This window comes from Tauraco erythrolophus, chromosome 2, assembly GCF_009769465.1.
Source record: "Tauraco erythrolophus isolate bTauEry1 chromosome 2, bTauEry1.pri, whole genome shotgun sequence".
Classification (NCBI taxonomy): domain Eukaryota; kingdom Metazoa; phylum Chordata; class Aves; order Musophagiformes; family Musophagidae; genus Tauraco; species Tauraco erythrolophus.
In genome coordinates, this window is record NC_141466.1 from 1,529,183 (window position 1) to 1,598,664 (window position 69,482).

General features: G+C 45.2%; 1 protein-coding gene across 1 annotated transcript; it reads right to left on the bottom strand.

The window, feature by feature from the left end:
* Window positions 1-20,231: 20,231 nt before the first annotated feature.
* Window positions 20,232-48,594, bottom strand: TMEM242 (transmembrane protein 242). Its single transcript, XM_086632003.1, has 4 exons — window positions 48,465-48,594; window positions 45,858-45,958; window positions 39,891-40,028; window positions 20,232-20,861 (listed from the first exon to the last, which is right to left on the bottom strand). The coding sequence occupies exons 1-4, from the start codon at window positions 48,592-48,594 to the stop codon at window positions 20,763-20,765; spliced, it is 468 nt and encodes a 155-aa protein (XP_086488129.1). The 3' UTR covers window positions 20,232-20,762.
* Window positions 48,595-69,482: the final 20,888 nt, after the last annotated feature.

Below are 69,482 nucleotides of genomic sequence, written 5' to 3' on the forward strand. Positions count from 1 at the left end.
TAAAATTGACAAGTTTGTTCTCTGCTCAGTCAGCTTCTACCCATTACCATGAATTACATCTATGAAAAGCAGGTGTGTCTCACGCAGTTACGAGTGCACTGTAAAAGTGCAGAGGTTAATTCAGCATCTTAAAACATGGCTGTTGCTTCCAGCAGCCCCTTTAACTTCTGTTTATGTAGCATCCGTTCCCAAACTCTTTCTTGATCTCCTAGTCACAGTTGTCATCATCTTGGAGAGAGTAGGAGCCTTGTAGATTAATCATCTCTGTATCGTGACCGGAACATCCAAGCCTGTCTTCCAGCATCTCTATAGGGAACAACACCGCCCCGTTTGTAAAGTTAAGCAGTATCACGTTGTAAAGACATAAATTCAGACAAAGGGACAGCTAGAAGCTAGAAGGAAGGAATACCATGGATAAGCAGAGTAGCTCCAGTGTGGCTCAGCCTCTCAACACGGGCAGATTTCTTGCAGGTACCCTATATTGATGCAACCACATCAGATTACTGAAAGAATTAAACAGGTAGAAAGGGGAAAGATAGAAAAGGGGGAAAAAAGGTTATCTTTTATTCTTAAAAGATAGAAAAGGGGAAAAACTAGGCTCCAAGAATCATGCAAATTTAGCTGCTTTTGCACGGATAGATTGTTTCCCCACTCCTAGAAGGACCCAGAAGTGCTTAATAAAGCTGCTCAGGCACGTGCCGGCTGGAACGCTTGTTGTCTCATTGATTTCACGCACGCACAGACGCGCACACGGGTGCGTTCAGCACCTTCTAACTGAGGTCCCACTCCCTGATTGGGATCGATCGATTTAGCCACCCCTAAACTGCCCATATTTAATCACCCCGGTAATGGGCGTTATTAGTGCCTGTGTTGGGAAACGCGCGGAACGCGAGGTACGGGGAGAGCTCGAGCCAACTTTGCTTCTGCAATCTCAATTCTGTCACCGCCGATAATTTTTATTTAAATACGCAATCTTCAGTCTTGGCGTCACGTTTTTAACAAAACGCGGCAAAGCGCTATCGAGCTGTCGCGTTAAACGCGTTAAGCGCCGCCGCCCGCCGAACCGAGCCGCTCCCGCGGGCCGGTGCTGCCCCCTGCTGGACCCCGGCCCCACCGGCGCTTCTCCCGGGGGCCGCGCCCGGGCTCGCCGGAGGCGGCGGCGGATTCACCGTCTCGGTTCGGGCTTTTGCTTGCTCGGCAGGGCGGCTGCAGCGCGTCCCTGGCTGCCCTCCGCCTGGGAGCGATGGCGTCTGGGAGGGATGACGTCAGAGACGTATCTCTGACTTCACAGAATCATGGAATCATCTGGTTGGAAGAGACCTTCAAGATCATCGAGTCCAACCGTTCACCCTGCACTGTCAGGGTCCCTAAACCATCTTCCTCAACACCAAATCCACACGGTTTTTAAACACCTCCAGGGATGGGGACTCCACCACCTCCCTGGGCAGCCTGTTCCAATGCTTCACAACCCTCTCTGGAAAGAAATTTTCCCTGATATCCAACCTAAATTTCCCCTGGTGCAACTTGAGGCCATTCCCTCTCGTCCTGTCATTCCTAACGTGGGAGAAGAGACCGACCCCCATCTCCCTACAACTCCCTTTCAGGTAATTGTAGAGAGCGATAAGGTCCCCCCTGAGCCTCCTCTTCTCCAGACTGACCAGTCCCAGCTCCCTCAGCTGCTTCTTCACAAGGCTCTGAGAACGAAGCAAGACGCGGTCACCTCTCGCGCAGGTGTCTGCGTTGCTCTTTTCCTCCGCTGCTGTGGGGCTTTGCCATGGCAGGTTCAGTTCCTCATCTTCCAACACAGCGGCTGCTGGCACGTAGCTCTTGGATGAGCAGAGCGTGCCGGACCGTTTTCAAAACCTCAGCCTAGATTTGGTCCTGTAGCTGGAGGACGTAGCTGACCAAGCTTTGTCCTGATGAGGAAGGCTGCCCTGGACCTGCGAGAGCCACTACGTGATGGTGACACTGCGCACAGCCTCCTTGCCTTCGTCGCAGCCCCACGCAGCTGATCCAAACGTAACTTCCTCACATCCTTCTTTACTGGCATGGGAGGACAAGCTTGGATCTACTAACACTTCTGGTTTTCATTCCCTCCCTTAAGTCTATCCCCAGTCTGCCTTCCTGGCAACCTGCCCTGCTCAGGGTGACTGTCTAGCCCAGGAGCAAAAGGAGCCGAGCGGACTCGTGTGTGAGATTAGCACCAGCCGTTGGCATTGCCAGCTCTGATGCCCAAAGGTTTCCCTGTCCCTGAGTTAAGTTTGAGCAAAGCGACTTTTTAGTCGCCGTTCAGAGGGTAAGAGCAGAGCAGAGCCCTGAGAGAATGTAACGCAACGCAGACAACGTGCCAAAGAGCCACAAGAAAGTGTAATTTAGGCCAATTTGCACTACCTTGATGGATAAGCCCAGCAGAATATATTAACAAATGATACTTCTACAGGTTCCTGGTGCCATCTGCTATAATTTTAATGTATAATTATGCCTTTAGTACAGAATACTAACGGATAGTTTAAAAACCTATAGAACATCTCTCAGAATTAGCGTAATTTCTATTGATCCCAATTATGTCTCATAAAGCTCTGTTGATTTTTTTTTTATTCTTTCTTAAAGTGTAGGCTGTTTTCATAAAGGAGCCTTTGATTCTGGTTTGCAGACTTCGTAAGCAGAGGGCTCATATCGCAATCAAACCATATTTATCCCACTCCTGCAATATTTATTCCTTGTGTTGGGCAGAAATAAACCAAGATATTTCCTGTATGAAGACTCAGTACGTGGAAAGGTCCAAAATTAAGTTTCACGTTTTGTGATAAGCACAGAGCAGCCAGCTTTCTTGCAGGACTCAGATCTGGTTTTGAATCAGCCTGTGCTATTTTAGAGTTTGCCTCCGAGCCCATATGAAGCCTGTCATTTTAAAATAGCATAAAATATGGAGAATTTTTATTCTCTGAGTTTTAAATAAAACTCGATGGGGATTAAACCACAGGAAAAATGTGCTCTATCTTCATTAGAAACTGAATTATTTCTACTTCCCCTTGTAGTTTCATGTTACTGGTTTTCAATATTCTTGGTTTTATCTTTGCCGAAGTTTTTGTTTTCCTTTGATTTAGCAAAGCATTCAAAAATAAGTACTTGAACCTTTTAAAAATTACTAGCACATGCAAAGAATCAGTAGATTCAAAAACTTTGAGCGATTGCTTCTAAGATGTAAAAGAAGTTTTTCAGGCCTTTTAGCTGTAATTTGAACAAATGATTGTGAACATTTTATAGTATTTTGAGCCACAGTAAATTTCAATCCTAATTTTTTATCTCCAAAGCAAGGAAATAAAGCAATGTATTACACTGCCTTGTTGCCAACTGCATGAAGATATTCTGGAAACTCAAGTATGCGTTGTGTAAACAAATATATTCCACAGTACCTTCAAAATTTAGAAATATGTAGTTGATTGATGCAAAAGTAAACGGTAATAGACATGCTACATTAAGACACAGAGATATAATGTGATCAAGAGGGAAGAAGTCTTTTTAACAAAATATCAGAGAAAATCATACTAGGAAAACTTTTTTTTTTTTTTTTTTCAGTGTTCAGTTTTTCTTTCTAATCCATTCTGGAAAAAATGGCAGAAATTTTCCCCAGAAGTGTAGTTCCATACGTGTTAGCTATGGATATATTCACAGCATTTGTTTTCATATCTAACCTGAAAACAAACACACAAACAGTTTCTTTTAAATTCCTAGGAAATACTAGCATCAAAGTCAGACCAGTTTATACCAGTAGAGGATCTCATCTGGCTTATAGTATCCTTCTGCTTCATTATTTTTCATTGTTAAAATATCTTTTCAAGCAGTATTTTTAGCGGAAGAAAATAAATATATTGATACAGAACAAGCCTTAGAAAGTAATCAGAGCAAGGCAGGTTTCAGAACAAGTGGATGAAAGGTAGCCATGAACACGTGTAGCCTGGAAATTAGAAGACAATTCCCAGTCACAAGGGAAGCCCGTTCTGGAACAGGCTTTCAGTGGATATAGTGAGAACAGCAGCAAACAAATCCCTGATTTATGAAGTGGAGAATATAATGTGGTCCTTGCAACCACAGGGTCTTGAGAACCCAGGAGGTCTCTTCTGCTCCATCCCTGGAGACGTTCAAGGCCAGGTTGGACGAGGCCCTGAGCAACCTGATCTAGTTGGAGATATCCCTGTTCCTTGCAGGGGGGTTGGACTAGATGACCTTTGAAGGTCCCTTCCAGCCCTAACCATTCTATGATTCTATGATTCTATGATTCTGTGGCTGTGCTTCTCGAAATGAGGCGTGTATTTGTAGGGAAAGCTGTTGACTGCAAATGGCTGTGAAAGCCTGCTGGGAGAAAGATGGTTCTAACATTTAATCCTGGCACAGTATTTCTTAATCTCTCCCTTCCCGTGGTTTTCCATACTGAGCCGCTCCTCTTAGTAGGACAAGATACAGGCATCTGTGGATCTTGATATCCAAGTCTTAAAACCCCAGCTGAGGCTGTTGGATGGCGATACACGCACCCTAGCACCCAACAGTGCTAATGGAGCATCTCCTCGTTACGGAAGTTTTCTCTAATTAATGGGAATTGAAGGTTTTGCTCCGAACAGTCACTTTCTGAACATGAGCCAGCAGAGAAAGCCGATTCCTGAGAGTTGCCTAGAACAGCCCTCCCGTGACTCCGAGATACATCTCCTACTTCTCTGGGTTTCCTGATCCCTCCTGAGTCTTGGTAGCGCTGTTGGCACCCAGATTTGGATCCTTATCTACGAGCTCTCCTTTTTCATCTTTTAAAGTATAAAACCTGCAGGATTATGATCAAACCTAACTAAGTTGAGCCAACTTTTGGGGTTTGAAACATGCCGGAAGAGACATCCCCAGGAATGATGCAGAATAATCTCTTGTCCCGAAACCAGATCGGCTGTAAAATCTTGATCTGGATATTTGTTTCCTCCTGTGGCCCGTTTTATGGTGGCGGCAAGAGATAAAAAAGATGTAGTCTGTCTTTATAGTGCCTTTCTTTTTCCTCATCTGCATTCTAGCAGATTTGTGCAGGCCTAAAGGTCACTCTGCATGTAGCCACAGTAGCTTTTTAAAAATCTTTGAATGCTAATCCGGCTCTGAAGTGCTTTATATTTGCATATTTGCTTAATCAGAAGTGTGTAAGGTCAGCACGGGAGCTTCATTAGGATATTCATGGCTAAAATTGCTCTCCTCATCACTTCTCTTGGAGCGTCGAGCCGAGCTCTGCACAGGTTGCAGACCTCCCTCACGCCCCTGCTGGGAGCAGCAACGGGGAGAAAAACAGATCCAGAAATGAGTGAGGAGGCTGAAACCCTCCAGCAAGAAAGGGGGCAGAGGGAGCTTGTATGCCAGCCTTGGCTTAGGCTGTGCTATTTTAGCTATTGCGAAAACGAAAACAAAATCTACTTGAGAAAGCAGGAGGACAAATCTGCAAAGGAAGCTGAGATACGCAGATGGCTGGGAGCAAGTCGTTTTGAAGAAACATCAATCGCTAGACAGTAACGATGGGAGAATGCAGCGCCTCTGGGGCTGGGTTCAAATTTATCCCCCCAAATATTCCTTCCAAGGAGGCAGTTTTCTTCAGAAATCTGCAGTTCTGCCTATTAACTGACTGCTCCCACCCGTGCAGCTGCGCAATCGAACACACCAATGTCCCTGACCAGGTGGAGCTGCTGCAACATCTTTCCTTTCAGTATGTCCGTGGGTCTTCAGGAAGAGATGGTGTCCTTAGTCTAATCATCTCTCGTGTTTACCTGCTGCCTTTCTAAAGAGTTTCATCTTACTGGGGTCTTCCTTGAATCCATATTCTCCACCCATTGCAAACATCCATTTCTTCTTTCCTCTGCTGTTTCTACCTCTATTTCTTCTATCAGCCACTGGTACAAAGCCTAACTGTAGAACACTGGAACAGGTTGCCCAGAGAGGTGGTGGATGCTCCATCCCTGGAGACGTTCAAGGCCAGGTTGGACGAGGCCCTGAGCAACCTGATCTAGTTGGAGATATCCCTGTTCCTTGCAGGGGGGTTGGACTAGATGACCTTTGAAGGTCCCTTCCAGCTCTAACCATTCTATGATTCTATGATTCTAATTATTTTATAAAACAGGAGAGAATTTAGAAGTGGGGAAGAGAAAACGCTAACAGATACATTAAAGGAAACAGGTACATGCCTGTTCTAGACAACCTGATCCTTAGGGATGTCAGCAAGCATTTGCTCTGCAGTATATGCCATACAAGTATTTGACCTTCCGTACCTCTACCTGCCATACAGGAGGCATGCATCTTGGATGTTCATTCGACTGGCAGGATGCAAAACGGCGTTCCGTGATCCCCCCCTTGTTTTACCACTCATCACGCACACCAACTTCTGTCATGCAACACAAAATAGCAGAAAAACTGTTCCAGTCCAAGTGCAAGGAGCATCAGGTATATATCCTTTGCCCAGAGAAGTTGTGGCTGCCCCATCCCTGGAAGTGTTCAAGGCCAGGTTGGACGAGGCTTTGGGCAACCTGGTGTAGTGGAGGGTGTCCCTGCCCATGGCAGGGGAGTTGGAACTGGGTGATCTTTGAGGTCCCTTCCAACCCCAACCATTCTATGATTCTATGATTCTATCCCATGCTCCAATCTTTCCCCACCATGTGAGCAGATGACCCATTTCTTTTGTGACAGCTAGGAGTTCTAGCAAAGCTAGTTAAGGCTTTCAACTCAACTTTGTATTTCAGAAGGAACAGGGGCTCCAGGGATTGCAGCCACTGCCCGTTAGGAATAACTGCAAAGGCTATTTTGTGAGGATGTTTGAACAGTTTTCTCAAAGCAGGGAGTGGTCAATAGCTTTTTATTCAAATTTTAAGAGGATATTACAGATACTGTGGAGGCAATATAAGAACACTTGTAGTTCTGAGAGTACAAAGCCCATTACTAGTTGGAACTAGATGATCTTTGAGGTCCCTTCCAACTCTAACCACTCTATGATTCTATGATTAGCAGAGTTGAGAGGAATTGCAAAACATACATGTAGAAAAACTGAACATCTGCTAAGGACGAGAAGGCTTTTTAACTGGAAAGCTGAATAACGGTAACAGATGGCCAGCGGGACAACGAGAAAAAGTAAAAGTTAATTGCAAACATTATCTTACAAGATGAGATTCTGGTGTTCGTTACAGAATGGTTTGGTCAGATTTATTTTTTAAGATTTTCTGAAAATTAATTATTGCACCTCTGCCATCGTCATGTCTCCCCCCTTACCTGCCAATCGCTGCTATTCTAAAGCTGCGTGCTGCAGCGGACCAAGCTTTGCCCGTCCGTCGGTGATATTTCATTGACCGTGGAAGTTTTGATAAAAAGTGATGAAAGCCTGCAAAATTTAGCTCAATGGGAAAGTAACCATGCAGAACTGTGATGAGTTTTCCTGTTTGTTGGAGTCCTGAGTTTCACAATCAAAGGCTCCAGATCGTGGTGCGCTTGGCATTTCATTGCTGCTCAGAAACAGTCCCCATTCCTTCCCTGCCTTGTGCACGGCGCCAGCACGAGCTGAGGAACTGTGATGCACCAGGTCAGGGCACCAGAGCAGCTGGGAAATAATCCTTTGGGGAGAAATTGTCTTTCAGCCTGAATCTGTTCCTGATTTACACTGTCACTCAGCTGCGCAACTGATGCTGCTCGCTCAGCTGAGGGGACGTCAAAAGATGTGGGTGCAGGAAGAGGAGGCTTAAGGGCTACTCATTCCTGCAGCAGTATCCCCTTAAACAAATGTCCCATTAAAGCCTCAAGTGAAGCTGGCAGGAGTTTTAATAGGAATAAGCAAATGGCTCAAGGTTGACACATCACTAGAGACAGGTCGAAAGCAGCACTCATACATCTCCATTCTAACCCAAACCGTATCTTCTGTCAGAGCCTAAACTTGGAAGCAATCTGTTTTCTTAACAATATTTGAAGTGACACTTAATAGGAAAAATCATCTTTCTTGAGCGATTTTGCCCTTGAAAGCATTTGGGCTGAAGCTTTTGCAGCTTGTGTGATTGTTGCCATTATTGTGCTCAGGCTGCTTTTGGCATCCAGCCTTGACCAGCCAAGTCCTAGCCGTGACTACTGCCTGTGGGCAGGGGCGAGTTCCCCACAGCTGACTGGTGAGGCAGATGGGATGAGTTCTTTTTCCTACAACAGGGTCTAGATTTATGAACATTCAGTTTTGATAGAACTGTTGCTTTATCATGATTAATTAACGAAGAAAAGCTTGAGAAAAATCTGAAGAGTAACATTTTCCCCTTCGTTTCTTTGCCTACAAAGAAGTATTCTTGCCGTGTAATTCAGGGATCTCTGGTGATCAACAAGACGTGATGAAACATTGCAAAAAACCTGCATACATCCATGATTAAGGAAGCAAATAGATAAAAACTGAAAATCTACTGTTAGGTCAAATTTTTTAATGGTTGGCTTTAAATGAGGAAAAACCTCTGGTACCACTCACATAGGATGCTCCCTAGATTTTTTCAGAGGGAATGTGGGCTTCTCTAGCTAAAAAGTGTGGGCAATACTGCAATAGGCTGCTTGTGTAGTAAAGGATTTTTCAGGGCTATGTCTTTAGTTTAATGGTTTAGCTAAGGATCTGGCAGCTCACGAGGTGTTCTGCCTGTCTAGAGCTCGGCAAGGAAGACAGTTCTGAAATAGAAATCTTTTCATCTTGAAACGACAAGATCTGAATAGTAAAACCCCCTCTCATGAGAAACACAGGCTGTAATTATGGCACATCTATTATTTAAAACGTTCTTGAACATTGACATAAAAGCTGTTCAAAACAAAGTAAAGCATTAGGTCAGGAAGTGGTCTGTAACACTAAGAATATTTTTAAAAATAAATTTCTGCCTTCCTTACTCAAGCGTTTGCTTACAGCAATTGCCATGCAATATATGAAACGTTTGGTCCAAAGGGTTTCATTCTTTCCCTATAGAAATAGATTCTAATTTTTTTTTTTGTTTTGTTTTAAAGAAGACTCTGTGCACGTGCAAAGTGTCTGGTGAGGCTCGGGTCTCCCTGTACAGCCTTCTCCGTGCCGGGCTGTATTTGTGCCGACAGCAAGTCTGGCAGAGTCCCTGCTAACGTTAGCCACAGCTATTCTAAACAAAATTCTGCTCTGTAACGGGCTCACAGCACACATCAAATAACCTAGGAAACAAGTGAGCTGGAGCTTAGTCATATTTGATAATTAATGTGTGATGGTTTCCAACCGAAATTAATTTAGTGATGGAGTAAAACATATGGAATAATGCTTAAGCTTACATCAAAGGCAAATATTGAATACATTAGGATACATTATCTCTACTCTTTCTGGAGTACATTATGTTCTATTAAGATGTGATGTTCTGAATTTCTGCCTGGGTTTCTCTGAGAATTTCTGTGATGGCTCACACACAAATGTGTTCCCCAGTGCCCTCCTCTCTAGCACTCTTCCAATTCTGCTATCATTTTTTGTTTCAGATGAAGCATTAACACTCATTATCTGTCAGTGGAATAAAAAAAAAAAAAAAAAAAGAAAACAAACCAAAACCAAGAAGACCCAACAACACTTTCTTTCAGATGAAACATCTTTCCTGGGTGACACTTCTGGTGTTATCAGTAGGAAAAGCCTTCAAAGAAAATGGGTATCAAGCCTGAAACATTACATAATGCTGAGTTGAAAGACAAAGTGTTTTCTGGAATTTTAATTTTTTCTTAAGCAGCTGCCTTTAAGTGAACACAGCCATGGCTGTTATAAAATATTCAAAGCCTCATACATATCAAACAGAGACGCAGTTACTAGGGCAAACAATCTCACATATGCCTTAAACAAACACTTGGAATTTTTTCCTGAGCCCACTCTAGGTCCTTACGATGCCTCTAGTTTTAATTGATTCTTACCTGGTATCCATTTGTTCTCTTTTTTATGGTAATTTTCAACTTTCCAGGACCCTGCTAGCTTTGTGGGGGAGCGGGTCAGCCTGCAGTGGCAGCCAGAGATTAAAGGACTTCTCCTCGTTACGTCATTAGCCATTCTGCTTGCTGTACCGTGGCTCATTTTCGCTTTCCTAATTGATCACTTCATTGATCAGACATTATGGAGATGGCTTCGTAACCCAAGCCTCAGCTTTGGAACGCAGCAGAGGCTGCAATTACCTGACAGTCTTCAAGGGTGCCTGCAATTTTCAGCCAGCCGGAGGTTGGGTTAGTCAAAGATACTGGCTAATGGAAAGGAGGGCGAAGAGCTGTTTCAGCTGGGTTCGCTAAGGCCAGGGTTTTCAAGAAAGATCTGGAGATAGGAGAGAAATGTACGTGTGATATCTTCTGTGCAGAAGTCTTATGGGGTACCAGTGCCTGTTCAGAGGAGATAGAATCATAGAATCACAGAATGGTTTGGGTTGGTGCTCAAAGATCATCCAGTTCCAACCCCCCTGCCATGGGCAGGGACACCCTCCACTACACCAGGTTGCCCAAAGCCTCATCCAACCTGGCCTTGAACACTGCCAGGGATGGGGCAGCCACAGCTTCTCTGGGCAACCTGTGCCAGTGCCTCACCACCCTCAGAGGGAAAAATTTCTTCCTTAGATCCAATCTAAATCTGCCCTCTTTCAGTTTAAAGCCATTGCCCCGTGTCCTATCACTACCTGCCCCTGTAAAAAGCCCCTCTCCAGCTTTCCTGTAGCCCCTTTAGGTACTGGGAGGCTGCAATAAGATCCCCCCGGAGCCTTCTCTTCTCCAGGCTGAACAGCCCCAACTCTCTCAGCCTGTCTCCAGAGCAGAGGTGCTCCAGCCCTCGGATCATCTTCGTGGCCTCCTGTGGCCCCGCTCCAGCAGCTCCATGTCCTTTTTGTGTTGGGGACTCCAGAGCTGAATGGAGATGCCCCCATCCTGAAGATAGGCTGGTGACACTGAGAGCACAAAGCACCTGCTGAGCCATCCCCAGGATGGGGGCTTGTTGCACCCAGGAGGCTGCCCTTGTAGTTCCATAAGTCCCTCCAAGATGCCTTTCATTCCGGTTTAAATAAACACGCCATTAAAAACTGTGGTCTTTACTATTTTCTCAGATATTAGTATAGATCCTGTCAAATAATGAGTTCTTCTGTACTTGCTAATTATTGCCCTGCTGCATAGAATCATAGAATCATAGAATGGTTAGGGCTGGAAGGGACCTTCAAAGGTCATCTAGTCCAACCCCCCTGCAAGGAACAGGGATATCTCCAACTAGATCAGGTTGCTCAGGGCCTCGTCCAACCTGGCCTTGAATGTCTCCAGGGATGGAGCATCCACCACCTCTCTGGGCAACCTGTGCCAGTGTTCTACAACTCTCATGGTAAAAAATTTTTTCCTAATATCCAACCTGAATCTACCTCCCTCTATTTTAAAACCATTACCCCTTGTCCTATCACAACTGGCCCTCCTGAACAGCCTCTCCCCATCCTTCTTGATGACACCAAGCTGTGTGGTGCCGTTGACACGCTGGAAGGGAGGGATGCCATCCAGAGGGACCTCGACAGGCTGGAGAGGTGGGCCCGTACCAACCTCATGAAGTTTAACCAGGCCAAGTGCAAGGTCCTACATCTGGGTCATGGCAATCCCAGGCACAAATACAGACTGGGCGGAGAATGAATCGTGAGCAGCCCTGAGGAGAAGGACTTGGGAGTGCTGGTGGACGAGAAGCTCAACATGAGCCGGCAATGTGCTCTTGCGGCCCAGAAGGCCAACCGCATCCTGGGCTGCATCAAGAGGAGCGTGGCCAGCAGGTCAAGGGAGGTGATTCTCCCCCTCTACTCTGCCCTCGTGAGACCTCACTTGGAGTATTGCGTCCAGTTCTGGAGTCCCCAACATAAGAAGGACATGGACCAGTTGGAGAGGGTCCAGAGGAGGGCCACAAAGATGATAAGAGGGCTGGAGCACCTTTCCTATGAGGACAGGCTGGGAGAGTTGGGGCTGTTCAGCCTGGAGAAGAGGAGGCTCCGGGGTGACGTTATAGTGGTCTTCCAGTACCTCAAGGGGGCCTACAAGAAAGATGGGGAGAGGCTGTTCAGGAGGGCCTGTTGTGATAGGACAAGGGGTAATGGTTTTAAAATAGAGGGAGGTAGATTCAGGTTGGATATTAGGAAAAAATTTTTTACCATGAGAGTTGTAGAACACTGGAACAGGTTGCCCAGAGAGGTGGTGGATGCTCCATCCCTGGAGACGTTCAAGGCCCGGTTGGATGAGGCCCTGAGCAACCTGATCTAGTTGGAGATATCCCTGTTCCTTGCAGGGGGGTTGGACTAGATGGCCTTTGAAGGTCCCTTCCAGCCCTAACGATTCTATGATTCTATGATTCTATGATTCATGTAGGCCCCCTTGAGGTACTGGAAGACCGCTATAAGGTCACCCCGGAGCCTCCTCTTCTCCAGGCTGAACAGCCCCAACTCTTTCAGCCTGTCCTCATAGGAAAGGTGCTCCAGCCCTCTTATCATCCTCGTGGCCCTCCTCTGGACCCTCTCCAACTGGTCCATGTCCTTCTTATGTTGGGGACTCCAGAACTGGACGCAGTACTCCAGGTGGGGTCTCACGAGGGCAGAGTAGAGGGGGAGAATAGCGTGCTACTATACGTCATGCTATAGGTCACCACCTACTCTGAAGGCAGATTTTCAGTGGTGTGCACATTGTGGTATGGAGGATATTTCCCTTTGAAGGCAGTTTATAAATCTTATTGGGCTGTTTCATGATGAAAGGCACTATAGATATCTAAGAGATCAAAGCTCTGTAAAGATCAGTGGTATTTGTTTGCATGAGGTTTCTCTTTCTGTTCCTTCTGAGGATTTTGAGCTTCAAAGTTTCAGCTTTAAAGAAACTCAAAAAACCAAAAGAAAACCCTAGCAGAACCCACCATGTTACAGCTGGTTTGAGGTCAGGCCAGCCAAGGGCCACAGGATTCTGACACGGGACTCAAAAGCTCTTCTCCAACCTTCTTCTCTCTGCCAGCACAAGCTGGTGCAGAGAAAATTTTTAGTCTTTCTTGATGACGGCGAGGGTCCAGAGCCATAAGTTTTGGAGAGCAAGAATGCTGCTGACCAGAGAAGAGGGGAAATCAGCTTAACTCAAAGCAGAAGTGTTTCTGTTGTGACTTGTCAGTGTGTGAGCAAAATTGTTATAATTTGGGAGTATACAAGAGCAATTGGCCTAAAACATCAGGTTCGTTTATCACACAGTCTGTGCTATATTCTTTCAGGTGCGCTTCATTTTTCACTTAAATGTTTAAATGTTGAGAATTCCAATGCATGCTTCTGCAGCTGTCCATAGGAACTGGGAACAGAGATCCAGTACCTTCATTGAAGAACCATGGCTGCAGGCAATACTGGTTTCGACTGCACGTGAGTTTTTAGTTTTCAAGAGGATTACTGCAGAAAATTTTCTTTACTTCATGGTGTGTTCTCATAAATGACATCAAAATAAACCTCTGACCCATAAAAATAGCTTTCTATATTACAGCCATGCTATGGTCACACAGAACATACAGGTGTATTGCCCCATCCCTGGCAGTGTTCCAGGCCAGGTTGGATGAGGCTTTGGGCAACCTGGTGTAGTGGAGGGTGTCCCTGCCCATGGCAGGGGGGTTGGAACTGGATGATCTTTGAGGTCCCTTCTGACCCGAACCATTCTGTGATTCTATGATAACGTAGTGAGCCAAAATGAAAAAAAAAGCAAGTGACCCTGTGAGCTCAATCTGAAAATCCTTCTGCTTGAAAGGGCTGTATTTTCTGTCTATCCATCAACGGCAAAGCTCTCACTGTGCGCATCCAAAATCGACACATCTAAACCCACCTGTCCTTTTGTTTTCATTCTTTTAAAGAAAAAAGGATCCAAATGAAAGGAGAAGGAGCAGCAATAAGGAACTGGTATGGATCTGTGTATGTCTTGTAGAACAGCAGAGTATGAAGGTGATGAGCCGGACTCAGATATACGAGTGAATCCCAGACTTTCTGCATATCATCTACACGCTACCCTTGAGGTAAGTCACAGCAGATAATAAATATGCTGGGTAGCCAAGCAGAGTAGGGAACGATAACCTGTCCAGTACACTTTATCAATATAAAGTCACAGTCCAACAGCCAAGGGGAAGGACAGGAATCAGGAATTGAGTTTAATCAGTTGCTATGGCTTGCAAGAACTCCAGAGGCCTTACAGATGAGACAAATGCAAATTAAGTCCAGTGGTGCGGGATAAAAATAAGTTCAGTCTTGAGGTGAAAATGTTTCTTTTTTTGGGGAGAATCATAGAGTCATGGAATGGTTGGGGTTGGAAGGGACCTCAAAGATCATTTAGTTCCAACCCTCCTGCCATGGGCAGGGACACCCTCCACTACACCAGGTTGCCCAAAGCCTCATCCAACCTGGCCTTGAACACTGCCAGGGATGGGGCAGCCACAGCTTCTCTGGGCAACCTGTGCCAATGCCTCACCACCCTCAGAGGGAAAAATTTCTTCCTTCTATCCAATCTAAATCTCCCCTCTTTCAGTTTAAAGCCATTGCCCCTTGTCCTATCACTACACGCCCTTGGAAAAAGTCCCTCTCCAGCTTTCCTGTAGCCCCTTTAGGTACTGGGAGGCTGCGATAAGATCCCCCCGGAGCCTTCTCTTCTCCAGGCTGAACAGCCCCAACTCTCTCAGCCTGTCTCCATAGCAGAGGTGCTCCAGCCCTCGGATCATCTTTGTGGCCTCCTCTGGCCCCGCTCCAGCAGCTCCATGTCCTTCTTGTGCTGGGGACTCCAGAGCTGAACACAGTATTCCAGGTGGGGTCTCACAGAGCAGAGCAGAGGGGCAGAATCCCCTCCCTCGCCCTGCTGCCCACGCTGCTCTGGATGCAGCCCAGGACACAGTTGGCTCTCTGGGCTGCCAGCACACGGTGCCGGATCGTGGTGAGCTTCTGTACTGGAAGAATCCAACCGACCATGAAAGTAAATGTTCCCATTCTGAGTTATTTACTCTATTTTTTTTTTTTTTGTAAGAAAAAGATATATATGAAGAGCAAAGCAGAAAGCATAAAATTTGAAATAGATCTTCATGTCCCAGGAGGCTGTCCTAGGGCATTTCCCACTCAGGAGGCATCCCTCTCCACTGTTAAAGCTGTCCCCCTCTATGTTAATTCTTCTTGAACTTTACCCTTTCCTATCCCAAGCGAATCTCTTGTCCACAAAATTGTCACATCAGCTTATCAGGTGTTTTCCCTTTCTCCCAGTGTAACAACTATAGTAGTATCTACATTAAATGAAACAGCTTCTGCAGGAGCTACTGAGTCAGAGTGTTCCCGTGTGTTCCTCAACCCTACAACTGGTCAAGGGGCTGGAAAATAAAACTTATGAGGAGCGGCTGAGGGAGTTGGGGCTGTTTAGCCTGGAGAAGAGGAGGCTGAGGGGAGACCTGATTACGGCCTATAAATACTTGAGAAAAGATGGTGGGGAGGTGGGGGAAGGGCTCTTTACATTAGTGATGGGTGATAGAACAAGAGGAAATGGGTATAAGCTTAGTCAGGGGAGATTCAGGTTGGATGTTAGGAAGTATTTCTTCTCTGAAAGGGTTGTCAGCCACTGGAATAGGCTGCCCAGGGAGGTGGTTGAGTCCCCATCCCTGGATGTGTTTAAGAATAGGGTGGATGAGCTACTTGAGGATATGGTTTAATGGGGATTAGGGACGGTTGGACTGGATGATCTCTGAGGTCTTTTCCAACCTAGAAAATCTATGAAATCTATATATAATAGAGTTTTGGGTTGTGGAACTTTCCTGTGATGGAGAAGACTGGGTTTCAAATACCTACTGCCCGTCAGGTCGCGTGGCTTTTAAAACTGCCGTCCCAGTTGAGCATCTCTCTCGTGAGACCCCACCTGGAATACTGTGTTCAACTCTGGGGTCCCCAGCACAATGGAGCTACTGGAACGAGTCCAGAGGAGGCCACGAAGATGATCCAAGGGCTGGAGCACCTCTGCTATGGAGACAGGCTGAGAGAGTCGGGGCTGTTCAGCCTGGAGAAGAGAAGGCTCCGGGGGGATCTTATTGCAGCCTCCCAGTACCTAAAGGGGCTACAGGAAAGCTGGAGAGGGACTTTTTCCAAGGGTGTGTAGTGACAGGACAAGGGGCAATGGCTTTAAACTGAAAGAGGGCAGATTTAGATTGGATCTAAGGAAGAAATTTTTCACTGTGAGGGTGGTGAGGCACTGGAACAGGTTGCCCAGAGAAGCTGTGGCTGCCCCATCCCTGGCAGTGTTCAAGGCCAGGTTGGATGAGGCTTTGGGCAACCTGGTGTAGTGGAGGGTGTCCCTGCCCATGGCAGGGGGGTTGGAACTGGATGATCTTTGAGGTCCCTTCCAACACAAACCATTCTATGATTCTATGATTGTATGTGAAATGTTCATTCATATAAGTGCTGGGGTTATATAAATTGGGCTAATTCACTTGAGTAAAGTTATACTTAAGTATTCGTACGGCTGCAGTGACACTTCTACTGAGAACTCTACCTCCAGTAATTACCACAAACACCTACATGTGGCTACAGGGGAAAACTCCAGTTAACATACAATCTGTTATGGATAAGCAATGAGAATTCTCAGAGTCCACAATTCTGAGGCACCCAAGGAAAAAAGTATTTGAAAGAAAAAGATTCAATCATCCCACCACCATCCTTCCGGGGGAGGAAAGCCTTACGCCAGCAGGTGAGCACTGGCTAGCTAGAGCGAGGGCTAATAGTCATAGGGGAAGAACTGTTGCCATACCCAAATTGTTAAATGCCAACTGTCTCCTCCCTGCTCTGCCGATGGCCAGAATAACACATCGAACTGGAAGGAGAGCAGGATCCCCAGTTGTCGGGCTGATGAATAACTGAACTGGTTCTCTTGAAGCTCCAATTAACAGCAAAACCTCTTTCATAGAAACAAAGTGTTCAACCAAATAAAACTGATGATTTTTTGGACATGGAAGATTAAAAATGTCTCTTACACTTTCTGCGTAACAGAGTCTACAAAAGCCGATCAGTTTTTTTTTTCCAGAATTTCAGGATTGCTCCCCAAATCTGCTTGACTAAAGTCTCTGCAAATAGCTTTATTTAGATATGAAAGGAAAAATAACTTGTCTTGTTCACTCCATTCTAAGTTTCTGGCGTGCAGTGCCCGTGAAATGGATCGCTTATGGGGAGATAATGTCTTTTTTGTGCCTTCCAAAGTCTCCGAAAAATGTCTTCCTGGTTAACAGATCGATTAAAACTGTATATGCTCCAGAAGATAAATATGATTATTTATCATACTTGCCTAAGATAACGACAGTAAAGAAGACAAGGTTGAAATTCTGTATCGTTTCCTCTCTTCCACAGGCAGGGACGTTGGGCACACCACAGGCAGATGGCACGCCACATAAAGGATCGCATTAACCGTTAAACATCTTTTCTTCCCATTAACTGACTTAACAATATGTCCCTGCTATTAAAGAAACAGACAAATTACAGAAAACTTCTGTCAGCTCAATCCCAATTGCTAAAACAGGCCATTTGCCCAGATGGGATTGTTTTCTGGCCTATCGGGTTCGAAACGTCTCGAAATTCGGCAACCAGCAGCCCAGACTCTCCGAACGTTGATTCAGCTCTTCATCCTTAATTGAGTTCCAGGCATGTGCTCTCTGGAGATTTTTGAATGACAGCCTAAATATTGAAGGCTACTCTCCTCTCCGTGGATGTTAGGTGACCTGAATTTTCTCAACCGACGAGCTCTTCCGAGCCTGGTTTAAGTCAACAGATGCCGTCAGTGATAAAACTTGCCCAGAGAAGCTGTGGCTGCCCCATCCCTGGAAGTGTTCAAGGCCAGGTTGGATGAGGCTTTGGGCAACCTGGTGTAGTGGAGGGTGTCCCTGCCCATGGCAGGGGGGTTGGAACTGGATGATCTTTGAGGTCCCTTCCAACCCAAACCATTCTGTGATTCTATGATTCTATGAAAAGCCTGAGATTTTTTGCCAGAGTGGGCAGTGGACCAAATCAAACACACATTTCCAGTCTGTTTCAGTTTGCCACCTCCTCCAGCAAAGACCCTGTGACTGACCTTGGGGCTGGTGGGTCTGCAGCAGCTCCTGCAGTAGGCATGAGAACGGTGGAGCAGCCACTCATCGCTCTTCCTCGTGAACCCATCTCTTGTGGTCACTGTTTTCCTGCTTCTCTTTTTGCTTCTAAGAGACGCAGTAGCATGGAGGGAGCTCGTGTTATTAACAATTAGCCTAGAGGCTAATTTTGGGAACACACGTGACCTCTGTTATTCCTACAACCAAACGTGACCAGCAAGTTGGTGCAAAATCAGTGTAAATGAAACAGAGAGGTCAGCTGAAAACTCACTTGGAAGGACTCGAAACTCACTGCGGCTGTGCTACACCACCCACGGAACGTTGCCAACATCCCTATTTTAGCGTAACCCTTTGCGCGGGAGAAGTCGATACAGAAAATCAACCTCCCCTTCCATGTTGTAGTCCAACATTCCCTTGATCCAGAAAGAGACTAAGCAGTTTTTTTAAATAAAAGAGAAAACAATCAGGGAGCCACTGGACCCACCAACTTTTTTTGTGCCAGTGCCTACTTCTAGTGTTTAAGTCTTGAAATTTGATTTTTTTTTTTTTTTAATGTATATTATCATTGATTTCTGCCTAATTTGCTCAGTTGCCGTAACGACCTACTCCATGGTATCCAGCTGCTATTGGGGTACCAAGTACTCTTCCCCTCTACTTGTTCAGGATGTTGTTGTGGTTTCCAGTAACTCTTTGCTAAATATTTTCATAGAGAAAAGAGGAACCATCACAAAACCAGCAGAACGTTCACCGAGTGAAAAGAGCTGCACAGTGCAATAAAGAAAACCCAAACTCTCCCATGTTTTTCAAGTGGATTGAGACTTGATTTGCTTTTACACCACGCTTGTACTCTTCTACGCAAACTTTTATCTAGAGAAATCTGATCTAGGTGGTCCTGCTCTGGCAGGGGGATTGGACTAGATGATCCTTTGAGGTCCCTTCCAATCCCTGACATTGTGTGATTCTGTGAAAACCCATTTCTAGCCAAAAGCACAGAATAAGGCTCGAAATAAGATGGTCTATGAATTCCTCTCTTCAGAAGATGTTTCATGTTCTGATGACTGATCTAGGTGATTCGTTTAATCCACATAAAGACAGATGACCTGATTCCCACCTTAGAAACTGTAGGCAAGCAACCTTAAGGACACCATGCGATTTGCATTTATTTACTTCAATTTAGTACTTGGCCACTTTTAATGAGGTGGTTGCTTGTTACATTTGGTAACTCAGCACTAATATGCACGAGTGTAGGCAACACAGGTATCACCGTGCACACAAACTACCAGAAATATGGAAATAGTGCCATTTTTCACGTGCATACGATGGCAGTATTCACCACAATTTATTTGGTATCACATTGCAAGTATCAAGCCGTGGGAAAGATGTCAACTATTAGGCTCCAATTGCTTTAAAGATACTATTTTAGTGCTGTCATGTTTCACAGGAAAACCATACTTCTCTATTTTTCATCTGACATTTAAAGCTTTTTTTTTTTTTATGATCTTTCCTAGGAATATAGAGACTTAATCACAAAAGACAGGTTTTAAGAGGACTTTATTAAATCTGACAACTGACTAATTGGACTGTGTGCAATTAATAAAAAAAAAAAAACAATAATTGAGCATTCAACAAAGGATTGTTCACTGATAGCTTTTTTTTTATCTCTGCGTTTTTACCCATCTACATTTCTGCAAATACAATGTTGGAGTAAGACATTATTCTTCCTAGTTTATGCCCACATTCCTAAGGTTACTGCAGCGTGGAAAACGTCACATTGCTGCGTTTGGCAGAAGAGCCACAGGAACCACCGAAATACAAAAAACCTAGCCCTGCCCATATGTTTTCTTAGCCAAAAATATTTGTGTAGGACGGAATGAGTTCCTCGCTATTTCGCAGGTTTTTCACCTACAACTTAAATTGCTGTACAAATACAGTAGACTTTGATGCAAACTACCAGATTCACTATTGTAAGGTCCAATAAAAAAAGCCAATACTGAGCTGACAGTGCACTGTGTAGATCTCTTTGATACTCTCCAGAGGAGCTCAGTAGGTCACTACTTGCAGATTGGATGTTTTAACCTTTCCCTTCAGACATACAAAAATACTTTGGTTTAGATACTTTCTCTGTTCCAAATTTAAATATCTCCTTTATTTTTAGAAGAGTGCACTGTATGTTTTACCTTTAGGCTCGATAAAACATTCTTTAGAATTGATTTGATGGTTATATTCCTACAGGGACATGTAAATGTCACTGAAAGTATTCTTCCTCGTTTCCTAGAGAAATTTCCTCAAATTTCTCTTACAAAGCGGGATGTGATAAGAGTTTATTGGGGTTTTGTCCTTATATTTACTACTGAAGATGAGTTTCTTCTCCAAGTCTTCATAGGGCAGAGTGTTTCTTCAAGTTGGATCCAACTTATCTTGAAGGGTTCATTTCCTCACAAATCAACCACACCGAGCACGCTGAAGAGAACAATACAAATGGTTTTGGTTTGTTTTGAATCCCGTTGTCGCTAGATGCTCACTGGCCTCCCTGGGCTCAGTGAACTCAGTCAGTAACTTGCTCAGTCTGAGTCTTCTTCTCTGTTTTCAGATGGGACACTTCTACTTCTGCTCCTGTTCCTGCCTCAAGAGACATCTCCAAACGGCTCTGAGTCTTTCACTTGGATTTAAGTAAGTCTTCCCATTCAATGGTGGACTCACTAGTTTTAGGAATTGCTGGAAATATTGACTGCATTTTAGTTTGGAATTCCTTCAGCTATAAAAGATAAGAAAACCCAAAATCAGTTAATTGTTAACAAGGAGCAAATAAAGTAGCATCATGAAGCTCAGGTCCATTCCACAAAATAAACTGTGTGAGGTAAAGAAGAGGTAAAAAGACTTACAAAATAACAGAAAATTAAGACTTTCCCTCTAATTATGTTGGTTCAATTGAAAAAGTGAAAAAAAAAATACAAAGAGACCCACAACCATCCCCTTTTCTAAAGTGCCACACTGAGTTGCCTAATTTGGACCACTTGCCTGAATGATTCATCACTGTTACATGAATGACTATAAATATATATACACACACACATTTAAAATGTTTTTGTTTGGAGGAAAACCATCTCAATAGAACGTGCCTGTATTTTGACTGCAACGCCTTTTTCTACACTCGTAACAGATTAAAGGCCAAATAGGTCTGCTCAAGGATTTTAAAACAAGGATCAAAATAAAAATACTGGTCAGGTCTGAAGATTTAGGTTTATCCCACCACATGGATACAGGTGACAAAACAAAGTCTCATTCAAATTTATACCTTAGTAGGAAGGAAAACAAGATTCGTAACAGGACCAAGCTTTTCTTTCACTGTTTTTAAGTTAAAATTCTCTGAAAAAGGAAGTTTGCTAGTTTTATATTCTGTATATCAATATATTAATACCAATTGCCAAATCTGTATTTATGATAACCATTTTATTACCTATGTCTGATTCAATGGTCCTGGCAGGTCAGAACTGAAATTTAATTTCTTTAAAAATCACTTCTGTTTGAAGATAATGTTTAGATTTAGTGGGTTTCTTTCTTCCGAGATTTTTACATAGAATATATTTTACATAGGATACATTTTTAAAGGACAGGCATGGAAAAACAAAATGGGTGAAAATCCTGTTACACAAACAGCAGGATGTACAGGGGAAATTTGGGACTGCTATTTTTAGGACGCTGTGCAGAACCTATGACCTTCCCACAGGGAAGGCAGGATGTGGTATTCAAGCCCTGGATGCAATGACCTCTTGAAGCCCAAATGCTGTCTTAGGCAGTACGTCCCACGGAGGGGTTCCAGGAAATCTAGATGTTCTAAACAGCCACACCAGCATCTTCTCCAATATGGCCACATTTTGTGTGTTACGGGTCATCAGTTTTTTTACAAATACCTTTGGGCATTCTCCGTTTAAGTCCTTCTGCATACAAATTCTGACAAAGAACTCGTACTTTAGAGAAATGTTGCTGGAATGCAATTATTCAAGTTACAGCTGATACAAAGAATGAAATGATTTTCAAAGACATTACCAATCCTTTACTAAGACAATAACTAACTATGATGGATGAAAGCATTTTAGAACACAAGTTTTTGTGCAAAAAATGCCTGGGTACTGCTAATCAAATAAAAATACGTGTTATATAAAGTAGGAGAAAAATTGAGAGCCAAATTATCCTTTTTGTTTTATCCCGATTGTGTTCTTACGTAAAAACTAATTCACTGTCTGCTTTACATCTTATTCTGATTAGATAGCTGCTCTGATTAATTATTCGTTCTTGGGTTTTAGAAATCTTGGCATCACCCACAATCGTTCCTAAACTAATATTTTTGTTTCTTATTTAAAACTGACAAGCTCTCATAGGCAGCTAATATTTCCCAGAATAATAAACAACAGGATCAGAGCTGACATAGGGAACAGTCCAAATTACCTCAAACAATTGCTGACAATTAAATACGATTATTCACAGTAGGAAGTGCTTTAGGAGCTTTGGCTCTGCCATTCTTTTCCAGTCCTCTGTAATTAAGTTACCCCAGTTCTCTGATGTGTGGAAAGTATTCCATTTACTTAATATTTTTTACTTCCTGAAGAGTGAACCAACTCTTATCATAGAATCATAGAATGGTTAGGGCTGGAAGGGACCTTCAAAGGTCATCTAGTCCAACCCCCCTGCAAGGAACAGGGATATCTCCAACTAGATCAGGTTGCTCAGGGCCTCGTCCAACCTGGCCTTGAACGTCTCCAGGGATGGAGCATCCACCACCTCTCTGGGCAACCTGTGCCAGTGTTCTACAACTCTCATGGTAAAAAATTTTTTCCTAATATCCAACCTGAATCTACCTCCCTCTATTTTAAAACCATTACCCCTTGTCCTATCACAACAGGCCCTCCTGAACAGCCTCTCCCCATCTTTCTTGTAGGCCCCCTTGAGGTACTGGAAGACCGCTATAAGGTCACCCTGGAGCCTCCTCTTCTCCAGGCTGAACAGCCCCAACTCTTTCAGCCTGTCCTCATAGGAAAGATGCTCCAGCCCTCTTATCATCTTCGTGGCCCTCCTCTGGACCCTCTCCAACTGGTCCATGTCCTCCTTATGTTGGGGACTCCAGAACTGGACGCAGTACTCCAGGTGAGGTCTCACGAGGGCAGAGTAGAGGGGGAGAATCACCTCCCTCGACCTGCTCTTCTACTCTTCCAGTACTACCCGGGTGTTGGGTAAGGCAGGCGTGCTCAGATCCTAACCTGATGGAAGCTGCTACAGCTCAGCTGGTGTAACTGGGAACGAAACATTCTATATCAGCTTCCTTTGTAAGGAAAACGAAAAGCAATTCTGTAAGGCCTCCAAAAAAAGGAGGATGGGTGGGGGAGCCATTCAGAAAACTGCAGTGCTTCCTCACTCCAACAGCTACCTCGTAATTGCTAACGTGCCGAACCCTCAAACGCACAAAGCAGTCTTGTCTGGGAATAAACCACTACAGCTCTATTCTGAAAGAAAAAAAGGGATTTCTTTAGAAAGCACTAAAACACTGCTAGCAGCTAAAGACTGAAGAATATTCAGATTTTTCTCCCCTCAAAAAGCTGATTTATGTTCTGCAGGTAAAAGCAACTCATTGCCTAAAAAAGCATTTTTTCCTCAGGACGTGGACGAAAATCTGAAATAGTCAACGTCTTTCTTTTGCTTTTAAGGCTCCCAAGAAATTTCCTCAGCCTTGTCTGCTCAGATTTTGATGCTTGTTTGTAAAACCGCTTTGCATGTGATGCCGAGCTCAATGTCTCATTTGCCAGCATCTGCGCCCTTTTCCACGGGCCTGCTCTGCACAAAAATAGTTCTTCATTGCAGTTCACCACTTTGACCATGTTTTCTATTTCTCCACAAACCTTCTTCTTTTGTGATTCGTGAACAGGGAGCTCTTTCAATAAATCATAGAATCATAGAATCATAGAATGGTTTGGGTTGGAAGGGACCTCAAAGATCATCCAGTTCCAACCCCCCTGCCATGGGCAGGGACACCCTCCACTACACCAGGTTGCCCAAAGCCTCATCCAACCTGGCCTTGAACACTTCCAGGGATGGGGCAGCCACAACTTCTCTGGGCAAATAACGCCCATAATTATAATGCCAAGCTGATTGCCACAGTGCACTGTCTTCTCAAAAGCACAGGAGGTTGTCAGCTATTTAAGGACATTATCTACAGTGACTGGCATGGGCCTCACCAATTCCTAAATCTTCACCGTGTGCCTACACGGGGCCAACTCCTTCCCAACACAAACATCACAGCTACTAACTCTTACTGTAAGTTTTCATTCCTATGCAGCGTTAAAGACACCACACTCCGTAATTCCACAACAGCTTTTGAGTTCTCACCAACAACACATCAAGCAACGTAATTAGGACTAGTCACAGACTTCTCTTTTCCCCGTCCTGCTCTCCTCCCATTAAGAACAGCATTTCATTAGGGCTTTGATCTGGACTTCTAAGGTATGTCCCCTCTCTATTCAGTTCCACCAGTAACACCAGCCTCCAAGTTTCTTCCTCCCTTTCCACATTTGTGCTTGTTGCTATCCTGAATGCACTTCCAAACCCCAGCCACCGTCTTCCCTGCACTCAGAGCTCCTCTAAAACTCAGTTGCCACACTGCCTAATAGTATGGAGAAGACTTTGAAAAATAACTGTTCTCTGAGGTAATGGAACCAGTGCGTCCATCCATAAATGACCACGGAAACTGCATCCCGAAGTTCCTGTCCCCTCTCTCCCATTGTCAAAGGCTGCCTGCTTATGAATCATCCTAGGATCAAATTTTAGGCTGTGACTTCTTTCAGTCAGATTATGAACTCGATATCCTGGGCATTGACTGGCCAAACTCTATGTAATTTATTTAACTATTTAGGACTAAATTTGGCCTCCAAAGGAACTCACACTGCCCTCAGGATAGTTCTTGCTTGCATTTGGTTGACAGTATCATACCAGGCCCATTGCAACTTCAGAGTTTCCTTGTAGTGAGGGTAAAATTTGTTCACTAGACATGTAAATTAGCTGTCCTTCAACAAACTGGGCTCACCAGCGTCCCGTCACCTCCTCCAGCGCGGTGAGCTTCCTGTGAAGACGATGAATCTAGCCTTACGTTCTATTAATACTGCAACCTGAGGTGCAGGAATTGAGACCTTGTCTTTACCTCTCAAGGGACAAGCACAATTCTTGGGGAGGAAAATGCTGCAATTAGGCATCTCTGTCTTGGCTTGCCTCTTCTTTTTAGTAGACATGCTACTTGGAGGTCTCTTCTCCCCTCTCCCTCCTTGGAAATCTCCTCCTGGGTCTCCTCCAGATCCCACAACACACACGCCAGTGTGTCTCAAATCAAAAGGGGTTAATTTAATTACGAAAGCTAATGTGCTATGTACTAAGTACGGAAATGTTTTGGAATAATTCACTGAAATGGCTGCCTCTCTCTTATTGCCAGCCACACTGACACCGAGGTACTCGGTTCAACCGGGATAACGTCTTCAATTAACAGCGCAGCAAACCGAGCACCAAAAGCTGGATGTATTTTACCTTTTCCTGCTGCCTCCAGTGTCACAGGCCACTCTCTCAGCTGCGCCTAGTGGTACATGAACGATTTGTAACACATTTCTTGATTTAACATTCCAGCATGCTCCGTTCCTGGAGGCAACTCTCTGAAGGGAATTTCACTCCAGTGAATTTTTATTTTTTTATTTTTTTTTTTATCATGGATATTGCAAAGCTTGACGCTGTTTTTTTTCCTGCCAAATAAATTGCAGTAACTGCTCCACCTCTGACTGTCAGGCTTCTTTCTAAAAGGGTATCATCTACCTTACTGCATTAAATAATCGGTAATAGCTACAGATCACTGTTATTTTCTTATCTTAACCTAATGATCCTGCCTCAGGTGGCAAAAATATGGGGACCTAAAAGCATCCTCCATTTAATAATCTCTTTTTAATGTACATCGTTGACAGAATGTCACGCAAAAATTGGGATAGCACTATTACTGAGAGCACTTAAGTGGCCGTTCATATTAAAATGAATGGAAGCAGGGCTGAAAGAGTGTATTTGAATCCTAGAATGAAAGTTTTACGAAGAAATGTTCTCTTTAATGTCTGACATTCATAATAGGCCAACCCAGATTCTAGGAATTATTAGTTTCCTATTTTAGTACTCACACCAGTCAGAACTGCTTACATTAGCTTCCAAGTGAAATGAAGCTAGATGCCCTCAACTGGAATATTGACGGGCAGCAGAACCCGGTGTATACATGTCCTGGTGCCTCGGCGCCTTCCATTTCACAACATGTGACAACGAGACGAGCGGCCCTGGATTTAAGAGCATCAGAGAGGATTGTTCTTGCCATCTTTTCCCAAATTTTACAGTGACTGCTGTCGCCCTAGTTAGCAAACGATTACCAAGGTCCCATACAGTGTGGCCAGCAGGAGCAGGGAGGTGATTGTCCCCCTGTACTCAGCACTGGTGAGGCCACACCTGGAGTACTGGGTCCAGTTTTGGGCCCCTCACTTCAAGAAGGACATTGAGGTGCTGGAGCAGGTTCACAGAAGGGCAACAAAACTGGTGAAGAGTTTGTAGAACTTGTCCTATAAGGAGCAGCTGAGGGAGCTGGGACTGGTCAGTCTGGAGAAGAGGAGGCTCAGGGGGGACCTTATCACTCTCTACAATTCCCTGAAAGGAAGTTGTAGGGAGATGGGGGACAGTCTCTTCTCCCACGTTAGAAATGACAGGACGAGAGGGAATGGCCTCAAGTTGCACCAGGGGAAATTTAGGTTGGATATCAGGAAAAATTTCTTTCCAGAGAGGGTTGTGAAGTATTGGAACAGGCTGCCCAGGGAGGTGGTGGAGTCCCCATCCCTGGAGGTTCATAGATTTCTAGGTTGGAAAAGACCTTAGAGATCATCGAGTCCAACCATAAAGTGTTGGTGTTTAAAACCGTGTGGATTTGGTGTTGAGGAAGATGGTTTAGGGACCCTGACAGTGCAGGGTGAATGGTTGGACTCGATGATCTTGAGGGTCTCTTCCAACCAGATGATTTTATGATTCTATGGTTCTATGATACAGAAATGGGAAGTCATTTCCAGAAAACGGCAGGCGCAGAGCAGCCAGCCAGCTGGCTGAAGGTGATTCTCCGGCTCTTGGTGTAACACGGGGCACTCACTGTGGGTCACCCTGTGACAGCCTGCACGCTGACCTCTAAAATAAGCACAGAAAAATAGAGCCCTGGCTTATATTCTTCGATCTCAGACTTCATTGGCAAAGGCATTCTGAATGTTTGGATTATTCAGAACTCCAGGTCTACGAAAAAGGCCCTCAGAGGGTCAATCCTGGGAGTATACATCCCAATATTTAACTGTCTTACTCTGCACTGTCATAGCACACTGTTCACAACCTGTTTGCTGACTGCAGTGTTTCAGGCTTGCATACAGAAAAGCAGCAGGAGAATTCTGTTAAAACCACCTAGAGAAGCTCACATTAACCCCCGACCCCATGGAGACCCACACACATCCTTAACCTTACGCAGTGCTGAACACTCCCTTGGAAATCAGAGGGCCACTCACAACGCCGAACATGAAACAAGCATTTTTTCATTTCCATCATCCAATAGGCATCATTTCCCAGAAACCTATCCCGATAAATCCTGTGTAATTGGGTAAAACATGTCCTGTGCTTTTTAAAAGAAAAATAACATGAAAATAACCCAAGTGAACTTCTCAGGGAGAGGGGAAGAGGACAGTCACTGTTTAGAACAAAGCTGTTACAGTTCCCAAACCATTATGCACATATAGTAGCCTCCCGTGGCTACTACAGATTCTGGCTCATAGCACTGCTGAACTACTGAGCGCTGTCAAGTCACAAGGGTCAGGCTGTCTCTTTTTGAATGATCGAGTCTCAGGAAGAGGTAAAACACATGAAACATTTTCCTCACATTATTTTTCCAAGCATGCAGCAGCCAGGTTGCTCATTGATTAGAGATAAGAAAGAAATTTTTCACTCAGAGGGTGGTGAGGCACTGGAACAGGTTGTCCAGAGAAGCTGTGGCTGCCCCATCCCTGGCAGTGTTCAAGGCCAGGTTGGATGAGGCTTTGAGCAACCTGGTGTAGTGGAGGGTGTCCCTGCCCATGGCAGGGGGCTTGGAACTGGATGATCTTTGAGGTCCCTTCCAACCCGAACCATTCCATGATTCTGTGATTGATAAACAAATGACTTTCACAAATGGGAAGACAGTTGGTCTGGATCACAAACGTGTTTTACTAGCCCCACTCTGTCCGGTTTAATTTCTGGGCAAATGTCATTTAGCTCTCAAAAGTGAGACTGTGAAATGGGAGCCTGAAATTATCTTTCTATACATCTATCTATCTTAAAAGAAACGAGATGCCATTCTAGCAGAAAAGCCTAAAAAACCCCATAACTGCTCCGGTTTAAGGCTAGATTATTTTGAACAGAAAAAAAAAAAAAAGGAAATGGTTAGCTAATTATGATCAACAGGAAAGACAGCTATTAATTTATATACACCAAGACAGTAATTTTGTAAACCACAATCTGAAAAAAAAACGTCACTTACTTTGGTTCAGAGATACAGGAGTATCCTTTAAAATTTTATACGTTTCCATGTTCATTTTTCTGAGCTAAAATGCCAAGGACTTAAGTTTTTGTAGTATATGATATCTCAAAGTAGATGAAGTCAGTGTCTCGTTCTCAAGCCTATTCTCATGGATCTCAGTGATGCTGAAATAAGTGAGGCCTCAAAATAAAAGTAATGGATAATCCAAAGTTTGGATTATACCATCTTGGTGCAAGAGGCTTTCACGCCACGCAGAAAAAATGGAGTGAAATACTTCTGAAATCACTGAGGAACATGCCCTTTATTTCTGCAGAGTCTTACTTTCAAATCTGGGTGCCTGGAAAGGACATCCACATAATTAGTCTATTATGGTGTATTAGTCATTGCTCCTTAGTCACTCTGGGCAATTTGAAAAATTAATATTAAAGCAATTTAAAATTTAAAATAGTTGAGTATCTAAATGTAAAAAGCAAGTTGGTTAATGGACCCAAAAATCTCAGGATGAGTGTCCCAACTTTATAAGCTGTTCTGTGCTGTAATTTGGATTTCTGAATTAAATTAAAAACATGAATTGTCTGCAAGCAGGCAGTTCCTGAAAAGGGTAACCCAAGTAATTTTTTTTCCTCTATGTGTCCAGTAATTTGTGATATGTATCATCCACAAGTGAGATTCATCGAATCATGGAATCATAGAATGGTTTGGGTTGGAAGGGACCTCAAAGATCATCCAGTTCCAACCCCCCCTGCCATGGGCAGAGACACCCTCCACTACACCAGGTTGCCCAAAGCCTCATCCAACCTGGCCTTGAACACTGCCAGGGATGGGGCAGCCACAGCTTCTCTGGGCAACCTGTGCCAGTGCCTCACCACCCTCTGAGGGAAAAATTTCTTCCTTAGATCTAATCTAAATCTCCCCTCTTTCAGTTTAAAGCCATTGCCCCTTGTCCTGTCACTACACGCCCTTGTAAAAAGTCCCTCTCCAGCTTTCCTGTAGTCCCTTTAGGTACTGGGAGGCTGCAATAAGATCCCCCCGGAGCCTTCTCTTCTCCAGGCTGAACACCCCAACACTCTCAGCCTGTCTCCACAACAGCAAGTGCTGGGAATGGAAATTCATGGCTGGGAAAAGAGCCAGCACAAACCCAAAACTCTTTGGTGACACGTTAGCCTCAATGTCATGACCAGGGCTGAATTCCATGCAGGAAACCTTCCAGAGCCAGCACGACACCCAGATAAGGGTTTTTATTCAGGTTTTAGTTGCACACGTACAGTTCAGTTACACACAGCCAGGATGCAGATCAACCCACTCGTCCACTTAGGGTGACACGGAACTGCTCCGCAGAGGCAGTTTCAGGCCACAGGCTGAACCTGGTTTGATTCTTTCCAGCTTCTTAGCAGGTTGGCAGCAGCCAACAGCTATGAGTCTCTCCCAAGACGCAGCAGAGTAATTCCTCAAGACAGCTACAGTTACAGCCTTCCCATATTCTTGAAATACTTACTTACAGCTGTCCCTACTCATAAAGCAGATGTAGCAGCTTTCCAGTAGGAAAATCATGATCTTATTCCTTGAATAAGCATTCTGCCATATCAAGCTTACAGTGACGTTCCCAGGCTATTTTTTTTTTTTCTTTACTTGGAGAAAATACTAGCAGTACATATGTGTGGAGGCATGTCCTCTTCACACCAAATTAATTAGGCAATATAAGCAGTACAGGAAAACCCTGTATAAACAGGAGGAGGAACTGCTAACTTGTACTAGCACTCCATCGTCTTTCTAAGAGCTTGAATTTAAATAAGTATTGCAGAAATAAAAGAATGTTAAAAAAACTGGGCAGATTTGATTTATATTGAAATATACGATCATGAAATAGCAAGGAAAATATGTTTATTATGCAATCAAACATGAGCGTGATAGGGAATAGAAGCTTCATGAATAATACTTAGATGAGGATTAAATACAACTATAAAATTAAAAACTAATAATAGAAAATCTAGGGATTACTCTAGAATGATTCTAGGAGATATACTGATTTTATAGCCACATTTCATAGATTTCATAGACTTCTAGGTTGGAAAAGACCTTAGAGATCATCCAGTCCAACCGTCCCTAATCTCCCATTAAACTATATCCTTAAGTAGCTCATCCACCCTTTTCTTTTTCATTCAGTTCATTTGTTCATTTATGAAATAGCATAAACATTTCAGCCATTACGATATGCCAATACTTGGCTGAGATCTACAGATCTGAGCACTGTTTACAAATGCCAAAACCAACAATTTGTGAAGACTATGTCTCCCTGCTCTCATTTTATTTTTAAAATTAATCCAGCCTTAAAGTCAATACTCCTTTGTACTTGTACTGTACCTAAGACTATAGTCTCACAAAATCATATCAAGTATCTCTCCAAACAAGCACGGGAATGTTATTTTTTTTATGCTTAAAATGGTAATTTCGAGGTTACATTTCCTCTAAAGAAAAGCAGCCCGCCTAGGAAATGTCCTTACCAACAAAACCATGGCAAGCATATATTCTCTGTGTTGCTTTTAATTGTTTTAGATGTCTCTACACAGCCGTGCAATTGTTTTAGATTGTTAATATTTTAAAGTTTAGGATCAATGAAATGCAGGATATTTCATTAGGAGTCACCATAAAAATGATAAACTGATATTTTATAACTATAGTAGTCACAAATTACCAGGCAATTTTTCTCACCACTTCCCCAGCTTTCCATGGAACAGATGTGGAAGAAACAATCAGAATCTCACAAACCTACTATATGAATCATCCCGGTCCTTTTCCTACGGGAGAAAGAATGCTTTTATTTCTGAGGAAATAAAACCTAATTTATTGAAGGCACGAAGAGCAAAAGGGCTCTTAAAGCATCATTTATCCTGTTTGTTAATTGTTGCATGCTTCAGTCTACAAGGGCTGAGGGTATTGCTCTGCTTTTAAAAGAAGGCTCATAATCACTGGTAGTTAAAAAAAAAAAAGAGGAAAAAGAAGAATGTCAGGCATTCATACGTATGTTTTAATACCTGTCACGTATTCTGTAGCTGCAAGTTTAACTAAAAACAAAAACCTGCTTGTTTAAAACAAGGGTTTACAAGTCAACAGTAACTTCCAGAAAATTGTGAAGCTAACATTTTTCCAAGCAACAAAAAGGTGTGGTGGATCATAATAGCTGTAGAATAGGCAAATAAAATAGGGAAGTTTTAATTTTTGGAAACTTTCATGAAAATACTTGTTTAGACCAACTGTAACAACAGGGGTTTTCTAATAATTTTTCATTTTTTACTTTTAAAATTTTTTCCCGAGTGAAACATGATTTTCCTTCAACTGAAGAATAAATTTAAAATTTGAAATTGTTATTAATTAAAATTTAAAACTTCATTGAGCATTTCACATAGAGAATGTTGAAATAAAATGTTTCAACTACTATTCAACTTTTTTTTAAAAAAAAATGATTAATTGGGCAAACCCATTCTATTCTGTAAAATTGACTTCAATATCTTTGTGTTTTGTGCCAGAAAACAGTCAGCACCCTACACCAGGAGTGGGTGGCTACAGGGTTCTGAGGTTGTAAGCTCAAAGCCCCGTAATATAATGCCATGAAAGATAAAGTCATAACCTGGAAGTTATTAAATAGCAAATATAGTTGTTAAAAAGGTGCCAGTTTGTTTCAACTCAGATCATAGAATCCTAGAATCACAGAATGGTTTGGGTTGAAAGGGACCTCAAAGATCATCCAGTTCCAACCCCCCTGCCATGGGCAGGGACACCCTCCACTACACCAGGTTGCCCAAAGCCTCATCCAACCTGGCCTTGAACACTGCCAGGGATGGGGCAGCCACAGCTTCTCTGGGCAACCTGTGCCAGTGCCTCACCACCCTCAGAGGGAAAAATTTCTTCCTTCTATCCAATCGAAATCTGCCCTCTTTCAGTTTAAATCCATTGCCCCTTGTCCTGTCACTACACACCCTTGTAAAAAGCCCCTCTCCAGCTTTCCTGTAGCCTCTTTAGGTACTGGAAGGCTGCAATAAGATCCCCCCGGAGCCTTCTCTTCTCCAGGCTGAACAGCCCCAACTCTCTCAGCCTGGCTCCATAGCAGAGGTGCTCCAGCCCTCAGATCATCTTCATGGCCTCCTCTGGACCTGTTCCAGCAGCTCCATGTCCTTCTTGTGCTGGAGACTCCAGAGCTGAACGCTCACGCTCACTGTAGGACATAAGTTTGTGTCTGCTGAACAGTCTCAAAATGCAAGCACTGGGTTTCTTTAGGGTGACATAAACTGAAGATGTACTCTAGGAACACACATAACATACTCCCACTGCAAACAGGCCTTTGAGCCTCAAGGCAAGGCCAGAGTCAGTTCAAATTATAAAAATTCCCTGGAATGGCTGTAGATGTCAGGTCCTCAGCCCTCAGCTGCTTCACTGCCCCAACGTTGTTGGTCGATGATACTTGCTAATACTGACAGAGCTTCCGTGCCCAGAGATAATCAAAGGTGGACTGACTTAAAAATATTCTCCTAACAGATTGCAAGAAGCAGATAATCAAAGGTGGACTGATTTTAAAATATTTTCCTAACAGATTGCAGGAAGCAGGTTAAAAAAGTCTGACTGCCAGCTGGTTAATTTCTGCAAGAGGCACAATACACAGCTAGAGAACCACCATCTCCCGGGTTCTGAAAAGGAAGATTTCTCTTCTACATTATTGAAAAACAGAACTTAAAACCTTATCAAACCAAGTCCTCTCTGATCCATCACTTCTCCATTTAGGGATACGAATTGACTGGAATTTAGCAGGGTGCTATTACTTACCAGCCTGTCTTCAGATTCCAACGGTGGTAACCGCAGTCAGGGGGTATTAACAACCCAACCTGAGACAGCGTAAAATCTTTTATATCCCTTACCAAGACATGAAGATCAGTTACTTACTATCACCCCTGGCTTTTCACACCGGCATAAAAAGCAGCAGACTGTAAAGCTTCAGGGAACCACTTTTAACAATAAAGCCATTTAAGAGTTGGAAGTGGGCACTGTCACAGCACTGTTTTAAGAACCAATAAACCACAAAGATTAAATACAAATCTAACATCACCAAAGCTGGTGCATCGCCGTGGTGCCTGGAACAGATCTTAGCAACGACCCGCTTCTCGGGCCAGAAGGCCAACCGCATCCTGGGCTGCATCAAGAGGAGCATGGCCAGCAGGTCGAGGGAGGTGATTCTCCTCCTCTACTCTGCCCTCGTGAGACCTCACCTGGAGTATTGCGTCCAGTTCTGGAGTCCCCAACATAAGAAGGACATGGACCAGTTGGAGAGGGTCCAGAGGAGGGCCACGAAGATGATAAGAGGGCTGGAGCACCTGTCCTATGAGGACAGGCTGAAAGAGTTGGGGCTGTTCAGCCTGGAGAAGAGGAGGCTCCGGGGTGACCTTTTAGCGGTCTTCCAGTACCTCAAGGGGGCCTACAAGAAAGATGGGGAGAGGCTGTTCAGGAGGGCCTGTTGTGATAGGACAAGGGGTAATGGTTTTAAAATAGAGGCAGGTAGATTCAGATTGGATATTAGGAAAAAATTTTTTACCATGAGAGTTGTAGAACACTGGAACAGGTTGCCCAGAGAGGTGGTGGATGCTCCGTCCCTGGAGACGTTCAAGGCCAGGTTGGACGAGGCCCTGAGCAACCTGATCTAGTTGGAGATATCCCTGTTCCTTGCAGGGGGGTTGGACTAGATGACCTTTGAAGGTCCCTTCCAGCCCTAACCATTCTATGATTCTATGATTCTCTTGGAAGGTGTAAGGACGAGGCATCCTGAACTGTGGCTTCAGCCTCCTTCCACGACACAAACCCCTGAGCAAGCAGGATGCTGCTCCAGCATGCCGGACACAGATTAATGACAGCAATTATAACTCATCGAGGAAACAGCATGCAAGTTCGCTCTGGTCATTTCATCTCTGACTTTGTAAGTGACGACAAGATATTTTAAACAGTCGCGAAACTTAAGAGTGATAGATAATTTTATCAATCGCTCACCATCGATAACTTATGCTCAGAGGAAACACATCCCTGACCAGTAAAAATCAGAGCATTTCGGCAACGGTACCAAGTGACACCACCCTGCTGGGCTCGGACTAACGGCAACGCCACTCGCCACTACGGCAACGCTTCCTTAAAAACCGGGGTCGCCATCAGGCGACTACCCCCGCCCGTTCCCTCGGCGCCAGAGACGAACGGGCCCTTTTCCCGACTGTGCCGCTGCGCCGGGGCCAGCAGGTGGCGCTGCCAGCAGCCGCGCCGGGCACGACCGGCCGCGGGCACGACCGGCCCGGGCACGACCCACCGCGCCCCGCGGAGGGAAGGATCGGCAGCGGGGGTAGGAATACAGACGGGATTTTTGCCCCCCCTAAACAACAGAAATCGTAGCAGCACCGCGCCGTTTCATTTCTAGGCTTCCAGGGGCGCGGGAGATGCTCAGCACCTCTTCCTGCGGACACCAGCAGGATCACAGCGGATTTCGGGTGGGTACGTTGGCGTAAGGGTTAGGACAGTTCAGTTGCACCAAAGGATCAGGACAGTTCTGTCACTCCAAAGGATCAGGACAGTTCAGTCGCACCAATGGAATCATCCATGGTTCCAAACCATGCATAGCTGAAGTCAGCAGAGTGCAAAGCCCACCTTTTGCTGCACTTCTCCAAATTCACCGATGAGCTTTGCTCTCCTCCTCCCTGAAAGGCGGCCCAAGCTCTGGTGTGCACGAACTTCAGCTGTGTCCACGGGAGGGCCGGGCAGGAGCAGAACTGCTTGACAGCTTCCCTGGCCAAGCCAGCCATGCTTCAGGATCTCCTAGCTCTCTTACTCCTTTTCTTGTGATTCCTGCCAACCCATCATGTCCGATTTTCCACTATGGCTTCTTGTATTTTACTCCTGGAGATGACATGAGGCACTAAACAACACTTAACAACTCAGTTTTACTTAGCTTGGAACTCCCCTCCAGACGCTGGAAGTGGAGGTCAGTCCTTTACTCACTTAGATCCCACCAGGACAGTCACAGGGACGGAGCTGGCGACAGATCTGAGGAAGGGCTGAGTTAATGTACTCCTACGTGTGACAGAAGCAGCGCTCTTGTTTACTCGATGAAACATCTGCAGGGCTTACGATCAGAATTTTGTTATCCTTAATTTAGTATTGAGAGAAACAATTGAATATCAAGAGACCATATCAGCTACCAGTAACGTTATCAATATTACCAGTAGCTCTTGAGCAAATGAAGCTGCTGCTCTGCAGGGCAAGGTCACTGATTAGCAGGTCCCCAAGGCGGATGGTTACTGTTAAGGCAGTAAGGTGAAGGAGCTGGACAGAACCTCCTCTTCTCTCTGTCCAGCTGCCAAAGCTTTAGTTATTAAGTTGGGTTAGCTCAACGTGAGCTGGCACTGTGCGCTGGCAGCCCAGAGAGCCAACCGTGTCCTGGGCTGCATCCAGAGCAGCGTGGGCAGCAGGGCGAGGGAGGGGATTCTGCCCCTCTGCTCTGCTCTCCTGAGACCCCACCTGGAATACTGTGTTCAGCTCTGGGGTCCCCAGCACAAGAAGGACATGGAGCTGCTGGAGCGGGGCCAGAGGAGGCCACGGAGATGATCCAAGGGCCAGAGCACCTCTGCTATGGAGCCAGGCTGAGAGAGTTGGGGCTGTTCAGCCTGGAGAAGAGAAGGCTCCGGGGGGATCTTATTGCAGCCTCCCAGTACCTAAAGGGGCTACAGGAAAGCTGGAGAGGGGCTTTCCAGGCTCCCCCCCAGGTAACACAGCATCGCCCTTCCAGAGGCTGAAGTCTGCCTTAAGTTCACAGCTTTTAAATCTCAATACCTGATGCCAAGTCTGAAACTGTGACCTGAACTTCTCCGTGCATTGGGAACCTGCACGTACCACCGAGAACTGAACTCACAGCACTCAACCACGCTGAAGGCTGAAGGAGGTTTTATTCAGGTAAATCTGTAAATGCCTCTTTTTGAAATGTGTAACTGAAATGAAAATGTTTGTTTGAAAATGTTGAGCTTAATGGAAAATCTACGGTGTCTTCCATGGCCTGAACAGTTTATGTGGAAAGAAACTTTATTTCACCCAATGGTAACTTTAGTAAATAGTTTCCTACAAATAAAACTTTATTTTTGTGGCTATCTAATAATTCTTAGACGCAACATATGCATCTGTGTTCTTAAAAATCAGTATTTTAACAGATTATTAATACATTATCTCTGCTTACATGATAGCAATTAAGAATTTTCCAAAGTATGACAATGTTCCACTGAAATAGGAAAATAAATAAAATAAACTGGCCCTTCTTAAAATGCACATATGTTTAAGAGTCCAGAACTAATAATCTACCAGCCAGTTTATAATCCTTATTTAATCTCAACTGTTCAGGAAGATGATATTTAAGCAAAAAAAATACTGTCTTTCAACAGACAGTGTTTGCTCCTGAGTGTTATGTTAAAGCAGTATGCAAAAAAGTGTCAACAACAATCAAAAAAACCAAAGATTACTTATTCTAGAAATATATTTTTAATGGTAATGAACTTCTTCTCTTTAGTCAGAATATTTCATTTTTAACATACTTCTGCTTTTGTGCCTCCAGTAATTTTAAACATATATATATTTGATTTTAAGAGATACATAGTAAAGCAGGAAAAAGAAATGTGTGACAGGAAATGTACAATTTGCTAACTGATTCTACAGTCATGAGTAGCACTATTGTAGGTGTTTCCTTTCTGCAGTGGGAACTTACAAGTCTATAGTGAATGCAATAAATCTGCCAGTGGAGAGCAGAGCACGAGCTGTTGGAAATCACGTAAAGACACGGTCTCTTGACAGCAACCTGCTTCCTCCAGTGTCTGCAGTTCCCACCGTGCACCACGGTGACACGTAACACTCCAAACCAGAAACCAACACCAACAGGCATTTGCAACAGCCTCTTCAAATACAGTCCCCCCCACCTCCTTCCAACACTAGCACAACACAGGATGTAATAAGGTGCAGCTGTCTGACTAGGAACGCTCAACAAGTCCTGCAGCGTGCTGTGTGCTTCTGACACAAGGGCCACTGCTGCCAGGTAACCAGGAGCCCCATCAGGTTCTGACATGTCCTGGGGCTTGGCCAGCTCAAGCTTATGTGGATGTTCTGTGTCCGGCAGCCTCACAGGGAAACCAGGACACTGTGGGTACAGGCCAATACTCCTCAAGGAAGTAAAAATTAAGCTTACCGAGAAACAGTTAACGAAAATTGCAGACTAGGGTCAGATTCATAGATTCATAGATTCATAGATTTCTAGGTTGGAAAAGACCTTAGAGATCATCGAGTCCAACCATCCCTAATCCCCATTAAACCATATCCCTAAGTAGTTCATCCACCCTATTCTTAAACACATCCAGGGATGGGGACTCAACCACTTCCCTGGGCAGCTTATTCCAGTGGCTGACAACCCTTTCAGAGAAGAAATACTTCCTAACATCCAACCTGAATCTCCCCTGACTAAGCTTATGCCCATTTCCTCTTGTTCTATCTCCCATCACTAATGTAAAGAGCCCTTCCCCTACCTCCCCACCATCTTTTCTCAAGTATTTATAGGCCGTAATCAGGTCTCCCCTCAGCCTCCTCTTCTCCAGGCTAAACAGCCCCAACTCCCTCAGCCGCTCCTCATAAGTTTTATTTTCCAGCCCCTTGACCAGTTTAGTCGCCCTTCTTTGGACCCGCTCCAGGAGCTCAATATCTCTCTTAAAGCGAGGGGCCCAAAACTGGACACAATATTCCAGGTGCGGCCTCACCAGTGCCGAGTACAGGGGCAGGATCACTTCCCTGCTCCTGCTGGTCACACTATTCTTGATACATGCCAGTATCCCATTGGCCTTTTTGGCCACCTGGGCACACTGCTGGCTCATAGATCAGATCCTGCTGTCCTCACAGATCCTGCTGTCCTTCAGCAGGACCAGAAGTGCTCTGATGGAATGAAAATAAGAACTGGCAGCAGAGTGTGAAATGAATCCTTTTGGCTGATGATATAACTGACAGTACACTGAGTGGTGGTGTAGCTCGGCATGCAGAGAGCAGTAGCTGGTACTCCCACTCTTCCTCCCCCTTCTCTGCCATTCCACTACAGCCTCACAAGGAGGACTTGAGTTTAAACAAAATGTGTTGTAGCTGCCTCCTATGTCCTGCCTTCCTTTAATGGCTCCTACTGGGAATCAACTTGGAATCTAAAGAATAAGGGACTGTGTAATGCTGTATGTTGGGACCCAAATTGTGACCTACAGGATACGTAAGCAGAGTAGACAAGAAGCGAGAACTTGAATAAAGTTATTAACGAGAAGAGTACTGGGATGAAGTAGTATCTTCTTCCATCTAGTTTTGAGAGATACTTTGCTGAATATGTAATTTGCCATGGAAGGTAAAGGAAGTGTATTAATTCCTAGTCTTTAAGAGGATGCAGACAGTTCCTCCAAACGTAAAGCTTCAGTGGACTTGTAAGTCATGGCTCATTACTAGGGACAAACAAAAATGCTTACACAAACTTCAGTGTTCACGCTCACCATCGGGAAACACTGGAACGTAAGCAATTTACTAAGGATAGCCTTAGCCTCTTGGGACATACAGATGCTTCCCAAGTTTCTTTGCTTTGACATGGTATGTCATGTACCACCATTGTATTGCACATAAAACTCAATCTTCTGCCCCCTCAACCCTTCCAGAAACGCACGAGAAAGCGAGCTGATTTCCTCTCAGTTTTTTCTTACGTCCTCAGCGTCCTGATGCAAAAACCAGAACTCGGACAAATAAACGGATTGCTCTAAAGCCAGGATTCAGGGGGTAGCCTTCAATCCAATAAGCAAAGGATACAGAAAGTGTGCCGCTACTATCTTAGGCTCTAAATTAGAACATTGGCTCTTTTGTGAAGAATCTGCAACACCTGTTCAAATAAACATAAGCAGGACAAAACTGTTCCTCCTCCAAAATTGTCTTCTCCCACAACATCCCATTTTTTGCAGATGGAAGAAAACCTTCCCTATGTGCACACACTCTGGTTGGTCACTCTACATGTGGTGAATGAAGGTGTAACTCCTAGGCTTGAAGTAATACAATGATTGCACCCCAAGATGCGTTATCCAAGGAAAAATCACAGTATTTGAGGGAATTATATTTGCTACTCACACTGTGCACACCCAGAGCCTTCCAGATGGCAAAGCTGAGCAATCCGACTCCACACCACGCATAGAGTGAGCCCCATCCTAGGGCTCGTAAGGCCAGCGATGAACCACTCTCTGGTAAAGCAGCTGTGGCAGTAATCCCCTAGAACCAAAAATCAAGTGATTAAGACAAAGTGAACAATAATTGGAAAAAAAAAATAGGAACTAAGAAAGTTAATTTGGTGATCTAGAATTTTTCCTGACTTGCCAGCTGTACTAGCGTGGCCACAGAAACTGTTAGCTGCAGGCAGACCCAAAGAGCCAAGCAAGGGGGTGGATGAGCTGCCTTCCCACCAGGAGCGGCTTTCATGGTTGCCAGTACCACCAGGGGATGACTCTCCTTATCCAGAAATGCTACAGCCAACTCTTTCACAGGCACAAGAATCTGACACTCAGTTATCCCACCAGTCAAAATACAAAACTGAATCAAAACCAGTCACATCCCTTATGTCAGTGACATCAGAACATCATCACTATACCTCACTGGTTTGGGTACTTTTTCTGGGGGAGTATGGCTGAGGGGCAACCACTGGCCTACAGGTCTTTATCTAAAACAGCAGGTTAGGAAACTGTTAAGGACCTGAGTACCTTTCAGTTTGGCACAGAGAGAGTACAACAGTGACTGAGAGACTAATTTCAAAGGGCCACAACTCTGAAGGAGCTCTGGAAACTATTTAGGACAATTTTGTAAAGAACAAACAACAACGCTGAACCCATCCCCCTGCAGCGTCCACCAAGTGGCAACACAGAAAACGCTCTGCAGTCTCCAAACCTCTCATTTTTGGCAGAAACAAGAGTAGGTGGTTTCAACCACTTGTTAAGATACTGCTGCTTAAGAGCCTGCCATGAGATGTGTCCTGAAAACACAAAGCACTGTCACTTGGAAAAGCCACCTCGGACCACGAAGAAGGGAGCTCAGCAGTGATGTCCCAACCATGCTGCAGCACACAGATGCAGGTTGCAGCTACCAAGTGCACAAACCACACGCTAGTTGATACCCATCCCTTCCCGCGGCACGTTCGGTGTGAGCCAGCCGTTCTCATCCCACAACGCCCACCTCACTGTATGTGTTTGGTGTAGGACAGCTTCCACCTGTGCAGCCCGCAACAGCAGTAGAACTTCCAGTACCTAAAGGGGCTACAGGAAAGCTGGAGAGGGACTTTTTACAAGGGTGTGTAGTGACAGGACAAGGGGAAATGGATTTAAACTGAAAGAGGGCAGATTTAGATTGGATCTAAGGAAGAAATTCTTCACTCTGAGGGTGGTGAGGCACTGGAACAGGTTGCCCAGAGAAGCTGTAGATGCCCCATCCCTGGAAGTGTTCAAGGCCAGGTTGGATGAGGCTTTGGGCAACCTGGTGTAGTGGAGGGTGTCCCTGCCCATGGCAGGGGGGTTGGAACTGGATGATCTTTGAGGTCCCTTCCAACCCAAACCATTCTATGATTCTATGATTCTATAACTCTCTTGCTCATAGTGGTAAATGTCAGCAAGAGGGTTTGGCTTTTTTCCCCAAGGGATCACTCTTCGGTTCTTCACATGGAAACACAGATTTCAGATGGTAACTGCTAAAGACTGGCATCTACGGTCGTTACACAACTGAAGAGCCCTACTTACTTACTGGGCATCTTGGGAAAAAAACAATTATTGCTCAGAGGTAAACATAAATGACATAAACATAAAAATATTGTCAAGAAAGATTATTTAATTTACACCCTAAAATACTGAAAAGTGAAATTCATTTGTGGAAGTATCCAAAAAATTTTCCTCCAAAACATGCCAAAGAGCTGCACTTTGCTATTCATCACAAAAAGTGCGGAAAAAATATTTTGTATTATTGCTTTAAAAATACTTTTTTTTTTTTTATTATTTTTAAAAAAAAATGGTTCTCTTTCTTCTCTGGTGTAATGAAACATATGTAGTGTCTATCACTATGGTATTTGGTCAGTGAAATGGCACCAGTAGTTCTTTTCCTCTTGGCTTTGTATTTATTGAAATGTTAAAATGACCCTCAGACAGTCCTGAGCATTTACACTTTTTCTTAGCATTTAGCTGTAGGCACAGTTACCCAAGGACAAATACACATTTGCAAAGGGCACTAGGAAAATGTATCTTGAGCCTTATTTATTCTGATTTGGACATCCCAAAGTGGAAACTGTTAGGAAAACAATGCTCTATAAGCATACATGCACGCAGCCAGCCAGCAGAGATCTCTACCAGGCCCTACTATTACCTTACTACAGCTAGTGAACTTTCAGAACTCAGCAGAGACTGGTTTGAGTTGATTTAAAATGCTGCTGATTATTTCTGACATTTTTCCTGCTTCCATAGTCTAGCCATATACAACATGCAGAAAGATTTCTCCCATTTGGAAGATGGGAAATGAATGGACAAAAATATCCTCTCCAGGGAATCTTTCAATAGGAGGCATTACCTGTGAAAATTGCTGGCAAAAAACAACCCACCTGACTGCTATTTAAATGTTTGCTTGCCCCAGAAAAAAAAAAATAATAGTGGATGGAAAGAATTGATGGGGTTTTACTGAGAGCAGTCGAACAGCATCAGTCACAGGCGGCTTCCTCGGCGTAGTAAGTACGCAGATAAGGATTTCTGTGACCAACACGGGCCGTTGTGTGATTATCAGATACGCTGCTCAGACCATGAAGAAAGCTGACTAATGAAACACTAAAAAATCTGAAAAGACAACAGTAGCGTGGGAGAAAAAGATGTCACCAACGAAAGAACGTTTTTAAGAGAACTGAGTTTTAATCACAAGCCCGTTATCCTATGCAGAAATTGTTTTCTCTTCATTACTGCTCCTATATTTTTTTTCTAAAAAAGCAACTTTTTAATTCAAAAAATAAGCTGTTAAACAGTATTTGAATCTTTCTAAAAAACAGACCAGGAAAATATAGGGCAGAATTAGCTGGTTTGGTTATCAAAACATATGCTTCATGTTTAATTTATGTTTTTTTCTTAAGGATATGAGCAGGAAGTAGGAGAAGGAGAGATGACATTGTTTTTTCCAGACACAGGCCTCAATTCTGTAAGTATCCCCTTGTGGGTAAGAGTGTGGCTGGAAGGAAGCAGTGCCTAAAATAAACGGTGTGTTCAGCCGTTTCACTGATTGTATTCAGCGTGTTCACTGTTTGTATGACCTGACCCACTATAAAACTAAACACCTGGATAAATACTGGTAAAATTGAACTTACCACAAGGAGGATACTGCACCTGAGCATGCAATTTTAACACTCCCTGCAATCTTTTCCTAACTGAAGGCGTCTGCAGTGGTTCGTGGCTAAACAGGACTATGTGATCTCAGCTTCAAGTCGATTTGGGCACAAGACCTACAAATGCATTTACTGCACTTCACTGCGATGGAGGAGGTACAATGGGTGCAATTGCAGCTTTCTCTCTTGCCAGTACCAGTAGGGTCTCATGCCGTTGTTTCCTGGAAGTCCGAGTGCAGTCATGAGGCCATGATGCTGTGATGCTACAGCTTCTCCTCTTCTACCAAAAAACTCTTTCAATCTGTTCCAGGCTGCGTCATGCTTGCTTCCTGTTTCTACTCTGACTTGCATGCCACCATTTCACTGACACAAGCCAGCAAAGATACTGAGAGAATAGGTCTCACCTTTCTTCCCAGCCTCATTCATGTTTATAAATATGGAAAGGGTGACTGTCATGAGGATGGAGCCAGGCTCTTCTCACTGGCGTCCAATGATAGGACAAGGGGAAATGGATCTAAGCTGGAACACAGGAGGTTCCACGTAAACATGAGGAAGAACTTCTTCCCAGTAAGGGGAACAGAACACTGGAACAGGCTGCCCAGAGAGGCTGTGGAGTCTCCTTCTCTGGAGATGTTCCAAACCCTCCTGGATGCGTTCTTGTGTGATCTGATCTAGGTGGTCCTGCTCCGGCGGGGGGATTGGACTAGATGATCCTTTGAGGTCCCTTCCAATCCCCGACATTCTGGGATTCTGTGATTGAACATCAATTCTCATTCCTTTGGATCTTCCCCCAACCTTGTGCCAGCACAGTCACTGCAGTCATGCAGTGAAGGGAATCAGAAGACTGATTTGAACTAAATCTAACGTAGGAAGGAAAAATTCCTGTAGAATCATTAACCAGTATCATCTCACCAACCTAGCAGCACAGGAATGAATTGCCAGAAACTAAGGGCTGGTAGGATTACTTCTTTCAACAGCAGTGCTGCCTGATGTTTGCTTCAAGTACCTGTCAAACTATGGCTTCACCTTAACGTGGGTAAAAACAGCGTTTAGGCATTGAACAGCTAAGAAGGATGTAAACATGTGCAGTTGTTCGTAGCTACGTTTTTCTTATTATACATGATGTTTTATTAGAAACTACTTGTAGTAAGTTAACTATACATTTAAGTAAGGATGCCACCACGACACTGCTTACCTCGTTGGGACATCAGAGAGCCTCTGCAGTCAGTTAAGTCATTCTCAAAGTCTAGCCTTCCCTTTTGGAATTGCTCACCTACAAGTACCTTGACAAAAAGAACATCTTGCTACACTTTGCAGTATTTCAGCTGAGAGGCCCAGGAATCACAGATTATTTTTTTTTTCTAGCAAACTGTTGTAATGCATGTGCACAGATAGTAGCAGATACAGGTTTTCAGCAAAAATCGAAGTGGTGTGTATCATCACTTGGTGCCATTTCCAGCACATATAAGTCTCAGATGTCAATGTAATGTCACTCTTGATAAATTTCACACTGATAACTGGACAGCTCAGCCAAGAATACGTGCAAGCTGGAAAAAATGCAATGCTCAGGAAAAAGGGAGTTTAAAAAAAATGTTAAAAAAGAGAAAATTTACTTATTGTAATACCTTTCTATAGCTTGTGAAATAGCTTCTCATGGAAGCTTTTCTATCTTGTCTCTTTCAAAAAAGGGGCCTGTGTTTATTGTTGCTGAAAAGGAAATACATGAGTTACACCACAGCAGCCCTCAGAGGAAAATAGGATGGCAAAGGAAGATCTCTTGCTCTTTGGCCACAAAAGGAGATTATGAGTGATCAGATACAAAGGCTCTGGCAGAAAGTGCAACGGAAGAATTATTTTTCTCTTGATATCCATTGTTAATGAACTAACTTTTAAAAATAAACACAACTGATCATATCTCAGCTTCCTAAAAACATCTGTAATATATGTTGTGTTTTAAGGGCTCAGTGGAGATGAGAATGATCAATTTTAAGGGACTATTTTTGCTATTTTCGGCAGTAACAGAGCCTTGGTTAGGAAAAATGTGTTCTTCAAGTAAATATGCTGTATTTCAGATTAATATGCTGACATGGTATACTGGTGAGGCACTGGAACAGGTTGCCCAGAGAAGCTGTGGCTGCCCCATCCCTGGAAGTGTTCAAGGCCAGGCTGGATGAGGCTTTGGGCAACCTGGTGTAGTGGAGGGTGTCCCTGCCCATGGCAGGGGGGTTGGAACTGGATGATCTTCGAGGTCCCTTCCAACCCAAACCAGTCTATGATTCCACAGCTTACAGGCTTTCGACCTCCTCATTGTCATCCTTACTGCAGTTTCCTCGCTTCCCAATGCACTGCAGCACTGTGGGACAGCGTGGTGAACTGGATCACTGACACGATACAGGCTCCTGACTGAAGTGTGTTTACATCACAGAATCAAACCAGATCATCAATTATATCCCATTATGGAGCAGCAGTATGATTCCAGCCAACAGTGTAAGCTTTATGTATTTCAACTCCAGTACTACTTAGCAGTGCCAACTCTGGCTGGATTTTTAACTTAATCCTACACCTAATGACTTCAATTAAGCCTCATGCTCTTACCACCAACTTTGTACAGCCAAACTCCCCATATGTCACCATTTCTATAAAACATTTGATGCATTCTTATTTCCTACATATCACAGTTGGAAAATAGTTTAAAAGGAACGAACCTTACTGAACCAGTCTGGGTTCTTCTTTTTTGTCATGGCAAGTGTGGTGCCAAACCCTGCTATCATTCCTGCTGTAGCAACAGTACCTAGAAAAATTCCACCTGCCAAGAAAAGTTTAAGAAATAAAAATTAAGATTTTGTTTCTCAAAGTGAGGGGAAAAACCCCACAAAACCAAACCTGTGTTGAAAATAAAACCTGAGAAATTAAGAGCTGTCAGCACACGCTGAAGAGAAAGGCACAGCTGTCTACATTATTTAACTCAATATGGCAAGAAAGCAAGAAAAAACATTTTGAAATAGAGCATTTTGAAAATTAATGGCAAGTGTACATATTTTCCAGCCACACACACATAAAAAAAAAAAAAAATCATTCAAATCCCAGGATGACTTTTCACAGTACTAGGAAATTTCTCTCTCACTCCAGAGCTGGGCTACTAAAATTCTCTTGTCCTGTGGCTACGCCCCACCCTTCCCAAAAGGAAGATGTAATTATTTTTGTTGCATCACTTGTTATTCCAAATGGCCACCTGAAAATCCACCAGTACCTCTGAAGACCATTCCATAAGCAACACTTGTTCTTCAGCTTGCTCAGTTTTATGTTCTAATGCTCTATTTAAAAAAGGCAAGTGACACTAGCAGGAAGCTTTCCCAAGACAGAAAGCATTCCTCGCTTTTCCGTTCTTTCAGAGTGTTTCCAAAGTCACTTGGGGTCCCTCGATTCCTTCTGGTTCTTGCATCAAAGGTACCTGCAGCCACACCTGCCCATTTTAAGAAAAAGACATAACGACTGAGTGCACTGTACTAAACCATCTGATTCATATCAAAATTTTAAAAAAATCTCAGGGGGTTACAAGTTCTTCCCTTGCACCTATTGATAGCCAGCCTGTTTTCCCTTTCTTAATACCAGTTGGGTAATTAAAAACTGGCCCGAGTAGGAAGTAAGAAGCAAAAGATGCTCATGTTAGGTCTCACTTTTTAAAAACTAATTCTCCTGTTATTGTGATGGAGACGTTTGTACTCCCGTCGACGTATAAAGTACCGCCTCTGCCCGGGAGTGGTACCTCACACGCTGTCCGAACGTCGCGTGCCCACTGCATTTTACCTTTCAAGGTCAACTAGCCAACATTTCCCTGATTTCAGAAATAGTAATTGGCCTTAAATTAACTTCTCCTCAAAGAGGAGGAGCCCCATGCACGGCCTCCTTGAGGGGCAGGAAAAGCATTACCGGGGTAGGCAAAGCGTGTGCCAACAGGGGATGGTGCCCTTACAGCAGCCCGCTTGTAGAGGCAGCATTCCCTGGAGGGGGGGCCCATCATTCCCCGTGCCTGGAGGGGCGGACATCATCCCCTGTGCCTGGAGGGGCCCATCATTCCCAGTGCCTGGTGGGGCCCATCATTCCCAGTGCCTGGAGGGGCCCATCATTCCCAGTGCCTGGTGGGGCCCATCATTCCCAGTGCCTGGAGGGGCCCATCATTCCCAGTGCCTGGAGGGGGGCCCATCATTCCCTGTGCCTGGAGGGGCCCATCATTCCCAGTGCCTGGAGGGGCCCATCATTCCCAGTGCCTGGAGGGGCGGACATCATCCCCTGTGCCTGGAGGGGCCCATCATTCCCAGTGCCTGGAGGGGCCCATCATTCCCAGTGCCTGGAGGGGGGCCCATCATTCCCTGTGCCTGGAGGGGCCCATCATTCCCAGTGCCTGGAGGGGCGGACATCATCCCCTGTGCCTGGAGGGGCCCATCATTCCCAGTGCCTGGAGGGGGCCATCCACTGCGGGTGCTCTGCCCGCCTCCCCTCAGCACTCGCCGGCCGCCGGGCCCGGCGCCGGGACGGAGCAGCGAGCGGGAAGCGCTTCGCCCTCCGCTCCGCCGGGGGGCGCGGGGAGCCCGGGCAGTGGCGGGGAGCGGCGGGCTCGGGCTGTCCCGGCGGTCAGGCTGCCGCCGGTGCGCCCGCTGCCCGCCGCCGCTCCAGGGGCGCGACACCGCGGGGCCGTTTGGTTCTGCCGCGGGGCCGCGCTCCCCCCTCGCCTCAGCTGCGCGGCTGGGGCCCAGCCCGGGAGAGCCGCGTGTTCGGTGACAGAAGCTTTACGGAACCCGCAGCGCGATCTGTCACCCCTCCAGGCGCCTCTTTCCCAAGGGCTTCTACCCCCTCGGGGCGTCCCGGCTCGCGCCGCCGCTCGCTGCCGTTCGCAGCGCCGCGGGGCCGAGCTCCTTCAGTCCCCCGCCATTTCGCTGCGCGACCCCGCTGCGCCACCCGCCCCTCCGCCCGGGCGGCCTTTGCGCCCCTCCGTGACACCCGCCCCCGGGTCCCGCCTAGCCCCGCGCCTCGGAGCCCCGCGTCGTGCCGCCCCGCGGGAGCCAAGTCGCTGAGGGGCGACGGGCGCTGCCGCCGCCGCCGAAGAGAAAAGGCGGGCGGCGCCTCAGCTCTGCCCTGGGGACGGGAGAACGGGGCAAGACCTCGGGCTACGGCGAGGCGGGCACGGAAACGCGTTCCTTCCGGCCGTCGCCTCCGCCGTCCCTGCGGCACTGCCAGGGGCAGCCACGGCGCTCCCGCCCCCTGGGAGCCGCCCCGTGCGGGCGAGGAGCGGAGAAGAGGACGGCTTTCTGCACCTTTGAGTAAGAAGAGCTTGTCCTGCGCCGCCGCAGGGCTCCCGCCCCCGCGGGGAACGGGCAGCCCGCGCCCGGGGTCCAGCGGAGCCGCCGCCCCCTCCCGGGCGTCCCCGCCGGCAGCCGCGCTCATGGCGCGGGAAGAGGAGGAGGAGGAGGAGGCGGCTGCGGGGCGCAACCCGGAAAGAAACGGCGCTGGGCCGGGACACGCAGCCGCCGTCCCTCCTCCTCGGCTGCGCAGTCGGGCCGGGGGAACCCGCCACTCGGAGGGGCTCGGTCGGCCGCTGTGCCCCGGGCAAGGCGGGGCGCGCTGACGCGAGGGGCGGCTTGTCGGCGGCTGAGGTAGAGCACGGCCTGGGGCACTGGAAGTTCGTCCTCGGGCACTGGAAGTTCGTCCTCGGGCACTGGAGGCTCGGCCTCGGCCACTGGAGGCTCGGCCTTGGCCGCTGTCGTCTGCGTGTGCCGCCCCAGGCCGCCCCCCCGGCAACCGCCGGTCAGTGCCCCGAGAGCCCACATCGTGCACTGGGAAAATGGGCAAAAGTTGTCCGAGCTGCTTCAGTCACGACTTTTGTAGCAGGCTGATAAGGGGTTTCTTGTTCAAGTCTGCGGGATAGATAACGTCATGGAGTTTACTGAATAAAAGCAGGAGAAACTCTTACTTGCTATGAATTAAGTCCCTCTCCATTAATAAGCTGGAGAGGGACTTTTTCCAAGGGTGTGTAGTGACAGGACACGGGGCAATGGCTTTAAACTGAAAGAGGGGAGATTTAGATTGGATCTAAGGAAGAAATTCTTCCCTCTGAGGGTGGTGAGGCACTGGCACAGGTTGCCCAGAGAAGCTGTGGCTGCCCCATCCCTGGAAGTGTTCAAGGCCAGGTTGGATGAGGCTTTGGGCAACCTGGTGTAGTGGAGGGTGTCCCTGCCCATGGCAGGGGGGTTGGAACTGGATGATCTCTGAGGTCCCTTCCAACCCAACCATTCTATGATTCTACTAAGCTATATCTTGACAAATGGTGTTGCTCTAAAGTATGTCTTTTTTGTTCAAAATTCTCATTCTCCCAAGTTATGTAAATAGTTCTTCATATGCGTGTAAATTCTGTCTGAATGGCATCACAAAGTAACACTACTGAGAACATACATTTCTGTTCTCTTTCATGTCTGTGCCACAGTAATTCTGTCGCTGATGGATATAAATTGCTGTACAGTCACCTATTGAATGTGTTCCTTTATCAAGTGGTGTACGAACTTACCAGGATTCAGTACGGGCAGGTAAAGTATATTCTTATTTATAACAGTCAGTACTTTTAACAGCAAGCAAAGAATGCAAATAAATCCAAACCAAGCGTTTCTTCCCCGGCTTCCTTCGTTGTATCTTTTCATCATTTATAGTCTGTATCCAAGGGTCTAATAATAGGGGCTTGGGTTGCTAGGCAAAAAATTAGTATTTTGGGAAACTTCCTGTTCCCAGTACTTCTGAAAACCAATCCAAAGCCGTTTCCTAATAGTCCTATACTGTCAGTTAAACAACATTTTACACAGTTAAGATGCAGTTACTGCAAAAAACGTAGGCATTCTCTCTGCTCTATGCCTGACCCATCATTACTAACTCCCATCTTTTCAATCTGGACAGCACCTAAATGACTTCTAGTCTCTCCTTTGGAAAAATCACTCCCAACATCCTGTGTGTGTTTTGGAATAGCATTAGACTTTGCCACAAATTATAATAAAACCTCCTAGAAAAGCTTAGAAAAGGTGGTCTTAGAAAAACTCCACAGTGATGATACTAAAAGAGGAAATTACTTTTTTGTCTTCATGCTGAAGTGTATATTATATAAAGTATTTAAATGTTATTAGTATGCATAACTCTAAAACAGCAGCATGCAAGTCATTTTGACTGTAAATTGTGTCAAGATCACCACTGCATCTGCTAGAAGAATCCTTGAGCTGTGAGAGGTAATAACCTATTTTTTATGTCTTTGATGATAGAATCCTGGATTTTCTTCTCAGGCTAGTTTTTTTTTGAGTTCACATCAATCAAGACACCACTTTCTGTCAAATCTCCTCCAGAACTAGAAAGAAAGAAGAGAAAAGGTATAATGATGTTATTTAATCCTGGTTTGAACAATGCCAAGAATGTAAGAGAGTCAGGTAAGATCTGTCTCTATTAATCATTTACAGAGACTTAAAGTAGGGCATAAAACCAATGAAATCTCCTCTGTCTCACTGAATAACTTAAAATTCTTAGTGGTGTCAAATAAAGTGTCCTGCTTTAAAAAAACAGATTTTCAGCAGAATTGTGTCCATTTAGGTTACAGTATTAATCTCATCTTGTTGTATAATATAATATAATATAATATAATGCTTTCTCTCCTTTTATGTACACCTCACCCAAAAGCCTTGTATTTTCTGTTATCATTCCATCTCTGTCACCATTATGATACACATGCAAGCATACTTATCTACATGTGGCTACTCAGAATTAACTGGATATCTTTTTCTAAAATCATGGAATCACAGAATGGTTCGAGTTGGAAGGGATCTCAAAGATCATCCAGTTCCAACCCCCCTGCCAAGGGCAGGGACACCCTCCACTACACCAGGTTGCCCAAAGCCTCATCCAACCTGGCCTGGAACTTCCAGGGATGGGGCATCTACAGCTTCTTTGGGCAACCTGTTCCAGTGCCTCACCACCCTCTCAGTGAAAAATTTCTTCCTTAGATCCAATCTAAATCTCCCCTCTTTCAGTTTAAAGCCATTGCCCCTTGTCCTGTCACTACACGCCCTTGTAAAAAGCCCCTCTCCAGCTTTCCTGTAGCCCCCTTTAAGTACTGGAAGGCTGCAATAAGATCACCCCGGAGCCTTCTCTTCTCCAGGCTGAACAGCCCCAACTCTCTCAGCCTGTCTCCATAGCAGAGGTGCTCCAGCCCTCAGATCATCTTCATGGCCTCCTCTAGACCCGCTCCAGCAGCTCTTGAAGTTTGAAAGCTTCAATCCTGCTTGAAGTTTCAAAATCCAGTTCAAAACAGAGGAGGTTGATTTGAACACTGGTCAAACTGACATGCTTGGTAACCAAAATGAATTATGTAAAAGGTTTTGGGAAGGAGTCAAACATTTCTTTTGGAAAGAGAGAAAATGCAGCAGTTGTGCTGCTCTCTGGCTCTCACGAGAGCTCAACTTTGCTCTCAGCCTCACTCTCTGGGATCATTTCATGTTTTTATTGAAGCTGTGATTTTCCTGAAAGCACCGTGCAGCCTCAGCGCTGTGTACAGGCGGGGGCATGAAGAAACCAGTTACATACTTCGAACAAAAAATGAAAGCATTCTGCAGCTATGATTTGGCTTCTGCAGGAACCTCTGCTTTTACAGTAAGCTGGTTACTGTTGTGCATCACTTAAAAAGCTGATGTCTGAAATTCCCATGTTGAGAATAAGTCCTCGGGCCTCTTGTCTTGTATTGCAGAAAAAATCTGGTCACTGAACAATGATTTATAGACTTTAACCACAGAAACACTGACAAAGTCAGTGCTCATTTGTCCAATGTAGGAACAACCATAAGGAGAGCCTTGCATTGGAGAATCAAAAGACACTTTAAAGATATAGATTGAGCTAGCCTCACAGATTTACGGGAAGGGTATTTTTCCATTTGGAGAAGATGAAGAAATGGATCAGCTTGCTTAAAGTTCTGCTGTAGGTATCCCACACAAAAGCAGGAGCTGAGAGGCTGGATTTCCAGATTCCCGGTCATCCTCCTTCAGCCCCAGAGCTGCCTTTCTCAGTTGCAGCTTACTTCTGTAGAAGATGAAACACTCCTCCCTTTTTAATGTCACTTCTCCATGGTTATTCAGCAGGGCATGTCAGGCGTGACTTTGGCCGAGACTTTGGACACACAGCGCGTGTGCCAGCACGCTGCACTGACACCACGGCGGCGTTGCTTTTTGTGGCCAGAGCCTGGCCGCGTTTCAGCGAGTGGCAGAAGTCCCATTGGCAGTATGGCCGGAGTTTCAGTGATAAATCCCAAATTAGCACTCGTGGATGCTGACATTATGGCTGGTCAGAGGCACACTGCAAATTTCAGAGCTGTTGATAACACATTATCAAGGCTGTTGTGTGCCTTGGATGGCATTTACGTGGCACTGCGGAGTTGAGAACACTTACAGAGGGGTTCCTTGCATAGGTGTGTATCTACTCGTTTTCTGTTCTTATCCTTCACTAAATTAAATGTTTTATTACCTGCTCAGTGTTTAAGATGTTCTCTCTCTGCAAGTGAAATTGCCCATATCTGGCTCTGCCCACACTAGCTAGAGAGAGAAATCATAGATCCCTTCCCTCCCTTCTTTACAGACCAGGCAAATACGTTTACAAGCTCTTTTTCATTTTTTGCTGGATACCATGTCTTTAATGGTCTCAGTATGTATTTCATTATAGAATAGTACTCTCTCAACTTTTAATAGTTACTTTGCTGCTCTGAATTAGAAAAGCCTTTAACATGGTCCAGAAAAAAATGTATTTCTGACTGAACTGAAAAAAGAAACAGCAAAAATTAATTATTGTTTCCACTGTGTCATTAGAACATGGCCTGGTACTTGAAGCTCAGTCACTCTGCCTGGATGCTGCTACCTGAGATCGCAGCGGTGGTCCTGCACCGCCGGTTAGATTGACCAGCTGACCAGTTCTGCCTGGTGACAGCCTGGAAGCAGGATTTTCTGCAGAGGAAGTCTACTCCTGGCCCACACGTCTCAAATTGGAAACTTCCAAAATTATGCTTGGCAGGTCAGAGGAGGCCTCTTGGGTGACAGTCCAATACACGGAGTTGTCCATCCTGTGTGGTTCCTGCTGTGGGCTCCAGGAGATGACTTCTTTTTCCATAGCTCAAACAGGTCCCCTTGAGGATGGTCAGGCTCAGATCAGGCTGCCCAGAGAGGTTATGCAGTCTCCTTTTGAGGAGATTTTCAAGATAAAGCCTTGAATGGACTAGTCTGAGCTCACAGCTGCTCCTGTGTTGAGGAGGAGGTTGGACCGAGACCTCCTGAACACTCCTCCAGCTTGGGTGACTTGGGACATGTGGGTAGACTCCCCCACAAATTAGTAAGTGGGCAAGGGTAACTTCCAGCTTGGCTCACTCGCACCTGACTCTGATGTAACACCTCATACCACGGTGGCTGCGGGGTGGGAGGGATATGCCGCTGGCATGGGCCACCACTGGGCAGCAGAATCATAGAATGGTTCGAGTTGGAAGGGACCTCAAAGATCATCCAGTTCCAACCCCCTTGCCGTGGGCAGGGACACCCTCCACTACACCAGGTTGCCCAAAGCCTCATCCAACCTGGCCTTGAACACTTCCAGGGATGGGGCAGCCACAGCTTCTCTGGGCCACCTGTGCCAGTGCCTCACCACCCTCTGAGTGAAAAATTTCTTCCTTATATCCAATCTAAATCTCCCCTCTTTCAGTTTAAAGCCATTGCCCCTTGTCCTATCACTACACGCCCTTGTAAAAAGCCCCTCTCCAGCTTTCCTGTAGCCCCTTTAGGTACTGGAAGGCTACTAGAAGATCACCCCAGAGCCTTCTCTTCTCCAGGCTGAACAGCCCCAACTCTCTCAGCCTGTCTCCATAGCAGAGGTGCTCCAGCCCTCGGATCATCTTCGTGGCCTCCTCTGGCCCCGCTCCAGCAGCTCCATGTCCTTCTTGTGTTGGGGACTCCAGAGCTGAACACAGTATTCCAGGTGGGGTCTCACGAGAGCAGAGCAGAGGGGCAGAATCCCCTCTCTCGACCTGCTGGCCACGCTTCAGAAGCTCCAGAAGTTCCTGAGATGCTGTGTTCAGAGGCTGCTCTGTTGGGCGAGCCTGTGCTATGCCCACCCTGCACCACTGGCTGTCCACACGTGGCCAACACCACCGCTTCGGGGGCCCTGGGCAGTGGCGCAGGCTGCGGAGCACCCAGCAGAGGAAAGAAACTCAACTCACATTTCCCTTATCGTGGGAGGTGGCCAGTATAAACTTGACTTGTGCATTGCAGTACATCACCTGCTGAGAAACTCAACTGTAAAATTAACTGGCATGAATCTGAGGTGCTTACTTCTCCTGATCAGCTTCAGTGCAATTATATCCAGAGGCCCTTTCTGCGGTCATTCACGGAGCTTAATTGCTGTAGTGTAAGATTACAATTAAAAAAAGGTCTGGAAGGAGAGCCGAATATTAGGCTCCTGATGAATGATAATTACCACTTTGTGTAGATGGATGGAAAACATTTCTAATTAAATTATTCTTGTAACATAAATTAATAGTGTGATCCAGATAAAGTACTTCTGATTTCTCATCTAGAATATTTCTAAGAGCACCAAGTTTGTGCTGGAATTTCACTCAGCAGGTCAAACTGTCTTTCAAAAATACCTGACTTTTCAGTCAATTTAGCAGCTTATCATAGGTTTCTGCAGTGAAGATGTTCAGCAATGATGGAATTATTCAAACATTGCAAGGAGATTGAAGTAAAAATAAAGTGAAAATAAAATAAAACTATGCAACTAGCATAATCTCTTAGTTCTACCAGCATGGGGGATTCACAGTGTAAATGCCAGGGATTCATAGTCTAATGGCCACACATTTTCTTTCTGTATTCATTTCATCTGCATCCCAGGATTTCTGCAAGACAGAAACCATTAAGGTAATATTTTGCAAACAGGAAAGCTCATTAGCAGCTCTAGGGAAGGTGGGCAATCATGGCGTGGGTCATTAAGGTTTGAAAGAGAAGGAAGTGTGAAAGTTGTTAAGAAGAATTATTTGACATGCAATCTGTCAGTGCTCTGTAAAAATCCAGTGATTTTTGTTTACCTGGCGTTTCTTCCTCATGGGTGAGACCTGCAATGAATAAACAGGCAGATGTAGAGGTCCCAGGTGAAGGTGTCAGGCTGCGTTTCAAGGAGTGGATTATGGACAGTCATTCATTGGAGAGGGGCTTTTTACAAGGGTGTGTAGTGACAGGACATGGGGCAATGGCTTTAAACTGAAAGAGGACAGATTTAGATTGGATAGAAGGAAGAAATTTTTCACTGTGAGGGTGGTGAGGCACTGGCACAGGTTGCCCAGAGAAGCTGTGGATGCCCCATCCCTGGCAGTGTTCAAGACCAGGTTGGATGAGGCTTTGGGCAACCTGGTGTAGTGGAGGGTGTCCCTGCCCATGGCGTGGGGGCTGGAACTAGATGATCTCTGAGGTCCCTTCCAACCCAAACCACTCTATGATTCTATTCTAAGATGGCTGGTGGCTCCATGGCCTAATATGTGTAGCTGACGCGTGAAGCAGCAGCCCTCTCCACCAGGCCTCGTCAGACATTAGTTTTAAGTTTCTAGAGCAACTGCCCGTGACTCGCACGGGGAGTTTTTGAAGGGCACGTGGCAGATAGATGGCCACTTCCTGTCAAAAGATAACGGGAATTTTGTGCCAAGGCCCCCTGTGCGTATGGAAGCCTGTCCCTGATGCCCTCTTGTGCATGCAGTGCATTAGTGCTCACTGTGTACATCGAAATTTGGCACCATGGTATCTCTCCAAACATCACGTTAATCCATCTGTCTGTCACCATGGTAACAAGGCTCCCTATTGATGACTGGAGAAGAGCTGAACCATTAAAACTAAATGTACGTGGTTAAAAAAAAAAAGTGAGTAAGCTCACTTGGAGTAGCGCTCCAGAGACACAAATGGTTGAAAACGGGCTAATTAATATTTTCTATGCATTATTTTTATTCATGGTTATAGATCTGAAATGAAGCCTGTTGCTAAAATGATTCTTAAATCTCATCTTTGCTTCGTCACATCTATTTATTACATATTCTCCTGAACCCAATATTTAAAAAATATGCATTTTTTCAGAAGTTTACATGTTCCATGGTATGTATTTGTCCCAGAGGGTGGAAAGATGAAACGAATATCTTACAGATACCGAGTACAAAGCAGATTAGAAATGTTTCTGAATATTTTACCACACATGTTCTCTCTCTCGCTTGCTTTCAGGCTTGTAACATTGCCAAACTAAAATCAGTAAAGTGCAAACATTCATTAAAGGATCAATGTCTAACTGAGCACTGTTGGCCCTGAGATTTTTTGAGAAGCATAACGTTGTGGAAAGTCTGACATGAATTACTGAACTTCATACATCATTCTTGGACAATGAATTCCCATTTTTTATTACGCCGGCGCCACGCGTGCTATTAATGGTAGGCTCGAGTCTGTAATTCTGTTAGGCTATAAAGAGGTCTTTGGTTTTAGAGCAGAGATAAAGCTTAAAACTAACCGCTGACATTTCATCTCCTTCAGTGTTCTTTGGATGGTGCTTTTTATTCTCCAGAAAAATGCCGTGTATTTTCTTGACCCTTTGCAGATTTCCTTCTCCAAGCCTCTCTGCTTTGCTCACAGGCTAACACTAGTAACAGCTACCAAGTGGATGAAACGAGGGACCAGAGAAAGAAACAGGAATACTGCAGTTCAGAATGCTTTGCTGCCTTCGTCGAGCTGAAACTAGGATTATGTACAGCTCTTTGGTGTCTGGTTTAAACTATGGCCCTGATCTTACGATACGCGCTTGGGTCAGGAGGTATCTCACAGGGGCATTTTATCAGCCCCATGGAAGGCTGGATGGTTGAAAGGTCAGATTGGGGCAGTGCTCTGTTTGTTTGTGCAGGGAGGGGTGGTGGAGCTTACACATGTGCACCTGTGTTGGATGTATATGTATCAGGCAGATTTTATTAAATCTGATGTCCTAGTAGGCAAACAGGGACAGTGTGCCCTGTCACAGGATATATGAAACCCTGGCAGACCTGGACCGTCAGCTGAATCTACTTGGTAAAACAAGGAGGGACAGATGCTACCAACCAGCCTAGGGTTTCTGATTCACCGCTGACATTTAAAATGCTTTCAGCTCAGCAAGAGGCTAGAGAAACTTCCAGATGTGGAGACAACCAACCAACCAACCAACCAACCAACCAACCAACCAACCAACCAACCAACCAACCAACCTCTGTCCTTTGAACTGATAAAAGAGAGTACTCCTGTCAGAAATGAAGCAGAGGAGCAAGCAAGAAGTAACAACTGAAGAGAGCCTTCCTAGTTTTGTCTTTGACAGAAAGTAAAAGATTAATTCGGAACTTTATAAAGGCCAGGGCTGTGGCATGCATTGCCTTAGGTGGGCGGAGACATGACAACATGATCTGACCACAAATGCTTCTGAGGGTATTAGAGTGGCACCTGGTCATGCAGATGATGGCCACCAGTGATGTACATTGTGATCTGATTTGTCTTGTCCCAAGCAGGATGTCACCTCCACCACTGGACTCAGCAGGCTTTCCAGACAGTGGCAGCCACGAGCACAACTTCTCAGTGCTCTAGTAAGCTAAGCTTTCTGAGATTTTAAGGAGACCTTTGTTGATCAATACAATTCATTCCACTTTCCCAAATGTTAAAACAACAATGTAGTATGTTCCCCTCATACGAAAAATTTCAGATAGTTTATTATCTAGAGAATCCTGCAGTGCAATCAAATGGCCTTCCTAGGGGTGGGTAGAACTTTGCTTTTTACTTAAAAAATTACACATTTTAGTGAATTTTTAATTGAAGTGCAAAAGTTTGCCTTCAAAACTTAAAAACCTTACCTATTAACAATGATTATTCCCATTCTAACTCAATCTTGAAAAGAGAGTATCTAAGAAAAAAGTATTCTTGTTTTTGTGATTTTTAGAAATTTCTCTTTGATTTTTTTAAATTGAATTTCGCAAGATCTGGACAAGATCCTTTGTCACTCCAGTGAATTCCCTTCTCTCTTGAAAACTCAATCTTCTAAAAATTTCCTTTTCTTCGAAACATGCTATAGTAATAAAAATTTGGTTTGAATCCTCACCTAGCACAAGAGAGTTACTTCCTCGACAGCTGTATTTCTGTCTTCAAGCTGTGTGGTACCTGTGTCCTCTCATTCCAGAGTGGAGAAATTTGAGTTTCTCCAGAGGGGATGCTTCTGCACTCCCCGCATGTTTGGCTGCTGTTGATAAAGATGAAGCGTGTTCAACTCTGTTTCAGTTCTCAACCACGCAACAGAGACAAAGCATGTCATCATCAAAGATTTTATTCGAACACCACAGTTTTGGCCCAGCTAGGATTCTTGCTACAGCACTCCCGTGTTTCCATCTGTCTCATGCTGATGTTCTCTCCCAACGTTTAATTTCATCCGTGTGCTGTGTGAATTGTACTCCATACGCACAAGGAAACATCTTAAGTGCGTTTCAGATAAATGTTCAACCTGAGAGCTGCTGAGGGATCTGTCAGGCACTTGCTGGACTCCAGGATCTACGTGGGCTGCTCTCACCTGCCCGAGAAGCCTCTGCTTTCACAGTATCTCCCAGTTCTGCAAACAGCATGTTCCAGGCAGGTGCCATTTTTCAAAGAAACATAGAACTGAAGATGTTCCTTCTTCTCTCCTCCCTAACTTCACTGTGATAGGAAAAGCTCTGAGCCGGACTGGGGATTCAAAAGACCGTTGGTTACCGCGCTCTTGCGTCACTGCAAAAACCTGCTTCCTGCACTTGGCGATAAAGCCATGGGAAATCCTCGAATCGCCCCGTTCTCTTTCACTTTCCCTGCTGAAACTGAGGAAGATGTGGGCGAGATGCCGCCGTGGAGCAGTTGATCTGGTCGCTGCGCAGAGCAGGCTGCCAAGCTGTGACAGACAAGTGCTATTGAGGAGGTGGTGGGTCTCGACGGAGAGGGGAGATTTACCAACATCTGCCCCACTAGCAGGGTCATGGTGCTTTATTACTGGAATGACAGGTTCTTCCGAGGGCTGGAGCACCTCTGCTATGGAGACAGGCTGAGAGAGTTGGGGCTGTTCAGCCTGGAGAAGAGAAGGCTCTGGGGGGATCTTATTGCAGCCTTCCAGTACCTAAAGGGCCTACAGGAAAGCTGGAGAGGGACTTTTTCCAGGGGTGTGTAGTGACAGGACACGGGGCAATGGCTTTAAACTGAAAGAGGGCAGATTTAGATTGGATAGAAGGAAGAAATTTTTCACTCTGAGGGTGGTGAGGCACTGGCACAGGTTGCCCAGAGAAGCTGTGGCTGCCCCATCCCTGGCAGTGTTCAAGGCCAGGTTGGATGAGGCTTTGGGCAACCTGGTGTAGTGGAGGGTGTCCCTGCCCATGGCAGGGGGGTTGGAACTAGATGATCTTTAGGGTCCCTTCCAACCCAAACCATTCTATGACTCTATGATTCAAAAGCTGTTCAGGCACCTTCTGACTTTCACCTCTGCTAAAACCTTATCCAAGGAGGAGCCACAAATCCTGCTCACCCATTAAGCAACAGAACCAGCCCAAGCACCTTCCGGCCTGAGCATCCCGTATTCCTGGTGGCCGAATTCAGTGCTTCTGCTCTGCAGTGGTCTGCATGGTAACACTAGATAAAACGTCAACATGTAAGCACTTGGCTTTATTTAATGTGAGGGGTTAATTATGGCCAACCCTTCTACTTAGGAGAACTATTTTTACATACAGATCTAAATGTATTTTACAACATGTTTTTATTTAAAGCTTTTTGCTTGCCATCTATTTTGAGTAAGGGCTTGGAAAGCAAGGATCTCCTTCCCCCATCTCAGCTCCACAGCTGGCCTCCTAGAGAGGGATGGCAGAGGATGTGGGCTGCCTCTGCCTGGAGGGGACACAGGGCAGGCAGCAAAGCAGTGAGATACTGTCAATCTGCCCAAGAGGGCTTGAGTTTTGTTCTTGTGTGAGCCTTCCACGGCACAGGCCTGACCACTGACCTCTGCAAAGAGCGTTCTTCAGCCTGCCACCTTCTCAGGGGCAGGAGAGGAGTTCAGCTTACAAGGTGTTAAGAAGGAGCTTTGGTTAAGTTGGTGGAGAGGAGAGGTAAACTGGTGCTTTTCACGACTTTGGAAGTAGGTGGGAAAAGGAAGTGGGGGGATGTGGTTTTTTGGTCTTTTTGTATAAAAAGGAAGCTCTTGCTTTTGTCTTTTTGAGGAGGTGCAGAGAGAGGAAGGAAACTAGTGCTTTTTTGGTTATGTATGGCGAGAAAAATTCTGTGAGCATTTGTTTGAACGTACATCCATTGAAGTAGTGCCTTTCTGGCCCTCCAGACCCAGGTGCTGTTGCTAACACACATTTCCCTGCCATCCCAGGGCTCAGGATTGTCTGGAGGTAGCAGCAGTGCCGAGATGGATATAGATAGACTGAAAGACAGTATCTTATGGGGTTAATCCACATTGAAGGGTTCACCAGAACCCTCATACAGAGATGGGGCGAGATGCATTCAATCATAGAGATTCTCACAGAACATGGGAAACTGGCATTCCCTGTATCCTGGTAGTCCATGTGGTCAGCAAGCTGAGTGCACAGCATGTGTGCAGCTTGGCTGGGTATGGGCACTTCATCCAAGATTAAAAAGCTGCAGTTCCTGAAATAAGCACAGGTTCTCCAGCTTTTCTGCAGAGAGTAGAGCCTGCCACCTACCCACTTGGGGAGAGTGGAGGGTTGACAATAACTGATAATTTTTCTCTTAGTGTAGTTGTAAGAACCATGTAGACATGGCCTATGGGAATGTGAGTCCTGTCTTTTGTTCCCTGCGACGTGAGAGTCCACACTGGGAAAAGAGCTGACAGTATTTTCAGTGTTGCTGAAGAAGATATTGTGTCCAGTTTTGGGCCCCTCGCTTTAAGAGAGATATTGAGCTCCTGGAGCGAGTCCAAAGAAGGGCAACTAAACTGGTCAAGGGGCTGGAAAATAAAACTTATGGGGAGCGGCTGAGGGAGTTGGGGCTGTTTAGCCTGGAGAAGAGGAGGCTGAGGGGAGACCTGATTACGGCCTATAAATACTTGAGAAAAGATGGTGGGGAGGTGGGAGAAGGGCTCTTTACATTAGTGACAGGTGATAGAACAAGAGGAAATGGGTATAAGCTTAGTCAGGGGAGGTTCAGGTTGGATGTTAGGAAGTATTTCTTCTCTGAAAGGGTTGTCAGCCACTGGAATAGGCTGCCCAGGGAGGTGGTTGAGTCCCCATCCCTGGATGTGTTTAAGAATAGGGTGGATGATCTACTTGGGGATATGGTTTAATGGGGATTAGGGATGGTTGGACTCGATGATCTCTGAGGTCTGATGATCAGAGGAATCTCTGATTCCTCGAGCTGTTGCACAAGGAGCAGGCACAGCGGCCGCGGCAGCGAGCAAAGTAATGGGAGGTGGGGTGTGTTTCTGAGCAGCATGTTGTGTTTAGGTGCCGTGGTCAGAGCAGGCGATTGCCGAGCGCTGTGCGTAGTGCGCGATGGACGGGGCTGTGGTGTGCCCGTAAAAAATGGTGGGATGGAATTGGCACTCAAACGTGCTTCTCCGAGCGTGAAGAAAGGATGAAGCTAGTCTGCTAGGAAGGCCCCAGCTTTGACCTACATGCCAAAAGCTAGTCTGCACCAGTTGGGCTGGATAAGAATCACAAAAAAAGGAAGTTAAACTGGTTCTCATAAATCCCCATGAGCCTCCTCTCCATGCTACTGATAATTTGCTTATTGTTAGCATTTCTCTATGTAAAAATCCTTCCTAGTTGCAGCTCTCTCCAGAAGTGTAAAAATGCAAGTTTTTGCAGGTTATTTCCCCCTGTAAGATATTCCTTTGAGTAAAGTCACCCTAAAAATCCACCTGCACTTTCTCCTACGGGCAGTGAGTGCTGGACTTTTCCCCTCTTGATGTCCTCTGCCCCTATGCCTCAGCCCTGAGCAGCCACCTGAAGGCTCAGCCTTTACCAGGCATTCGTCATCTCTGAGACATCCAAGGCTGATGCTGTTTGCATGAAGAGGTCTGGCTTCTCACTGTGTGTATCTGGAGACTTCCTTCTTCTATGTGTAACCCCACTTTTTAAATTTCCACCCGTAAATATCTATCTTTGAAAGTTAAAAGGAGAGCCTACTCTCTTTTTATAATCATAGAATCATAGAATGGTTTGGGTTGGAAGGGACCTTAAACTTCTCTGGGCAACCTGTTCCAGTGCCTCACCACCCTCAATGTAAAAAATTTCTTCCTTATATCCAATCTAAATCTCCCCTCTTTCAGTTTAAAGCCATTGCCGTGTCCTGTCACTACACACCCTTGTAAAAAGCCCCTCTCCAGCTTTCCTGTAGCCCCTTTAGGTCCTGGAAGGCTGCAATAAGATCCCCCCGGAGCCTTCTCTTCTCCAGGCTGAACAGCCCCAACTCTCTCAGCCTGTCTCCATAGCAGAGGTGCTCCAGCCCTCAGTGGAGGATTTGTACCACTGGTGTACGTAAGCAGACAGTGGAGAAATCTTTTCACATGGACTCCAGTGGGGCGCACTCACTGCCTTCCCTCCAGCTCAGAGCACATCAAGTGGACCATCTTGATTCAGTTGCCTCTCAGCCACAGCACCCCAAGTGACCAGTGACACCAGAAGGAGAACGGGCAGGAGGGGAAGGCCTGTGTGAATATCTGACCTTGAAGAGCTTCAGTGACTTCAGTAACTTCAGTGACTTCAGTAACTTCAGTGACTAGTGACGGAGTGCGTTGATGAATAGGGGAAGAGCAACAGACATTGTCTACCTGGACTTATCCAAAGCATTTGATACTGTCCCACACAACATCCTTATCTCTAAACTGGAAAGACGTGGTTTTGATGGATGGACCACTCGGTGGATAAGGAATTGGCTGGATGGTCACACTCAAAGAGTTGTGGTCAACGGTTCGATATCCAAGTGCAGGCCAGTGACGAGTGGTGTTACTCAGGGGTTGGTACTGGGGCCAGTGCTGTTTAACATCTTTGTTGGAGACATGGACAGTGGGATCGAGTGCACCCTCAGCAAGTTTGCAGATGACACCAAGTTGTGTGGTGTTGTGGACATGCTGGAGGGAAGGGATGTCATCCAGAGGGACCTTGACAGGCTGGAGAGGTGGGCCTGTGAGAACCTCATGAAGTTCAACAAGGCCAAGTGCAAGGTCCTGCATGTGGATCGGGGCAATCCCAAGCACAAGTACAGGCTGGGCGGAGAATGGATTGAGAGCAGCCCTGAGGAAAAGGACTTGGGAGTGCTGGTGGGTGAGAAGCTCAACATGAACCGGCAACATGTGTTGGCAGCCCAGAAAGCAAATCATATCCTGGGCTGTATCAAAAGAAGCGTGGCCAGCAGGTCAAGGGAAGTGATTCTGCCCCTCTACTCAGCTCTCGTGAGACCCCACCTGGAATACTGTGTTCAGCTCTGGAGTCCCCAACATAAGAAGGACATGGAGCTGCTGGAACGAGTCCAGAGGAGGCCACGAAGATGATCCGAGGGCTGGAGCACCTCTGCTATGGAGACAGGCTGAGAGAGTTGGGGCTGTTCAGCCTGGAGAAGAGAAGGCTCCGGGGGGATCTTATTGCAGCCTTCCAGGACCTAAAGGGGCTACAGGAAAGCTGGAGAGGGGCTTTTTACAAGGGCGTGTAGTGACAGGACACGGCAATGGATTTAAACTGAAAGAGGGGAGATTTAGGTTGGACATAAGGAAGAAATTTTTCACTGTGAGGGTGGTGAGGCACTGGAACAGGTTGCCCAGAGAAGCTGTGGCTGCCCCATCCCTGGCAGTGTTCAAGGCCAGGTTGGATGAGGCTTTGGGCAACCTGGTGTAGTGGAGGGTGTCCCTGCCCATGGCAGGGGGGTTGGAACTGGATGATCTTTGAGGTCCCTTCCAACCCAAACCATTCTGTGATTCTATAATTCTAAATGAATACGTGGGGTTTACACTGGGAGGAACTCTGGTTACTGGTAAACACTTCCATTGTCTTTACATCAAGTCTGAGTTTATATTGTTCTCCCAACCTCATTTCTTTCTGAAGTTAAGGATTTTTTTCTGTTATATTCCTGCTAGTATTCTGTTCCTACACTCCTTTTAATCAAATAAAATAAACCGATTCATAATGCCTCCAAGACTAATCTTTGCATATTACTTATTGCATGAATAATTTTCTTTAGAGTTCTGAATGGATTTCCTGGATTTGCTGGTTACAGTTTTATTTGTTTAAGATGTGATTATACTGCAGACTGCTGTTTCCTCATCTGAATTCATTTATACAAATGCTAGTAGATTGCTATAAACTAATTCTACAAAAATTCAGATTTATAATGTCATTTTCCTATTTTGGTGTAAAAAGCATATGTTCTAAAGCCTCCACAAGTCACTCTGTACAAATAATCCCATATCTTTTCTTATAAGAAGTTCTTGAATTTTTTGAAGAATAATTATTGGTTAAAATAATTAATGGCTAGTAATCTTACAGAAAAAAAAAAGAAATATGTCTTGTGAGGCCCACTGGGGCATATTTGAAGAAGACAAACTTCTGAGAATGCTTAAAAGTGAGCCATTACATTGATTGCAATATGAAATATGCATTTATTAAGTGAAAATCACATTTCCATCAGAAGATGTTGCATCAACCAGTAGTAGTAGCTAAAACTCTGGTGCTATAAACACACACGTAGTCGGGCACAAGCTGAGAATGATCGCTATAGTAAATAAATGAACAAAAATAGCAGAAAAATGTTGTTGTTTTATGCCTCTGACCACACTTCTGTATGATCAGTATCACATTTAAACTTCCTTTCTCTACTGCAGAGTTGTCAGCCATATGATTCATGAGTCATACCTAGTCCTTTCGATACGGAGCTCATTGAATCTTCAGATTCTACAGAGTACAAATTATCAACTAAATAAAATATTTTTTATGCTGTTTTGTGGGGGAAGGGAAGGAACTTAAGCTTTTCAAATTTGAAATTAGTTCAGTCCTTGCAGTACTGCACCCTTGAGTCTGTCGTGGCTTATTGTCCTGGAAACAATAGCTCCGAGAGGTGTAAAATGACCTGTTCTCCCTTATTCTTTCTGCTCATTGTTTTATGGTAGGAAGATGGGAAAGAGGGGTGAGTATGAAACCCAAGACCAACATTGCTATTTGCTGAAAAAAAGTATATGCAGAGAGGGAGGGCGGGCGTAGAAGAGACACAAAACCAAGTTGAAGGCAGGGTAAGGAGTATGGGAAAGAAAAAAAGGAACAAGAGAAAAGTGATGGTGTAATACTGCATCTTCCCCACTAATGATGCTAAATTGTGCCAATGAAGCATTAAAGAGATTTTCAAAAGCATTTTGAGACAGCCCAGTTAAGTGTTTAATGATGCAGATAGCCCCCCTCTGGGATTTTCAGAAGTCTCTGATTGCCTAATTCCTCCGGGAAAACCATTATGTATTTTGTGTTAATCCATAGAAACACCCATCGTGGATGTGTTCCACTGGTAGCAGTGGATGGTTCAGCTGTAAATGTTCTACGTGTGTAGTCCAGAACAGCGAAACAACCCATGACTGAAATGACAAAGAAGGCTTTTCTCACAATGAGTGTCCCACTTTGGCATGAGCTGGGTGGCATCGCTTCCCCGCGCTCCACTGCAGGGCACAAGTTCCTGCTGTCCCACAGTACTGTGAGCAGCTGCTGGCTGAGGCAGCGGAGGAGAGAAAGGAAGAGGCAGCCAGGAAACATCCACGGAGAGGGCAAAAAAGGTTGTATATGAGATAAACTGCAGCATATTTGTCGTTATCTTCTGTTGACCAGGAGTCCAGTCCCTTCTATAGCCCCAAGTAGGAAACAGGAGGAAAAATAAGAAACACCTGTAAAAGGGATATTCTTTTACACAGAAGATATTAGTTAAAGCACGCTATCTCAAAACATTTTTAGAATTTTAATTGGTTAATTAAAATAATCATAGGATCATAGAATCACAGAATGGTTTGGGTTGGAAGGGACCTCAAAGATCATCTAGTTCCAACCCCCCTGCCATGGGCAGGGACACCCTCCACTACACCAGGTTGCCCAAAGCCTCATCCAACCTGGCCTTGAACACTGCCAGGGATGGGGCAGCCACAGCTTCTCTGGGCAACCTGTGCCAGTGCCTCACTACCCTCTGAGTGAAAAATTTCTTCCTTAGATCCAATCTAAATCTCCCCCCTTTCAGTTTAAATCCATTGTCCCGTGTCCTGTCACTACGTGCCCTTGTAAAAAGCCCCTCTCCAGCTTTCCTGTAGCCCCTTTAGGTACTGGGAGGCTGCAATAAGATCCCCCCGGAGCCTTCTCTTCTCCAGGCTGAACAGCCCCAACTCTCTCAGCCTGTCAACTGTCATAATTGCAGTTGACGGCATCCTTTTAATTACACGATCATTTGTAGGTGTGTATTGTATTGGTTTTTTGGTTTGTATCCTGTGGGAATAGACTTAGGCAATTGTTTAAAGTGTCAGTCAAACTTTCCTTCTCTCCCCAAAGGAAGACTTTGGAACTTGCTCGGCTGAATAGGAAAGAGAGTAGAAGCTTAAAGTATAATTAAAGTCTTAAAAGTTTCCTGAAAATCAAAGGAAGAAAGACTAATTAACGTCAACACTGTGGAAAGGACTGGTCATTATGTCCTACCATCCTGGGCAAGTCATTATGGGATGGCTTGAGCTTATCAACAGTCCACCACTGCCAGAGGGGAAGGTCCTGCCCTCCCTTTTCTGTCTCTAAACTGCACGTTGTCTCCCGTCACTTTTTGCCAGCTCTTGCACCTATGGGATGTCTCCATGAGCACATTTGGTTGAGCCTGCAGTTCAGTGGCAGCCTAGACCAATCTAACTGCTGCTTACAGTCCTACTCTGCCCTTACATCTATTCAAATTTGTATTATGTATATTTATAAAGAGGAAAAGCCTTTCCTCTTTCACTTCCCTTTCCCGGGGCAATGTGTTCCCGACCCTCCCTTGTACCAGTCCTGGATGCTTTGTCATATCCTTTGCTGAGGCATTTCAGCCTGATGAAGTGGCAGAAAATTAACTTAGTCAAAAAGAAAGTGAATAGTTTTCTATTTCTGCTGATACTTTTGTACCAAGACAGCTCAGCAAAACATCTGATGAGCAGTGGAGAGACTGCAAGGGAGAGGGTGGAAGGGTCTGAGCAGAGGAGAGGACAGGACAACTGCCACCCTTCACTGCTAGTTTAGGAGCCGGAAAGGGGAAGAGAGGGAGGCCTTCCTCCCCTGGTGCTAGTGAGGGGCTAGCTTGGCTCAGCCACTCACCCATAGAATCATAGAATCATAGAATTGTCTGGTTGGAAGAGACCCTCAAGATCACCGAGTCCAACCATTCACCCTGCACTGTCAGGGTCCCTAAACCATGTTCCTCAACACCAAATCCACACAGTTTTTAAACACCTCCAGGGCTGGGGACTCCACCACCTCCCTGGGCAGCCTGTTCCAATACTTCACAACCCTCTCTGGAAAGAAATTTTTCCTGATATCTAACCTAAATTTCCCCTGGTGCAACTTGAGGCCATTCCCTCTCATCCTGTCACCCATCTTACGTCACTTTACTTTTGGTTGTTTGGTGGCAGCCAGCTGGCCCGCGGTCAGCATGTGTGCAGCTCCCAGTTAGCCACAGTAGGTGATCCTCTTGCCATGTGGGGAGTGTCGTGTGGACAGTTGTGCTGAACACAAGAATCCCAGAATCACAGAATGTCAGGGATTGGAAGGGACCTCAAAGGATCATCCAGTCCAATCCCCCTGCCGGAGCAGGACCACCTAGATCAGATCACACAAGGATGCGTCCAGGCGGGTCTGAAACATCTCCAGAGAAGGAGACTCCACAACCTCTCTTGGCAGCCTGTTCCAGTGTTCTGTTCCCCTTACTGGGAAGAAGTTCTTCCTCATGTTTAAGTGGAACGTCCTGTGTTCCAGCTTATATCCATTTCCCCTTGTCCTGTCATTGGATGCCTCTGAGGAGAGCCTGGCTCCATCCTCATGACAGTCACCCTTTCCATATTTATAAACATGAATGAGGTCCCCGCTCAGTCTCCTCTTCTCCAAGCTAAAGAGACCCAGCTCCCTCAGCCTTTCCTCATTAGGGAGATGCTCCACTCCATCATCTTTGTGGCCCTGCCCTCAAGAAATGAGGCCTGGCTCAATAGAACGGCGTTTAGCAACGGAGACACGTAGAAATGGGAAAGACGTGCTGTGAAGAGTAGAGATGGGATGACCCATGGTCATATGTTTATTTCTCTGAAGTGCTAAGTTCATTTCCTGTACGTATTGTGCAAAAAAAAATAAACTTGAGGTTTTAATGAGGAAGTTTACTGCAGAAAAAGTCCTGGTTTGGTGAACTGGGATGAGGATAAAGCTGTTCCAGCTGTGTTAATCAAGAAGCAGTGATGTGGAGGCCCGACCTTCACTGAAGTACGCAGAAATTTCTGTATCGTACCGACCGATTAAATGATGCTGTTCTGCATCAAGCAACGATGAAGACAAGATTCTTCACAAGGAAGCAGAACATCAAACAAACGGTAATTCCCTCCACTGTTCGAGCAGTGTACTCCACTAACACATGGGATGTCAGACAGGAAAATTATTGCCTGGCTCCAGTGAGGGAATGTTTGACGTGCTCCAAGACTGATAACACTGGAAAATTTGGGTTTTTTCCCTCATGTAACTGTACTTTCCTGGCCTTTTCTTTTTGTTGGCTCGTGTTCTGGATCAGCTTCCCAGAATGAAAGAGTTTTTTCTTTCCTTCACTCAAATTAGAGCAAGAAGAAATGTTAAATAGGGTTAAAATACCACATTCATGACCGCGCACAATGCTCGCATTTATTTTTTCAGTTTAAACGGTAAGATTTTGAGGCAGTCTCTCCTGAGCTTTGGAAGCAATCATTGATCAAGGAAGCGTGGCTGATTTTGAAAACTTCTGGATTTTGACTGCATTTTTAAGGAGAATTGTCATTTTATTCTGCTGGGGAAAAAAAAAAATCCATAGATTCTAATTGCTATCCAAAGCAATGAAGTTATATAGTAAGAAGCCAAAGTTATGAGCTGAAAAACTACAAAAATATTCCAGACTCTGTATGATTAAGCCATTTCAGATTTTTAAATGCTTCAATTTTTTTCTGCTTCAAAACAGAAAAAAGCCACTGTGGTCAAGAGAGATGGTTTGAACATGCAGCAGATAAAAATGATTCCT

What these genes read in the sequence shown, in the direction of transcription:
- TMEM242 (XM_086632003.1), bottom strand. Translation starts at nt 48,594, where the DNA reads ATGAGCGCGGCTGCCGGCGGGGACGCCCGGGAGGGGGCGGCGGCTCCG. An exon ending in CAAGCTCTTCTTACTCAAAG is followed by an intron (nt 45,959 to 48,464) that starts GTGCAGAAAGCC and finishes TTTTCTTGGCAG; the next exon opens with GTGGAATTTTTCTAGGTACT. An exon ending in AGGCTCTGGGTGTGCACAGT is followed by an intron (nt 20,862 to 39,890) that starts GTGAGTAGCAAA and finishes TATCTTTTATAG; the next exon opens with CTGAAGGAATTCCAAACTAA.